This window comes from Aethalodelphis obliquidens, unplaced genomic scaffold, assembly GCF_003676395.1.
Source record: "Aethalodelphis obliquidens isolate GAN/ISIS:26980383/991018 unplaced genomic scaffold, ASM367639v1 scaffold148, whole genome shotgun sequence".
Taxonomy (NCBI): Eukaryota; Metazoa; Chordata; class Mammalia; order Artiodactyla; family Delphinidae; genus Aethalodelphis; species Aethalodelphis obliquidens.
Genome location: NW_020838092.1, coordinates 54437 through 126525, shown reverse-complemented (window position 1 = coordinate 126525; position 72089 = coordinate 54437). Strand labels below are relative to the sequence as shown.

Here is a 72089-nt window from a genome sequence, read left to right as displayed (position 1 = left end):
ATTTGTCTCAGCTAGATTATAAGCAGAAACACAAAATAATAAAAGTAGGAAAGTATTTTTAAATCTTGTATTTCAGAAATAATACCTATCTCAATAATAGCCATCTGAATGCATACCCACCATAAACTAGGCAGTGTCCTGGCAGAATTAAATACGTTGTCACACCTAATTCTCACAACAATCATGTTTCCTCATTGACTTACTTATAAATTGAGATTTGGAGAAGTTAATATGTTACCAACGTCACAGGCTCGGATAGGGATCTAACCAGGATTCAAACTCAAGCTTGTCTGTTCCTCAAGGTCATGTTTTTTCGCTGTGAATACACCTCTGACTTCCTGAAATCTCTACAAAGACTTGTGCTGCCCAGCGAACCATGAGACAAGGGGAAAACCCCACGCTATTTCTTAGAACAGCAGATCCTTAAGTAACATGCAGTGAAAGAATTTGGGTATCAGAAATTCCAGCTGGAAGTGTGGCCAACCAGATGAGCTGAAGCCTCAGGGAGGCTGCACGAGAATTTGGACATTTTCTCATATTTTAGCAAGAAACAGCAAATTTTCACAGACAAAGAAATACCATTTGACACATGCAAGAAGCCTGTTGTTGGGTCAAAAATTCTTCCCTGGGCTCTCCAGGCATCTGTTTCCCAGCAACTCCTCGAGGTCAAAGACCATTTTGCCTTCTGGTTCCTAAATCTACAAGACCATCTCAACGCTGTATCTAGCCGACGCCTCTTTGCAATTGGAACATTAAACATATTTTCTCTCTTGTTGTCTCCTCACGCAGTCGGCTTCCTTCTGATGCTAGCCTGAGGGGTTATCTCTCTTTAGTCACAGCACAGGGCAATGTTTTTGTAGCCTTATTATGGAATTGTGTTCCATGTTTTCTCTTTCATCCAACAAGTCTGTCTAATAGAATTATAATACACAAACCAGTCTTGCCATCCTGATGCTGTACTTCATGGTACATGAGACTGCGTGATGACTAGAATATCCTCCCAACCCGAAGACTTGATGGTTCTGTGACTAGGTTTGATTTGTGTAGAAAAAACACTGGAATAACTACTTGATTCCTCTTCCTGTCTTTCTCTCTCAAGATTTATCAACTGTGGCACTATTGACATTTTGGGCTGGGAAATTCCTTGTCGTGAAGGGCTGCCCTGTGCCTTGTAGGGTGTTTAGCAGCATCCCTGGGCTATGATCCCAGTAGCAACCCCCCCCCGCCCCCGCCTCAGTTGTGACAGCCAGAAATATCTCCACATATTGTCAAGTGTTTCCTGGAAGGTAAAGTAGTCCCTGGTTGAAATCATGGTCCCCTCTTTTTTCTCCCTCTTCTCTCTCTCTCTGCCTCTCTCTCACACACACACTCACATGCACGCACGCATGCACACACACGCTAGCACTTTGAAGGGACAGGTTTCATGCTAAAATTACCAGTTGTATGTGTGGTACTTACATGGTTTTGTGCATTTGACTATGGAAGAAATTCTTCTACATCCAAAAATACATGGCTAGCTGTTTCTTTAAAGGTAAAACTTGAGGTTGTGTAAATCCTTAGGTCTGTGCAAAAGTTTGAAACCATCTGGAGTTGAACCAGCCCCAAAGCCTAACTCACCTGCCCTGGAACTTGCAGATGGAAAGCGTGGGGGGAAGAAGGACTGGACATGGGAATCATCTCAACTTTATAAACATGAAAGCTTAGGAATAAATTGCTTTTAGCTCCCAAACAATTCTGGCTTCTAGACTTCAATTCAAGGCAGTAATAAATGCTTCTTTCAGGTGCTCTCCACCCCACATAATGGCACAGGGTCAGGATACCAACAGAGGGAGGTCCAGGGTCCAGAAAGGCAGTTTACAGATTAGTTGTACTGATGCCAGACAGGAAGAAGGGTCCGGCTTCCCTTGGGGTCTGGTGTGAATGGCAACCCTCTTCCTTCTCTGGGTGGGATTTTTTTTTACACTTTAATGCAAATTATCATTTCAGAATGTGTGACTTTCCCAGAAGTTACAGAATTTCAGGCCCATCATGTGTACTCACTTACTGAACACGTAGTGGTCCTCAAGGCTTGAGTATGAAAAAAGTTCTGATTCTTGAATTCAAGTGGCTTGCACACCATTTTAGAAGACAAAACCCTGATGTATTATATCCTCTGAAGATTTTATTTTCACTAACTCAGTTTCTCCTTCCTTGAGGTAATTCTGTACTGAATAACAGTTCTATCTTGCACTGTTCCCACTCTACTGTCACATATTTGTTTACCTCTCTATATCTCTGTGAAGGCTAGAGTGATGATGTATTCAGATTTATATTCTCAGTGTCTTGGAAGGGTCTTGGCATGGGGTTAGCGGCACTCTCTGTTCTGTTTAATGGCAGAGAGCAATAAAGGCTTTCTGAAACTCTTTACTCCTTGGAGTCAGTGTCACTCCTGCTTTCCTCTCTGGCCTTACTTTTCCTTTTATCTTTGTTTCCTTGGTCATTCCTACCCTATAAGACTCTTAGATACTGGACCTATAGAGATGTATCTTTGATTCTCCATTTTACTTATTCTGAATAAATCCCCTAAATGATCTAATCTGTTTTCATTGGTCTAACTGTAGAGACTGTTGATTCTCAAATCTACTACCATCTGTCCTAACTTCCTTCCCAAGCTTTAGGCTTGTGAGTGCTTTGCTGGGTATATCCACCTAGCGTTCCAAAGAAATTTCGGTTTAACACATTCAAAACTTGGTGGATATTATCTTTTCGTCAACTGTAGTTAACTTCTTTAGTATTAAATCTCAATTGATAGCCCTATCAGCTTCCTAGCCATTCAGTCCAGAAACATGTGGGTCACCATTAATTCTTCCTTCTCCCTCCTCTTCCTGAATTCTGTATCGGATGTTCCGCCAAATTCTGCTTCTTTTACCTTCTAAATTTTGTTTTGTTTTGTTTTGGTTTTTTTATCAAGGCTATCCTCCCTTCTCTATTTGTATCATTACTGTCCTAGTAAATGTCCTCCTCATCTTTCAATAGTCTCTTACCATCTCCCTGACTTTGGTCTTGCCTGCCTTAAATTGAACCTTCTCACTGCAGCCAGAATGAGTTATCTAAAAAGTAAGTCCAACTCTGATGCGTTCCTCTCCACTCTAAAAACTGATTGTCTATGGAATAAAGCTCAATGCTCTTCACATGGCACGACCTGGCCCCATTCTACTTCTCCAGCCTCACTTGTTATGACTTGTTCCAGTTACTATTGCTGTGTAACAAGGTACCCTATAATTTAACAGCTTAAAATAGCCCTCTTATTATGCTTACAGATTCTACGGGTCAGGAATTCAGATAGGACCCAACAGGGATTACTTTTCTCTGATCCACATTCTGGGGATTCAGTTGGGATGACTCACTGGCTACGTTGACAAGAAGGCTGGTGGCTAGAAACTTCTAAAGACTCGTATCTGTTAGAATGACTCAAATCAGAGTGCCTACATGTGGTTTGATTGGTTTATGGCATGGAGGCCTCCTGGAGTTAGGTTTCTTAGAGTATGGTTCAGGGCTCTGAGTATGAATGGTCCATTGAACAAGGTGGAAGCTGCATGGCCTTTTATGATGCACCTTTGTGCATCACACAGAATCACTTTAGCAGTTCTCTCTTTGTGAAAGCAATCGCAAGGTCTGGTATAATAAAGAATATATCTGGTCTTTGTCCCTGGTTCCTGGCACAGAGTTTCAAGAATCCTTGGAATTTTCTGAGGGATTAGAGTGTCTTTTGTTATTCATAATGACCCCTCTTCAACCATATCTGAATTTATGCAGTGAGGTAACTCATAGTGGGGCCTCTAGATAGCTTTAGCATGGGGGCTGATTGACAGCAAAACCAACTATGTGATGAGAGGGTTGGAAATTTCGGCCCCATCCCCAGACCTCTCTAGTCCCTCTTAGAGGGTAGAGGGACTAGAGAGCGTCTTGGTTGGTGAGCATATTGATGTACTGGGAGGGTGACATACTCTGATTTCATGGGACCAGAAGCTCCAGTGCTTGGGACCTTTGCCCCATGTACCTGTTCAACTGGCTGTTCATTTATATCCTTTATAATAAAATGGTAATTTAAATGTAGCACTTCCTTGAGTTTTGTGAGTTGTTCTAGAAAATTATTGAAACTGTAGGGGATCAGGGTACCCCCTGAATTTGTAGCCAAGCCTATTGGTCAAAAGTATAGTAGTCTCTAGCACCTGTAGCTGGGGCCCAAAGTAGGGGCCGTCTCATAGCACTGAGCCTTTTAGCCTATGGGGTCTGTGCTATATCTGGGTAGTTAGTATCAAAATTCATTTGAATTGTAGGACACCTCGTTGGTTTTAGAAAATTGATGTTGGAAAGTGCAACCCTATCCAGATTCACAGTAGGGGGCATAGACTCCCACCTTTTGATAAGACGAGTATGAATACTCCTCATATGTTTTTCCAGCTTTATTGACAAATTGTATTACAATTTATAAAGTGTACAATGTGATAATTTGATATACATCTATATTGTAAAAGAATTCCTACCATCACATTAATTAACACATCTATCGCCTCACATATTTATTCACTTTTTTTTTCTTTTGGTGAGAACACTTAAGTTCCACTCTCTTAGCAAATTTCATTTATACAATACTGTATTATCAACTCTAATCACAATGTTATACATTAGGTCCTCAGATCTTATTCATTTTATAACTGAAAGTTTGTACCCTTTTACCACCTCTCCCTCTTTCTCCTATTCCCCATCTCCTGGCAACCACCATTCTACTCTCTGTTTGTATGAGTTCAACTTTTTTTTTCCAGGTTCTACACATACATGATACCACACAGTGTTCATTTTTCTGTTGTGGGTTATTTCACTTAGCATAATTACCTTCAGGTTCATACAAATGGCAGGATTCCCTTCTTTTTCAAGGCTGAAGAGTATTCCTCTGTGTGTGTGTGTGTGTGTGTGTGTGTGTGTGTGTGTGTGTGTGTATCAATCACATTTTCTGTATCCACTTATCTGCTGACAAACTTATGTTGTTTCCATACCTTGGCTATTGTGAGTAATGCTGCAATGAACATTGGAGTACAACTCTCTCTTCAAAATAGTAATTTTGTTTCCTTTGGATATATATCCGGGAGTGGGATTGCTGGATCATGTGGTAGTTTTATTTTTATTTTTAATTTGAGGAACCTTTATACTGTTTTCCATAGTGGCTGTACCAGTTTACATTTCCATCAACAGTGTACAAGCATTCCCTTTTCTCTACATTCTCACCATGATTTCTCTCTTGTGTTTTTGATGATAGCCATCCTAAGAGGCATGAGGTGATACCATTTGTGGCTTTGATTTGCATTTCCCTGTTATTAGTGATGTTGAGCACCTTTTTGTAGCTGTTGGTCATTTTCATGTCTTCCTTGGAAAAATGTCTATTCAGGTCCTTTGCCCATTTTTAAATTAGGTTATTTGTTTTTTCTTGCTGTTGAGTTGTGTGAGTTCCAGGTATATTTTGGATATTAACTGCTTATCAGATACGTGGTTTGCAATTTTTATCCCATTTCACAGGTTGCTTTTTCATTTTGTTGATAATTTCCTTTGCTGTGCAGAAGCTTTTTAGTTTGTCGTAGTCTCACTTGTTTACTTTTGCTTTTGTTGCCTTTGCTTTTAATGTCAAATCAAAATCATTGCTAAGACCAGTGTCAAGGAGCTTACCCATATGTTTTCTTCTAGTAGTTTTATGGTTTCAGGTCTTATGTTCAAGTCTAATTCATTTTTAGTTGATTTCTGTATATGGTGTGAGATAGTAGTCCAGTTTCATTCTTTTGTATGTGACTATCTAGTTTTCGCAACACTGTTTATTGTAGAGACTATCCTTTCCCCATTGTATATTCTTGGCTCCTTTGTTGTAGATTAACCAACCATATGTGCATGGTTTATATCTGGGCTCTCTGTTCTCTTGATCTGTGTGTCTGTTTTTATGCCAATACCATACTGTTTTGATTACTATCGCTCTGTAATATAGTTTGAAATCACAAAGCATGATAATCCCAGCTTTGTTCTTCTTTCTCAAGGTTGCTTTGGCTATTTGGAGTCTTTTGTGGTTCCATACAAATTTTAGGAATGTTAGCTCTATTTCTGTAAAAAATGCCATTAAGAATTTGTTAGGGATTTCATTACATCTGTAGATTGCTTTGGGTAGTATGGACATTTTAATAATATTAATTCTTCCAGTCAATGAGCATGGGGTATCTTTCTACTTATTTGTGTCTTCTTCAGTTTCTTTCATCAGTGTCTTATAGTTTCCAGTGTACAGATCTTTTACCTCCTTGGTTAAATTTATTCCTACGTCCTTTATTTATTTGATTGTAAATGTAATTTATTTCTGTAGAATATCTTTTCTATCCTTATTTACCTGGTTAATGGAGGACAAGGACTATGTCATTCTTCTTTATACTCCCAATAAAATTTAATAAAAGGCAAAAAGTCATAATTTAGTTTCTTTGTAGTTGGATATTTAGGACTTTGTGATTCAAATGCTGCAAATATCTCTAAGACATGTTAGCTGAGAGATCATAACTATATTGTATGCAAGTAACTACTCTCCCCTCCTCTGTCTGTGTAAATATTGTTAACCAATCAGAAAACTCTACCCACTTAGGTCCTAACTTGACCTCAGAATATTTTTCAACACAAATTTCAAAAAGGTTTTCCCAACTTCTTTCCTCTTTTTAATCAGAAAATAATTTAAATTTTCTTAGTGATTTGACTTTTATATCAATTGATGTACTGCTCTTAAATGTGGTATTGGAGGAAATAGAATTGGTAGGCAAAAAAAGAAGGAAACCATAATTGATTGGATATTTATTACATGCTACACCATTTACCTGCATCATCTTAAATTCTATCAACGGGTTTTTAACATAAGTTTTGTCCCCATTATACAAATGAGACGACTGGAATTCAGAGGGTGAGAATCATTTGCCCAAAGTCACACAGCTGGCAAATATGATACAGGATTTAAAGACGAGCAATTCTGTTTCAAGAGTTCCTCCATTGTCTTTCTTTGGAACACCACCCTACTCAATCACTGTGCCTCTGAATAAAACAACTATCTCCCCTGCTTCTCACGTGACTGCTGGGCAATGGTACCTTCCTCAGGGCACATTAGTGACAGTGAGGTCATTAAGAAGCATGTGGTTCCTTTTCTACCCATCTAACTTCCTCCTCTGACTTAGTCCAAGTAAGGATTAATTTTCTAATTTTCACAGAGGCAAAAGTAGAAGTAAGTGAAGGTAAGCTTTAATGCCATCTCCTATCCTTTTCCTCTTCAGATCTCAATAAGTTAAGAGATGTAGGAATTTAATGGTTACTTTCTCATCCCTTCAGGTAATGGCTAGCAAGGAACTGTCCTATTAGTAGCAGCATGGATCAAGTCCAGGCTCTGTTGCTTTAGGATTCTCCAAAGAGCGAGAAGGTCATTGGGCTTTTGCTTCATGAAGTTCCCTGGATGTTATCCTGACTCTTGTTGGAAGGGCCAGGAAGCAATGACTAGGCTTCCTTACTATATTAAATGTAATTAGAGATTTAGGAGCTGCACCACTCAGGCACAAATCCTTTAAAAAATATGTATTTAAATAAATATATGTTTATATATTTTATATTGGCTAAGCTAACCCTCCCATTTCAAAAACAGTATTGTCACCTCAGCTCGCATTGCTCTATTATGATCAGTGGCGCTGAGCAGCTTTATATTCAAGGCTCACGAGTTTCAGTTACTTCAGGAGACAATCTGGTAACTGAAGATAGAAAGTCTCACTTCAGAGTGGCATTCACTAAGAATTTCATTCCATGGGGGATAGTTCGAGGAATCTAACAATATACTTTCCTTTTCCAAAATATGGGGTGCACATATAGTCAGTGTGTGTGCTTGTGTGTCTGTGTTTAGTGACTAAATATTAAAAAATGCAGGCATTGTACATTTAGACCCTCTCTGCTGTGATCATAGAGCATCTTATACAAATATCTATCAGAGCACTTAACTGAGTTGTTACTCCTTATGTATCTACTCATTTTCTAGATCTTAAGCTTTTAGAGCATTTTCGAAGTAATAGTATTAGTATTAGTAATAAAAAGAACAACAACTTATTGAGAATGGATCATGTGCCAGATACTACCCCATCTATACCTATTCACATGTTTTGTCCTTACAACTGACCCTTTGATGTAGGTACTATAAGATCCCAGCCATTGAGGAAATTATGAGGATAGTGGTAATTCTAATGGACAGAAACTGGGATGGGCATAGAGGAGCATGCCTATGGGAGATTGATTACTCTCCAGTTAAAAACACTCAGACCTGGGCTTCCCTGGTGGCACAGTGGTTGAGAGTCTGCCTGCCGATGCAGGGGACACGGGTTCGTGTCCCAGTCTGGGAAGATCCCACATGCCGCGGAGCGGCTGGGCCCATAAGCCATGCCCACTGAGCCTGTGCGTCTGGAGCCTGCGCTTCTCAACAGGAGAGGCCACAGCAGTGAGAGGCCCGTGTACCGCAAAAAAAAAAAAAAAAAAAAAAAAACACTCAGACCTAATTAGTTGTATATATAAGCCAAGGACTCAGGTGGCCAAGTCTAGAGCCGAGGTGTAAATAAAGAAGTAGCATGTATATCTGAAAGAGTATGATCATTTGGGTCAGGCAAATCTGGTTTTAAGTTTTCTTTTGAAGGCTAGGAATAAAATCAATGTGTAAAAGTGGCAAATATTAGAAGCAACTTGTAGAATTGTTGCAAGAATTAAGATGCCTGCCGTTACTAGTTGATGCCAATTATTAGCGGAATAAGAATTTTTTAAAGTTTCTAGGAATGAAGGTATAAGGGAACATGGGGCCAAGGACTCAGTTGTGTTATGGGCCTCTCCATGCGTGGAGTAGTAGGAAGAAGAAGAGATGCCGATGGGGACAAAAGAGTAAAGAGGCAGAAAGAAAAGCAGAACAGGAATTTGTTCTGGGAATCTAATTCTTTGGTCAGGATTATCAAGGTTGACGAATATGCAAGCCAAGGTCATTGTGAAGAATGAAGTCACCTCTGAGAGGGAGGACCATTCTGAAATAATTGGGACCACAAATACAAACTCAGAAATATTATTCTGATTTTTCCACAGACCCAATAAAATAAAGACCAGGATTCCTAGGAACCAGGGCTCAGCAAAGTTAACTGAAATATGAAGTTACATAGGGAGTAAATGGCAAAGACAGAGCTTGGGCCTAGGTTTGTCTGGATTCACGTCCATAAGAATGGGGACTTCCAAAGCAAAAACCCACTAGTGAGAGATGTGAAAATGATGATTTTTTTTCCATTTCTTTAGAAGTCATGCCCAGCCATTGAGGTCAGCAGCTATTATGGAACTAACATTTTGGTAAACCCCTAGTTAGATTCTTCTGCATCTTTAAAAAGCCATAGATTAAACAAGGAAGAGATGCTATAGATCAGTAAATTTACACGTTTTATAATTCCTGGGTCCTGCTCAGCTGCAGTGTTCAGTGAATGCAAGTGCAGTAAAAACTTGGTCACAGATCCCATTTACATAACTATAGCCTGACAATGCAGAGAGTAAGAAAGTATCATTTTCTTTACCCTTTAGAATTACATGGAAATGAACAAGCTTTTTCTTTCTTTTTTTTATAAATTTGTTTATATTTTTATTTATTTATTTTATTTTTGTGGACTCTCTCTAGTTGCATTGAGCTGGGGCTTCTCTTGTTGCGGAGCATGGGCTGAAGGCACGCGAGCTTTGGTAGTTGTAGCACGTGGGCTCAGTAGTTGTGGCTCTAGAGCACAGGCTCAGTAGTTGTGGCACACAGGCTTAGTTGCTTCACGGCATGTGGGATCTTCCCGGATGAGGGCTTGAACCCGTGTCCCCTGCATTGGCAGGCAGGCTCCTAACCACTGAGCCATGAGCGAAGTCCCAACAAGCTTTTCTTTTTTCCTCAACAGTGGTTATGTAAAACAAATATTTGTGATAATTTTAAAAAGCTTGTTTCAGTGCAAAAATAAAGCAATTTATAAGACAAAGGAGACAAATAGATAAATTAAGACAGTTGAATGATTATTACAATGTACACACACATGAGATCAAAAAGTGTGGTTAAATTGCACACTGAAATCACAATAAAAGAGAATTTTATTGCCAAATAATTAAATCTCTTTTTAAGTGTACTTTTTTTCTATACAAGCAAATTTAAAATCTTAGTGAATCTTTTTTTTTCCTCAGAAAAATATTTGCCAGATTAAGTCTTGATCTTCAGCATGCAGAGTTTTCATAATTGTTTGGCTATTTTTGTTTATAAAAATGTCCAATAGAGGCCATGTCTGATTTTGCAGATCTATCATTTATATGCTGTGGGCAGGCAGGTAAAAGAGTGAAGTCATGAACTTCTGCCACTCACTGAATAAGAGTCGTAGTTAATATTTACTGAGCATGTACTAAGTGTCAGGGACTCTGAATGCTTTAAGTGGATTGTCTACTTCAGTTAACTCAATGAATTAAATATGAGAGAACTGAAATGTAGAGACTAATCTAATTTCCCAGAATCAAATAATAAGGAAGTGGGTAGGCTGAGATTCAAAGCAGCTATAGAGTCTGTACTCCTAATCAAGGGGTTACATTCTTCATTTTCTTATCAAATTGAAGACAAATTGTCAGTCAAAGCCTTTACACCCACTGGTTGCTAGACTAATGTAAACTTAACATTGAAAAACATCTGATAGCGCTTAAATTTACATCTGTGACATTTCTCCCTGATATATTTGGTTTTTCTAACAGTGGAAGATATTTTTTAATGAGCTTATATAGTCAGTAACTGACAGCTTTGTAACAAGATGGTTTATTATTATTAACCATCATGGCAACAACAACAACATTAAAGAACAAGGTAGTAACACCTAATGTGTACTGAGCATTTAGAATATGCCAAGAGTGATATTTAAAGAACATCTGTGGTTTCTGCTTTTTCTTTGGGCATTTGCTACTCCAACCAGTCCATATTTAAAATGCCCGGAGGAGCTTCAAGTGGCAGAAGAGTAAGACGCGGAGATCACCTTCCTCCCTACAAATACATCAGAAATACATCTACACGTGGAACAACTCCTACAGAACACCTACTGAACGCTGGCAGAAGACCTCAGACCTCCCAAAAGGCAAGAAACTCCCCCACGTACCTGGGTAGGGCAAAAGAAAAAACAGAGACAAAAGAATAGGGACGGGACCTGCACCAGTGGGAGGGAGCTGTGAAGGAGGAAAGGTTTTCACACACTAGGAAGCCCCTTCGCGGGCGGAGACTGCGGGTGGCGGAGTGGGGGAGCTTTGGACCCGCGGAGGAGAGCGTAGCAACAGGGGTGCGGAGGGCAAAGCGGGAGATTCCCGCACGGAGGATCGGTGCCGACCGGCACTCACCAGCCCGAGAGGCTTGTCTGCTCACCCGCCGGGGCGGGCGGGGATGCGAGCTGAGGCTTGGGCTTTGGGTCGGAGCGCAGGGAGAGGACTGGGGTTGGCGGCCTGAACACAGCCTGAAAGGGTTAGTGCACCACGGCTAGCCGGGAAGGAGTCCGGGAAAAGGTCTGGAGCTGCCGAAGAGGCAAGAGACTTTTTCTTCCCTCTTTGTTTACTGGTGCGCGAGGAGAGGGGATTAAGAGCGCCGCTTAAAGCAGCTCCAGAGACGGGCGCGAGCCGCGGCTAAAAGCGCGGACCCCAGAGACGGGCAGGAGACGCTAAGGCTGCTGCTGCCGCCACCAAGAAGCCTGTGTGCGAGCACAGGTCACTCTCCACACCTCCCTTCCGGGGAGCCTGTGCAGCCCGCCACTGCCAGGGTCCCGGGATCCAGGGACAACTTCCCCGGCAGAACGCACGGCGCGCCTCAGGCTGGTGCAACGTCAGGCCGGCCTCTGTCGCCGCAGGCTCGCCCCGCACTCCGTGCCCCTCCCTCCCCACCGGCCTGAGTGAGCCAGAGCCCCCAATCAGCAGCTCCTTAAACCCCGTCCTGTCTGAGCGAAAAACAGACGCTCTCCGGCGACCTACACGCAGAGGCGGGGCCCAATCCAAAGCTGAGCCCCTGGGAGCTGTGCGAACAAAGAAGAGAATGGGAAATCTCTCCCAGCAGCCTCAGGAGCAGCGGATTAAAGCTCCACAATCAACTCGATGTACCCTGCATCTGTGGAATACATGAATAGACAACGAATCATCCCAAATTGAGGAGGTGGACTTAGAGAGCAAGATTTATGATTTTTTCCCCTTTTCCTCTTTTTGTGAGTGTGTACCTGTATGCTTCTGTGTGCGATTTTGTCTGTATAGCTTTGCTTCCACCATTTGTCCTAAGCTTCTATCCGTCCGTTTTTTTAAAAATTTTTTTCTTAATAATTATTTTTAAATTTAATAACTTTATTATATTTTACTTTATTTTATTTCACTTTATTTTCTTTCTTTTTTCCTTCCTTCCCTCCTTCCTTCCTCCCACCGTCCCTCCCTCCCTCGTTTCTTTCTTTCTTTCCTTCTTTTCTTTCTTTCTTTCTTTCTTTCTTTCTTTCTTTCTTTTCTTTCTTTCTTTCTTTCTTTCTTTCTTTCTTTCTTTCTCTCTTTCTCTCTTTCTTTCTTTCTTCCTACTTCTACTAATTCTTTCTCTCTACTCTTTCTCCCTTTTATTCTGAGCTGTGTGGATGAAAGTCTCTTGGTGCTGCAGCAGGAGTCAGTGCTGTGCCTCTGAGGTGGGAGAGCCAACTTCAGGACACTAGTCAACAAGAGACCTCCCAGCTCCACATAATATCAAACGGCGAAAATCTCCCAGAGATCTCCATCTCAACGCCAGCACCCAGCTTCACTCAACGACCAGCAAGCTACAGTGCTGGACACCCTATGCCAAACAACTAGCAAAACAGGAACACAACCCCACCCATTAGCAGAGAGGCGGCCTAAAATCATAATAAGTCCATAGACACTCCAAAACACACCACCAGACATGGACCTGCTCACCAGAGAGACAAGATCCAGCCTCATCCATCAGAACACAGGCACTAGTCCCCTCCACCAGGAAGCCTACACAACCCACTGAACCATTCGTATATTCTTGATTAATGGATGCACTATCTGCTTACATCTGTCTGAGGGTAATAATTGTGCTATCCTAAGGTCCTCTTGTGCTTTGTTAACTCTGATTCATTGGCTATAAGCTCTTATGTTTGTTTTTGTTTTCTGTCCTTAATGGAGTTGGCTTTCTCACATTGTTTGGTCATTCCTGAGTGTAATTCATCTTTGCAGTTGAGTTTCTTTCCCAGCTTTAGGGGAGAAGTGAAATGAGCTGTTGGGGCTTATTACTCCCAATGGGTTCCCCTGAGAATAAGGCAGAGGTGGGAGGTGCTTTCTGGTGGCTAGTCAGGGAGTGTATACCTTTCTTCCAGGGTTCTGGGACCTTGCCCGCTTTCTAACACCAATTGCTCCTGTCTAGAGGAAGACACCTTTTGCTGTCTGGATCAAGGAGGGAAGATGTGGGGTTGATGTGTGCTGTCAGCTGCTCCTACCGCACTATTCCAACTGATCACCCTGTAGGCAGCTCCGGGACGTTTCTGGTAGGGGAGCATTTGTGGAGCTGCTCCCACACATTGAGCTAAGGTTGTGATATTTGAGTTCAATCTTTTCTATCATTCTTAGGGATTTTGGTGGACATTGAAGGGGTGGAGACTTGACATGTTTCAATCTGCCAACTTGAAGTAGCACAACTTTTTGGAAATAATTTTGTATCCCTATTACATCCTAGACAAACTCAGGCAAATATGTATCAGGATACAAATATAAGAATATTCAAAGCAGTATTGTTTTTAATTAAAAACTAGAAAAAGTCTCAGTATACACCAACAGTTGAATGAATAAAGTGTGATATAATCATACTTAGAAGTCATAGACTTCATCAGAAACATAATGCAAGCCACATAAGTAATCTTAAATTTTCTGGTAGCCACTTAAAAATAAAAGTAAAATGAAACAGATGAAATAAATGTTAATATCTTTTACTTAACCCTTATATCCAAAATATTATCATTTTAACATGTAATCATTATATACATTATTAATAAGATATTCTACATTTTTTCATATTAAGTATTTAAAAATATCCAAAATATTATCATATCTACATGTAATCAGTATAAAAATTAATGAGAGTATCTACATTTTTTTCCCATACTATTTGAAATCACAATTTGGTTGCTAAATTTTATTACAAATACTTAATCGGTATTTAGATTTCATAAAATTTACAGTCGAAAAAGTATCACATATGCAAATTGTTGCTAACATAAACATTTTCCAATAATTACATTGCGTATCAGTTTTTTAAATTTTCATTTTAAAGTAATTGAAATTAATTAAAAATTCAACTCCTTAGTCACATTAGCCACTTTCAAATACTCAGAAGCCTCATGTAGTTGGACATGCAACACTACATACTACAGGCAAAAATAAAATAATTTTACAAAATAATGTTGAATGAAAGAAGCAATGTGGAAAATAATACATATAATATGATTCCACTTATATAAAGTTCAAGAAGAAGGAAGACTAAACTGTGTTGTTTATAGCTGATAGACAAAAGGCAAAACTACGTTTAAAAAGCAAGGAAATTATTCTTAAAGTCAGGATAGTGGTTCCCTCTAGTAAGTCAGAGAGAGGGTTGTGATTGGAAAAGGGCACACGGGGGGCTTCTGGGATGCTGGCAGGATTCTTTCTTGACATGAATGGTGTTACGTGGGGATCTGTTTTGTAATTATTAAACAGTTGAACAGTTGTTCAATTGAATTACTGAACAGTTATGTATATTTCATGCACATTTTAGTTTTCAAAAAATTTTTAATGGGGGAAAAATCAGATGGCTTCATTTGCCCTGATACAGTTGTGTGTGGGACTTCCCAATAAGGTTTGGGGAAAGAGAGGAGGGAAGAGCAGCTCAGCAACGTTGGTGCCACCCAGAGCTGGGTTCTAACAGACACTTCGTGATCTAGAGAGTAGACATTAACTATATGATTTGGTGGGAAGAGTGGGTGGTGTGTGTGTGTGTGTGTGTGTGTGCACGCGTGCACGCACGTGCACGCACATGCGCACATGCGTGATGGAGAGAGATGGACACAAAGGAGGACGTGAAAAGAAGGTTTAAATGGAAACAGAGCAGAAATCACCGTCTCTAAATTAAATAAGAATTATGTTGTTTAGGTGGCACCATTACCCAGCTTTCCTCCACATATAGGAGTTAGTCCTATGTAGTATATAGTTGTAGTTATTTTGCATTTTGATCCAGAAATAACCTTTTCATTTTTCAGAATTCTCAGTGAAAATTATTTGACTGAATTACATAAGGACTCATTTGAAGGCTTGCTATCCCTCCGATATTTGTAAGTTAATCATATTTACTTATGAGTTCTTACCTATAAAGTAGATTATCTATAAAGTGATTAAGGGGTTCAATGAGATAATGTCTTCAATTTCTTCTAGCAATTAAATTCTACAATTCTGTAAGTCTGTGTAGGGCCCCAGTCCATCACTAGCACTAAATATCTCCTATTCATTTTTAATTTTTTAACTATATAGACAAGATAAAGATAGAAAAATACCCTTTAGTTGTAGAGGAAAAGTGGTAATGAGGTCTGAGCAATTATAGAACCCCATATGAACATTGTTATATAAGTGTTCATATAGTCTCCATCTGTATTTACATTTTGCTTATGACCTATGGATCAGATCTGGCCCACAGTCCATTTTTATACAGCCCATAAGTTAAAAGTGATTTTTAAAGGGCTGTAAATGAGAAAAAAAAGAAACGAAGAAAAATATGTGACAGAGACTGTATGTGGCCTGCAAAGCCTAAACTATTTACTTATCTGGCCTTTACAGAAAAGGTTTGAAAAAGTTGGTTTAGTGAAAATGGAGGAATTAAAGTTAACCTCAAATTGTCACCTATAGGACAAGAAAATCTAGAACACTTACATTAATATGAATGCCATTAACTCCTAACATTGATAATTTAATCTAAATTAAATTAACATTTAAATATTAAATATTTAAGGAGATGAATTATGTAAACAGTATTGTCAAGGGACTTCCCTGGTGGTCTAGTAGTTAAAACTTTGCCTTCCATTGCAGGGGGTGCGGGTTTGATCCCTGGTCGGGGAGCTAAGATCCAACATGCCTCATGGCCAAAAATCCAAAACATTAAAAAAAAGAAGCAATATTGTAACAAATTCAATAAAGACTTTAAAAATGGTCCACATTCAAAAAAAAAATTTTTTTTTTAAGTCAGTATTGTCAAGAACACATTAAGTTACCAAAAGAATAAACTGTTAAGGATTTCAATGCAGGAATTGTGATACCAATATTAAGAATGTTTAAGATGATGGTTAAGTAGTATATTTAGAAATGTTTACACTAAATAAGCATATCAGAAATGCCCCTAAGAAAAATCTCTCCATCCTTTTATTTCTGTTTTTTTGTTTGTTTGTTTTGTTTTTTGGGCCAAGCCAAACAACTTGTGGGATCTTAGTTCCCTGACCAGGGATTGAACCCAAGTCCCCAGCAGTGGAAGTGCCGAGTCCTAACCCCTGGACCGCCAGGGTATTCCCTCTCCAGCTTCTTTATCACAGAAGAAATGCTTGCCTAGTATTTCTTTTAATTTAGGGATAAGGAGATAACTGCGTTTTTGCTATACAAGCTCAGTTTTTGTCCTTTGTCCATGGCATCCAAAGCTGTGTATGTCATTAATACTTACTAAGCCAATTAATGATCCTCTTTAGCAAATAGATTCTTCTTGCAAATATAAAAGGCTTAAGGGAAGTGGGTATAAAGAGCCTCACATGACCCGAAAAATAGTTCTTTTAATTATCAAACCTTCCAAGCCTTAAGGGGCAATCACCTTTATATTAGTCTCTTCTCTGCCATCTGGGCTCCAAACCTTATAAACACAATTTGGAGAAAATCAAATAAGATAACTGCTCAGTGGACTAGGCCCTTCATTACTTCTACTATGAAATACTTTATAATCTGATTATTTCATGTCAGAATAAGTATTCTCATTCTTTAAATAAAAAAAAGCCAATCAATAAAAAATTGAAAAAAGAATATGCTAATAAGCACTATGCCTAGTGTTGTAAACACAAAGATGGGTAAGACAGGATTCCTTTTAGCAACTCATGATCTCACAGGGAAAATAAACATATAATGAGCTCAAACCATAATGACAAAGTGCTGTGGAGGCACCATGAAGTAATAAATCTACATTTCTTTTAAAACAGTCCTTTCCTCCTCCTATTCACTCCCCAGTTATTTGTTGATTTTATAAATATTTGAGTTTGCTTCATGTCCATGCGTTGGCTTTAAACATGATAGACGATGCACATAAGCAGGATCTAGTCCATACTTTGAAGGAGTTTATGCTCAGAGGAAATGCGTTGCAAAAATAGCTATATTTAAAGAGGGAAGTGAATATGGGGAAGGAGAGCTATAAGTTGGTATTGGAACACAAAAGAGGGAAAAATAGACTTCAAATTGGATCAGGGAAGATGTTATTAGAGCAATGCTGTTTAAATGGGAGCACGAAGGGCCATTGGGTATCAATGACAGACATCTTGGGAAGAATAAGCTTGCAAAAGGAAAGTGGGAGAAAGGCAAAACACAGGAAAAATACTCTGAGTACCTGTAGAATACAAGTGGGAAGAGTAGGAGATTAGAGCCAGATCATCTAGGGCTTTGGAGGCCAAGCCAAGGATAACATGCGAAGCTACCATGTTACCACAGCAGTGCTTGAGAAAAAGCTTTGGCCTGCAACAGAACCAACCACTTGGAGGGTTTGTGAAAACACAAGATCCAGCCCCATAGTTACTGACTCAAGAGGTCCAGAGTAGGCTGAATATTTGTATATTCAATAAGCTCACAAGTGATGCTGGTATTTGAGAACCGCTTCCAAAGAATTAATCTGGTGATCGCGTGGAGGATGGCTTAAAAAGGGAGAGGGTGGAGATGGAAACACCAGTCAGAAGACAGTTATACCCATCCAGTGAAATGAGAGACTAAGCTGGAATCAATGGAAATAATATAGTCAGCTATAGTCAAGAGTAGGTATTTTCGAATAAAAGTCAATATGATAGAAAGTGTAATACTGAATTAACATTACATATTAATGATAGGAGTAACTTCCTTTCAAGTTGTTTGCAAGGGTATCTTTTATTTCTTCTGGTAATGAATTGGCCTAGAAAAACAGAACTATACTGGGAAGTGTGTAAATATTCCTTTTAATATTAGAAATTATAATGATATATAGCGATAAAAATTTTGAGCTCATAATCTAGAATTTGATGAGACCACAAAAGGTGGAATCTAATCAATGCTTCTGCTCTCAGGAAAGATGAACTCCAAAATCTATAAAGATCTATAGTTGTATATTTAATTTATGAAGATCCTGAAGGTGAGACTCTTAAGAGAGGTGAAGGCAGGGTTAGGGGCTCTGGAAGGTTCAAATAGTAATTCGTAAGGTTTGGAGTTTAGACCAATGCTTCTTATTTATTATTATCCTTCTAACTTCTACTAGTTATTCCTACTAATTAGATATCTAATAGCTAATTGAGGCAATATTTTCCTTTTACTTTTCATAGAGATTTGTCCTGCAATAAAATACAGTCTATCGAAAGACATACATTTGAACCACTACCTGTTTTGCAGTTTATGTATGTTACAAATATAACTTCATTATATTTGGAATTTTTATAAAGCTTAATTTTTTATAAAATTAATTTGTTACTCATTTGAAATATGATTAAAATTACTACTAATATTTTGTAGCAAATCCTTTTTGTCTCTAGTGAAGATTAGTGTAAAAATTATTACACAGATCAGAGTGAATAATTATAGAGCTGTGGCTCTCAACCAGGGTGATTTTGCACACAGGTGATATTTGGTAGTGTCTGGAGACATTTTTGCTTGTTAGAACTGTATATGCTACTGGCATCTAGTGGACAGAGGCCAGAGATGCTACTAAACATCCAACAGTTTACAGGAGAGCCTCCCACAGCAAAGAATTATCCAGCCTAAAATGTCAGTAGTGCTGCCTTTCTAGAGAAATAAAGATCACTTAACACAAGTATTTAATGAGCATTTACTATTTTGTATCTAATGCACCACATATATAATCATGAAAGTATAAATCATGTCTTCCACAGTGAGATTTCTTTAGTGTATGGAGGGAGTAGTGATGTTATGTTTCATCATATATAAATTAGAATTATTGCCAAAGGATAAATGTTCTGAAAGAATACATATTTTTCTTCTTCTTTTGCTTGTGTCTTTTTTTGTAGAAATCTTGGTTGCAATTTACTCACAGAACTGAGCTTTGGAACGTTTCAGGCCTGGCATGGAATGCAGTTTTTACACAAGTTGTAAGTGAAATAGAAGATGAATACATGTAAAAAACTGTGTGTAAAAGCAATCATGCAGTTATTGGTTAGCTGGGGTGTAAATAAGCCCAGTATGAATTCTGGAAAGTATGTCTTGAGAGCCATTTATTATTTTTTTTAAACGAGGAAACTAATGTACAAAGAGGCCAAGAGACTTGTGTAACTCATATATATGAAACGCTCTGCTTTCCATAGTACTTATCTTTGGCACAGGCAATAAAAGGCACCAAGCAAAAACACTCAAATTAGCATTGTCATGGAATCCCACTGATGCCTCTCCAATATGCGAATGGTCCATGAAGTTCCACTTTTGAATTTAACTTTGATTCCTGCTCATGTGCAAAGTTCCTAACTGCTTAAAATGTATGCAATACAGAGCTGCAAAGAACTAAGTTTAGCACCGAATTCTTCAGGGAGCAAAAGCTGTGGGAGCTTCCCCAACCATTATTAGCTCTTTTAAATGGTAAAGCAGAAAGAATTCCTGAACACCCACCACAGGGCTTGCCCAGCCAACCAGAACATTATTTTTCAAAAAGCATATATCTCTGAAGTGAATTATCTGTGGTCAATAGAAACCTTTGAGGTATGGAAAAAGACGTTGTTTGGGTTCAGCTGTAGTGTGAAAAATATATAGAAAATACATTGCTGTAGCCTAATTCAATATACTTTCTTTGCTGACTACTCTTCAGTAAGAAGTGTGGGCTTTACACACCTACAGCTCAAAAATTCTGTGATTTCTCATGACACAAGGAAATGATAGTGGGTACATTCAATGGCCTGAAGGCGATTTTAGACTCAAGGTAAAGAGCTCTTCTACACCTAGCTTTGGAAAAGACTCTCTTCCCTGTCTCGTGGTTCAGAAATCCAGTTTCACACAGTTCACACATTTTGGGTTAATGAAAGTGTTGAGGCTGTGTCTGGAGCTGGATTAGCAATTTCTGCAGATGCCTATCTTTAGCGGCCTCCTTCCTTTCCCTTGTTAGTTTGCCGATGCCTACCTTTGGGAGAGAGCACCAAGGGTCAGTTTTTCTTTTGCCAGCACATCGGAGAGCAGGCTGATGAGGTCCCTTCACCAGGAGGTTTTAGTAGCATCAATACAACGTCTTAAACTCACCACCTTTCCTAAACATCCTATAACAGCAAGAGTTCCTTATAAGAATCAGAGTTTCACTATAGTTATGTAGGCAACACAGGACAATACATTGTGGAAATCAATCAATCAATCAATCACAGTTTAAAAATTAATGAATTCATTCCAAAACATTCACTGAGTGCCATGCCCACTGTGTGTCAGTACTCTATTAAGTGCTGGGGATACAAAGATGTATAGGGCAAGGACTTTGTCCCCAATAAGCTTTCATACTGGAAGGAAAAAGATGGATGTTCATGGGAAAACTTATATGAGAACCTTCTAGCATCTATGCAGCAGGGTAACAAGGTGAGGTAAGGGTGTGATGAAGTAGAAAATGAGTGGTAGGTTAGAAAATATTTGTAATGGAAGAGGCACCAACTTGTTCCTTTTGAATTTGTGTTCCTCTTAAATGACAGAAAAAGGTAGTGAAAGAATCAGAACTATCTGGTGTTGGAAATAAATTAGTACTGTACTCCTAAAACTCATTCACAGTTACTTTCAAATGATTGTCACAGTATAGTAAGTCTTTGTTTTGGGCTAAGTCTTTCTAATAGACAAAGCTAATTTGCTTCAGGAAACATTTGCCATGGTGAGACATAAGCTTTATTGCATCTCTTTGCAAAGGCAAGCCACCAAGGGAAGACACCACCCTCGAGTTAAGTCATTTTACTACCTATAATGACACATTACTGGGGTGTTTATAAGTTGCCTGCATTAAAAAAGTTTGGAAAAGGGCCCCAGCTGAGATGGATTTATCATGAATTCAATGAAGCTTAGGCTTCAAGGCTCCTCACTTGCATAGGTCACTTCTAAGGTTTTGAGAGGGGTCCTAGTGATTTTTGTATTCATAACTTTGCATGTTTTTATTAGATAGGATTTCCTAAAGTAGATGAGCTTCAGGCCCCACAAAACCTTGATTCATCACTGGGTTTCAGGTAATTACAAGTCAGTAGGTTTCTTGAATGAAGCCTCTATGTTATTGACAAACATCAGGTGAAGTAGTTAGCAGTGTGGTAGTGTATTTTAAATCCGAAATCTACTTCAAAAATGAGCCAAGAGCTTATTAATTACTAAAGTACCACTTTTTGAATGTTGGTAGTAATCATATCTCTTTCAGATAAAATCAGGAATGAAATATATTATGGAAAACCAGCAGTGGTTGACAATCCTAAATGTTAAGGATACTTTTTTTTCTGACTTTAAAGTGTTTGTCCTTCATTCACCTATGCAGGTCCAGACTGATGGCTTATTTTTAAAATTCTTTTAGTTACTTCATTGGTTCTAACAATACAAGCTCCATGATTTTAGAAAATGAAGGACTCTACAATGTATAAAGACTATATAACTTAACCAAACAGAGCACATTCACATGCTGGCTTCTCTGTGGTACATCAATATTGTAACAAGAACATAAGCACTAGGAGAGAATAAGAGGAAAATCAAAGCCTTATCCCTATTGAATTATTTACCCCATTGTTGAGAATATCAATGAGGGAGGTGTGGCCACCCTATGAAGGCAAATTGAGCTGCGGTCACAGAGCCGCCCTAATGCTCCCCCAGTCAACTATCATTGGTTTCCTTTAGATGGCTATGTACACACAAAAGCTTACATACTTCGGGATGTTGTCATCACTTTTTGCTATGTACTAGAATCCTGGCAGCTTCTCAGATTTAGAAAGCCATAAACGCTAAAAACAAACATAATTTGAGTCTGCCCTTTGGGGTGATTCAGGGTGCCTGTTTTATTTGTAATAGTTCAAAATTTTGAGATTGTCACACCTAGCAACTATTATACTTTTCTTCTGCCAACTGCGTCTTATTCTTCCCACCTGTAGTATTTTCTCCCATTCTACATGTTTTTTTCACTTTCTTGATAGTGTCCTTTGAAGAACAAAACTTTTATAAAATCCCATTCATCTATTTTTCTTTTGGTTGTTTGTGTTTCTGGATCATATCTAAGAAACTGTTGTCTAATGCAAGGTCATAAAGATTTATTCCTGTGTTTTCTTCTAAGAGTTTTATAGCCTTAGCTCTTACATGGATATTTGTACCATTTGGAGTTAATTTTCATATATGGTGTGAAGTGTAGGAGTCCAGCTTCATTATTTTATGTGTGGATGTACAGTTGTCCCAGTATCTTTTGAAAACACTGTTCTTTCCACAATGAATTGTTTTGGCACCCTTGTTGAAAATCAATCGACCATAATTATGAGGGTGTATTTCTATACTGTCAATTCTGTTCTATTGATTTACATGTCTGTTCTTATTCCAGTACCACACTGTGATTGCAGTAGCTTTGAACTGAGTTTTGAAACCGGGATGTGTGAGTCCTCCCACTTTGTTCTTTACCAACATTGTTTTGGTTATTCTGTTTCCTTCAATTGCCATATGAATTTTAGAATTAGCTTGGCAATTTCTGGAAAGAGGTCAGCTGGGATTTTGATAGGAATTGCAATGGAACCATAAGTCGATTTGGGAAGTAGTGAAATTTTAATAAGATTATCTTCCAGTCCATGAATCCAGCATGTCTTTATATTTATTTAGATCTTCTTCAATTTCTTTCAACAGTTTTGTACTTTTCAGTGTGAATCTTGTGCTTACTTGGTTAAATTTTTCCCTAAGTATTTTATGTCTTTTGATGCCGTTACACATGGAATTGTTTTCTTAATTTCATTTTTGGATTACTCATTGCTGGTGTGTAGAAATAATATTGATCTTATATCCTACAACCTTGCTGAACTCATTTATTAATGCTAACAGTTATTTTCCTAGATTCCCAGGAATATGTCTTGTGGTCTTCCAGTTTCCCAGGAATATATTGGCACATTTCAAAGTCTCTGTGGACATCTCATTCCTCAGCTTTTATTTTTAAGCTTTTCGGTTGGGCTGTTTTTTGCCCCAAACTGTTATCCATTGCCCAATGCAACTGCCATGTTAAAATATTTGCCTGAAAATGTTTTCCAGAAATTACCCGTGAGGTGTGGCTTTTCTTACTAGGCAGCTCTCAGTCAGGTCAAAGGCAAGCCTTTCAAGTGAGGTCTTCCAGGGGACCACCAGACATGTAAAACAATGACAGTTCTTTGGGAATGAGTCTTTGAAGGCCCTTCCAGTCCTTGTTGCTCCTTCTGGTACCAGGGATGTGGGCTGTTTTTCAAGGCTACCACTGGCATGGAGAGCAAAGGTCAAGGACAAGTTCAAGCAACAAAGATCTCATTGTTCTTACAGAAATGAATTTGTTTTCCTTTAATAAATTGCTCCCCAAATTGCTACAAGCATGTTGGTTAAATTTCCACAGTTCAGAAGAAGTTGATTCTGGCTATTTTTGCCAGTTTTGTTGTTGTTGCTATTGTTATTGTTGCTTCTATGGAGGGATGAATTTTCAGATGTCCTTCCTCCATCATTTTTACTGATTTTCCTGCAATATTTTTTAAAATCTCTAAAGTCACAATGACCATAGGCTAATTAAATATTTATCATGGGAGATGATTAAGGAAAAAATAAATAAAAAGAGAAATAAATAAATAAAAAGAAAATATAATTCTTATAGAGACTTTCTCAGATGGGTAGATGAAGTTTGAAAAGGTATTTCTATATTTAGTGCTCTCAAAATTAAGGTTAAAGTAACAGATGTTTTAAAACTCCCCCTTTTTTTTCATTCAGGTTAAACACAGACTTTAGAGTCAGAACTGAGTTCAAATTCCAGCTCTGCTTCTTACTAGCTTGATGACTTAGGACAAGTTATGTAACTTCTCTGGGCCTCAGTTTCCTCATTTGTACAATGGGGTAATATGTCTATCACATAAGGTTACTATGAGGATTAAATGTTAAATGCTGATCACAGATGGCTGGCAACCCAAAAGATACTAGTTTTGATAATTATCTTTATAATATTCTGCAAAAGTATGTTAATAATTCTTGAGTAGAGTTAACCTAAAATCGGATATTCTTTCCTTTCTTTCTGTTTTTCCTGGTTTTTTTTTCCCCCCTTATTTGTTTTAAAGAACTGAGAAAAAAAAAAGAAAGCACTAAGAAGAAAATCTATTCCAGCATTTTGGAATAAAATTTTGTTCCCCAAAATTAATTTGTTTATTTTATTCATATATAAACAAAATGTTATTTATTCAGCAAATGTTTATTAAATACCTAGCAAATATTAGGCACTATGTCAGGTACAGAAATAATAATGACAATAAAGTGTGGTTCCTGCTCTGAAGTTGCTGACAGTCTAGGACAGTGACAAGTAAACAGGTGATTACATACACAGTAACAAAGCTATGATACAAGAATACACATGGGACTCTGTGATGGGAGTATGGCTTTCACCATTTCCTCTTGGATTTGTCTCTTCTTCTTTCGATCCAGAACCAAGGAATTAGCCCTATTTTTACCTTTTACTGGGTAGTTTAAATCATGAAATTTTAAAAAATTTGTAGAGATGAAAGAAAAACACCTTGAATTATGGAGGACAGTAGAAATAGTACTTTTTTTACAGAGCAGGGGCTTCCTACCAGCATAGTCACTTCTTGGGTTTTTAACCTGAAAAGTTCTTTGGCATATTTTTCTATGCTAGCCACTGTTTTTCTATTTTTTTGTTTGTTTCTCTTCTCAATTTTATCATCTAGAGTCCTGGGTAGTTCCCAATGAAAGAGTGTTTTACAGATTCTAAGGGTGATTTATAGGTAAAGACAGAAAATGATTTTTTTTTAACTTTCAAGTTCCATACCAAAAAAAATGAATATAAGCTTTCATGGATGTAATTGAAAATGCAGATAATTTTAATTCCATCCCATTTTTCAGAATTCTCAATCAGAATCCTTTGACAACAGTTGAAGATTCTTATCTTTTTTAATTGCCAGCATTAAAATATTTGTAAGTATTGCAACAGTTTCATGGCTCATGAGATAATTTCTGCTCTTTTTTACTTTCGTCAAAGATTGAGTACTCTGGCTAAAAAGTCATAATTTAGATTTTAACTGGGTTACTGAAAATAAGACTTATTGGCAAAGAAAACGGTTAAAAATATATATATATATGGGTAAGACAGCCAGCAGAGAATGAGAACAGTGTTGAAGAACACATATAGATATGGAATATGTAGATGCATGTAGGAATATTATTTATTCCAGAAAGCAAAAAGGAATAAGGGGTACATTATTTTTTTAAAAAAGAGTGATCAAAAGAGGTAGATGCAATTGAAAATGAGAAGTAAGGATAATAAAAAATGATTGTACTGTTCAGCACCAAGGTCATTCATTTGATGATGCAAATTTAAATTTCTTCAATAAGAGCTCTTTAGAATTATCATCTATGGCAAGTAAGAAGCCAGAACTGAAGTAATCACATGTTAAGTATCTTTTTAAGTTTAGAATTTTTGTCTGGGTTTTATATCATGCATGTTTGGGCTTCTCCTTCAGAGACATGGGAATAACACAAGTGTCACTTACAACAATTGAAAGCATCCTCATGATGACCCTTGAATTGGAAAAAGTGTAAGTTGATTTTTCTTACATTTATTTTCACTCAATTGTTTTTTTACGTTTGTTTTATTATTTTCTTAAGTAGGTTTATTTATGTATACTTTTCATTTAACAAAATACACTATTTTTAAATATACAGTGTGATGTGTTTTGACAAATGTATAGTTCTGTAGCCACCACCACATTTGAGGTAAAGAAAACTTCTGCCCTCCCAAAAGACCCCTCATGTCCCTTTGTAGTCAATCCATCCTCCTCCCACTACCAGCCCCTGGCAACCACCGATCTGATTTTTGTCCGTATACTGTTGCCTTTTCCATAATGTCTGAAATCATGTGGTATGTAGCCTTTTGTTTTTGGCTTCTTTCACTTACCAGTCTCTTTGGAGCTTCATCTGTTTTGTTGCACCTGTCAGTAGTTCATTCTTCTTTATTGCTGAGTAGTATTCTAGTTGTGTGGATACACATTTTGTGTACACATTTGTCATGTGATGAACATTTGAGTTTTTTCTAGTTCTTTGGCTATTATGAACAAAGCCTCTGAAAACACTCACATGTGTGTGTGAACAAATGTTTTGTGCGATCATATGTTTTCATTTCTTTGGGGTAAAATACCTAAGGGTGGGATTGCTTCATCATATGCTAAGTGCATTTTTAACTTTTTAAGAAACTGCTAAACTGTTTTCTAAAGTGCCTGTGCCTTTTTGCTTTCCCACTAGCAGTCTATGCGCGTTTCAGTTGCTCCACATCATCACCTGATCCTTACGTTTGTTTTAAAAAAAAATTTAGCCTTTCTAGTAGGTGTGCAGTTGTATCTCATAGTTTTTGCCAGATTTTGCATTTCTGTAATAGCTGATGATGTTGAGTGTCTATTCATGTGGAAATATCTTTTTAAATGAAGTGTCTGTTCAAATCCATTTTTTAATTGGACATTTATATTGAGTTTTAAGAGTGCTTTATATAAAAAGCAATGGAAAAAGTCCTTTTTCTCACATATGTGTTTAGTAAATATCTTCTCCCAGATTGTGACTTATCTTCATTGATTAAAGTGTCTCTGAAGACTAGAAGTTTTAAATTTTTGATGAACTCTAATTTAGCAATTTTTCTTTTTTTCATATTTATTTAATTAATTTATTTGGTTGTGCTGGGTCTTAGTTGCGGCAGGTGAGCTCCTTAGTTGCGGCTCATGGGTTTCTTAGTTGTGGCATGCAAACTCTTGGTTGCATCATGCATGTGGGATCTAGTTCCCTGACCAGGGATCGAACCCGTGCCCCCTACATTGGGAACTCGGGGTCTTAACCTCTAGGGAAGTCCCTTAGCAATTTTTCTTAGATGGTTTGTGCTTTTTTGTGTCTTATCTAAGAAATCTTTTTGTGAGACCCCATTGTGTAACCCCAAATCACAAAGATTTTCTCCTATGTTTTCTTCCGGAAGTTGTATAGTTCCATTTAGGTCTGTGATTCATTTTGAGTTAATTTTCATATATGTTGTGAGGGAAGGGTCAAGTTTCATTTTTTTGCAGTTTAAAAACTATTTCTGTAGGACCCTATTGTGACAGTTTATTACACAACCTACTGCACCTTATACTGTGCCATCCCCCCTCCGATATGGCAAGCTAGTAGAAACTTTCTGTTATACCAAGGCTAGATGAGGGGATTGCATGACATTAGTATGGGGAAAGGACCCTGCATTTAGCAGTCTGTTCCAACCATCTTTGTCAGGTCAGCTGACAAATGACTGTCTTCACCACGCCGTCACACATTGGTCACTGCTCTAGCCTCATCTTCCTCAGCCTCCCACAGCATCTGCCCCAATTGCAATCCCTCTCTTGTCAGCTAGATGCCCTCCTCTCTGGATATTAAAAATTATTTCCCTATGTAACTACAATACTGTTAACACACAGTATTGAAGAAATTAACTTCCTACACAATAATATTACCTAATAAAGAGTTGCTATTCAAATTTCCCCAGTTGTCTCATATAATTTTTCTTTTAACAGCTTTTTGAGGTATAATTGACATATAATAATCTCTGTTCACACACACACATACATACACAGCAGGAAGACATCACCAAAATCAAAATGTCCATCACCTCAGAAAGTTCCATAATGTCTCTTTGTAATTCTTTCTACCCATCGTTCCTTGCCCTTCCCAATCGCCATGCAACCATTGATCTGTTTTTTGTTTGCATTTTCTAGAATTTTTTGTTAATGGAATCATACAGTGTATACTTTTTTCTAACTGGTTTCTATCTCAGCATGATTATTTTAGTCTTCATCCATATTGTTGTAGATACCAGTAATTAATTTCTGTTTATTGCTGAATAGTATATTTCTGTATTACGATTTGGATGGAAGTTCTTTTATTTATTTATTTTTTGAACCTGGATGTTCAGTTGTTCCACACCATTTGTAGAAAATCCTGTCGTTTCTCCACTTAAATGCCTTTGAACCTGAAAGTCAGTTGTCCACATCTCTCTACTTCTGAACTTTCTCTTCTGTTCCTTTGATCTTTTTGTCTATCTTTACACTACTATCACAATGTCTTGAAAGTGTAGCTTCATAAGCGTTGAAATCAGTTACTGTTAGTTCTTCAACTTTGTTCTTTTTTAAAGTTGTTTTAGTTATTCTAAATTTTATTTCCATATGAATTTTAGAATTAGCTTGTAAATTTCTATAGAAAAGCCTACTGGGATTTTGATCTATAAATCAATTTGGGGAGAATTGATGTCTTAACAATATTAAATCTTCTGATCCATGAATACATTATATCTCTCCATTTATTTAGGTCTTCCTTAATTTCCCCTAGCAATATTTTACAGTTTTCAGTGTGCAAGTCTTACATCTTTTGTCAGATTTATTCTAAGTATTTTATATGTTTGATTCTGTTATAAGTAGTATTTTAAAACTTTGCTCTCTGATAGTTTGTTGAGATAAATTAATCTTTTCGTATGTTGATCTTGTACCCTGCAAACTTGATAAACTCATTTATGAGTTCCAGTAGCATTTTTGTATATTCTATCAGGTTTTCTACATAATCATGTTATCTGCAAAGATAGTTTTACTTCTTCCTTTCCATTCTGAATATCTCCTTTCTTTTTGTTGCCCTATTGCACTGGCTAGAACCTTCAGTGCAATGTCAAATAGAAGTAATGAGAGCAGACATCCTTGCCTTTGTCCTGATCCTGGAGAGAAAGTACTTTGTCCTTCAGCATTAAATATGATGTTAGGTTTTTTGTAGAAGTCATTTATCAAGTTGAGGAAGTCTCCTTCCATTCCTAGTCTACTGAGGGCTGTTTTTTCCTTTAATCAGGAATGGATGTTAGATTTTTTCATTCTTTTCCTTCATCTATTGCAATAATTATAAGATTTTTCTCTTCTTTTCTTTACTTAATTTATTTATTTTGGGGTGAATTGGGTCTTCATTGCTGCACGCAGGCATTCTCTGGTTCTGGCAAGCAGGGACTACTCTTCATTGGAGTATGCAGGCTTCTTATTGCGATGGCTTCTCTTGCTGCAGAGCATGGGCTGTAGGTGCACGGGCTTCACTAGTTGTGGCACATGGGCTCAGTAGTTGTGGCTCACGCGCTCTAGAGCACAGGCTCAGTAGTTGTGGTGCACGGGTTTAGTTGCTCCGTTGTATGTGGGATCTTCCCGGACCTGGGCTCAAACTCATGTCCCCTGCACTGGCAGGTGGATTCTTAACCACTGCCCCACCAGTGTTGTCCTGATTTTTCTTTTTTATTGTACTAAGTTGGGTAAATTGATTTTCAAATATTAAACCAACCTTTCATTCTTGAGATAAACCCCACTTGGTCATGATGTATCGTCTTATTATATATTATTGTATTTGATATACTAAAATTTTATTAAGAATTTTTGTCTGTGTGTTCATGTGAGATATTGGTCTATAGATTTCTTGTAATGTCATTGTCTAATCTTGATACAGTGAAAGTTAGCCTTATAAAAAAGTTGGGAAGTATTCCCTTCTCTTCAACTTTCTGGTAGAGTTTGTGTAGAATTGGCATTATTTTATTCCTTAAATGTTCAGTAGAATTTATCAGTTAAGCCACCTGGACTTGAAGCTTTCTTTGTTGGAAGGTTTTACACTGCACATCCAATTTCTTTAATATCTTTATTCTTTAATAAACTTTAGTAGTGCATGTCTTTCAAGGAATTTTTTCCATTTCATCTTGAATTTATTGGTATAAAGTATTCTATAATATTCTCTTATTATCCTTTTACTATCTATAGTATTTTTCTGTTTTCCATTTTATTTATTTCTACTTTGATCTTTATTGTGTTCTTTCTTCTCTTATTCTGTGATAAACTTGCTCGCATTTTTCCAGTTTAAGGTGGAAGTTGAGGAAGCTGAGTACAGCGTTAGCAATATCCCACATGTTGACATATTATGTTTTCACTTTCAGTGAATTCAAAATAGTTTCTGATTTCCCTTTTGATTTCTTCTTTGACCAAAAAGTTACTCAGAAGTGTGTTGTTTAGTTTCCAAATATTTGGAGATTTTTCGAATTTGTTAATATCTAATTTAATTCCATTGTGGTCAGAGACATATATCGAATGCCTAAAATCCTTTAAAAATTTTTTAAGTATTTTTTAATTTATTTTTGCTGCGTTGAGTCTCTTTTGCTTCACCTGCGCTTTCTCTAGTTTCGGCGAGCAAGGGCTACTCTTCATTGGGGTGCTCCAGCTTCTAATTGGATGGCTTCTCTTGTTGCAGAGCACAGGCTCTAGGTGCATGGGCTTCATAGTTGTGGCACATAGGCTCTAGAGTGTGGGCTCAGTAGTTGTGACGTACGGGCGTAGTTGCTCCACGGCATGTGGGATCTTCCCAGACCAGGGATTGAACCCATGTCCCCTGCATTGGCAGGCAGATTCTTAACCACTGAACCACCATGGAATTCCCAATTCCCGTATTCTTAATCTTTTGTGTAGATCCATATTCCAATCTGGTGTCATTTTCCTTCTGCCTGAAAATACTTCTTTTAACATTTCTTAGTGAAAGTCTACTAGTAATGAATTCTTTCAGCTTTTGTATGTCTGAAATAGTCTTTATTTTTCTTTTGTTTTGACACATCTGGGTATAGAATTCTAGCTTGATAGAATTCAATTCACTGCTTTAAAGATGTGATTCAGCTGAGTTCTCATTTACATTGTTTCCAACAAGAATTCTGCTGTCATTGTTATCTTTGTTCCTCTGTACGTAGTGTATAATTTTTTCCTCTGGCTGCTTTTAATTTTTTTTCCTTATTGCATGTTTTGAGCAATTCGATTATTTTTTGTGCCTTGCTGTAGTTTTTTCCATGTTTATTATGCTTTAAGTTCATTGATCTTCTTGACTTAGTGGGATTATAGTGTTTATGAATTTGGAAAAATTTTGGATATTATTTCTTCAAGTTGTTGTATTTTTCCTCTCCTTCATGGACTCTAAGTACGCATGTATTAGGCCACTTGAAATTGTTGCACAACTCACTGATGCTCTATTCATTTTTGTTGTTGTTTTGTTTTGTTACTCTTTTTGTTTCATTTTGGACTGTTTCTATTACTATGCCTTAATGTTCACTGACCCTTTCTTCTGAAGTGTCTAATCTGCCATTAACCTCGTTCAATGTCTTTTTAATTTAGACATAGATTTTAATTTCTAGAAGCTCAATTTAGGTCTGTTTTACATTTTCCATGCCTGTACATAACATTTTCAGTATTTAGAATGGGTTTTTTAACATGTGAAATACAGTTATAGTAACTTTTCTTCAGGTATAATAACTTGTAAAATGTTCTTTTCTGCCAGTTCTAACATCTGTATAGATTACGGGTTAGTTTTGATTGATTGCCTTTTCCCCTCACTATGGGGCATATTTTCCTACTTCTTTGCATGCTTGGCAGTTTTTCATATGATCTCAGATATTGTGAGTTTTAGTTTCTTGTGTGCTATATATATTTATATTCCTGTAAAATACTTGGGCTTTGTTTTGGGTGAAATTAAGTTACTGAAAACAATTTTATTCTTTTAGGTCTAGCTTTTAAGATTCGTTGGGTAGGAGTCCAAGTAGCCTTTAGTCTGGAGCTCATTATTTGCAACTACTGAGACAAGTCCTTTCTGAGTATCATGAGGTTTTCCAGTCTGACTTATAGGAACAGGTACTATTCCTACAACCCTGTGTGATATCCAGTTATTATTAATCCTTTCATGTGGTTCTTTTCCTGGCATCAAGTAATTCCTCACACAAATGTACTGACCAATACTTTGTTGAATTCTCAAGAGATCCCTCTGCATATCTCCAGACTTCTTTGTCTGTGTACTTCTTTTCTCTCTGATACTCTGCTTTGTGAACTCTAGTTACCTTGGTTTTCCCAAACTCTTAGCTCCATTGCCTCAGTCATGGAGTCCACCAGTCTCTGCCTGGACTTCTCTTCCCTGTACCATGACCTGGAAACTCTCTCAGAGAAGTAAGTTAGGGCAATTATAGGGATCACTTCATTTGTTTCCCATCTCTTGCGGAATCACTGAACTTTATTGCCTGAGGTCCAGTTTCTTGAAACCTTTTGTTTCATATGTTCTGTTTGACGTTTTCATTGTTTCAGGTGGGAGGTTAAATTGGTCCTTGTTACTTCATCTTGGCCAGAAGCCAATAATATTCTTTAAGTCTGTTTTGTTTTGATACAGCATCCAATTAAAGATTAGGCATTGCATGTTACGTCTTTGTTTCCTTTAATCTAGAATATTTCCTTACCATTTTCTTTTTTTTTGGTCTTTATGACATTGGCATTTTTGAAGAGTCTAAGCCAGTTGTCTTGTATATTTCCCCACAATCTGGATTTGTCTGTTTCCTCATTAGATTCAAAGTAAACATTTTGTGGAAGACTACTATATAGGTGATGTATTCTTCATACTTCAGCACTTCAGGTGGCCCAGTGCTAAGTTTGATCACTTGATTAATGTGGTATCTTCCATATCTCTCCATTGTAAAGTTATTTTTCCCCTTGGTAGTTGATAAAATGTGGGGTGATACTTTGGGATCAGTGAAGATCCTACTTTCAAACAACTCTTCACCCAACTGTGCATCAATGATAATCCTTGTCTGAATCGATTATTACATTGATAGTTGCAAAATGACACTTTTCTTATTCTATCATTCCTTGTGCATTTATTAGCTGACATTATTCTATAAAGAAGAGTTCCTCAATTTTCATTTGAGTATCATTATGAACTCATATGCTTTTTTAAAAATTAACTATGTTATACCTTATTATAATGATAATGTTATTCTTTAGAACGTTCCTTTTGTCCAGATTTGGCCAATGCGATCTCTGTTATTGTTTAACCACACGATGCTTTTTTATTACTAAAATAATTTGTAATATATTACTACTCACAGATAGGACCTGAGAAAGGGACTACAGAAGGTGCGGCCTTATTCAGACTCTTCTTAGAAGTCTGCCTTCTTCCTGTGTACTCTCAACCCAAAGTGAGGATTTCGGGTTGGAAGGATATACTTCTGAATTAAACTACAGATCAATGTCACCCAATTCTAATCCCTATTCCCTTTTTCCTAGGCATACCATACGTACTGCCGTCCTCATCCTTCTGTTGGGCACCTCTCTCCTCCTCTATATTTATTTACAACAGTCAAGAGCAGCAATTGTCCAACCGGCGCCTATTCAGTTCTCCAGTCCATATGCCCCAAGAACTCCTTTTTGCACAGGTCTGTGGTGGCCTTGGCCTACCTCTTCTACCTACTCAAGTAACTCTTTTACCACGAATTTAATTACCTATGTTTCCATTTATAGGATCTTACCTAGTTGTATGGCCTGCTGCCTCTGCCAATTTAAAAATATTATTGAGGTTGTCTGTAAGACAGTCAAGCTGTGTTGTGACAGTGGATGCCTGACAGAAGTCACACGGTGTGGTGAGTCTCAATTGTGGGATAATAAATTTTTAATTTAATATTTTAATTTTTAATCAATGATGATAAATTTTAAAATTCATGATGTAATTGCATTATCTTAATTCATACATTCAGAGTTCCAGCTCCCTAAGTTTCTAAGAACTACCCCCTTGCTAAAAATCAGATTCTTGGTTACATTATTAAGCTAATAATAGCTCAGTTACATTGTTAGCTTAATAATGTAACTGATGCGCATACATAAAGGAACAAGAGAAAGGAATGGATGGGGGAAGGGAGTTAACATTACTGGCCTCATATCCTATTCTGTGCCCTCTGCAAATGAGAACTTATTGATATAGTGCCTCACAGTTTGTAAACTGATTTTATATACATTAGGTCTCAAGTACCCTTTGTCTTATATGACAGGTGTAAATATATTTTTGTTTATTTTGTTTGTTTCTGAAATTTTATAAAGAGTACAAGTGATGCTGTTTTATGTCCTATTTGGAGCCTGAGAGTTTCTGGTTCCATAACCAGAAGCTGCTACCTAGCCCTCCTAATGGAATGGAGAGCTAGTTTATTCTTTGACTGTCCAGGTCTGAACTTGCTCTGAATCTCAAGCTTTTCTATCCACAGACACTCAGGGGCTTTCAACTATTTTTCTATATATTAGATTTATTGGCACTAACTTTTTAAATAGCGCAGGCTCGCGTTTCCTGGAGCAGTCCGCTTGCGCCCCGAGCAGCGCACGTGCGGTGACTGTGGGATGGTGCAGTTGGTACTTTTTGCGGTTCCCATCGGGGGTGACAAAACCTTGCTGGTGTGGGAGCTGAGCTCTGGACCTACGGCGGAGACCTTGCAAGTGAGACGAGCCGGAGTGGAGGGCTGGGTGGAGGAAGCCGCCCCGCGCCCCAGTAACTGGGCACCCCGGGGTACTGCTTCAGTACCTCATTTGCCTGTGGTCTCCGCTGAGAGGATTCTTAGTTCTAGAGCCGACCTGAGCAGTCAGCTCACCCCCATAGATTTTTGAGAGTTAGTCCCCAACAAAAGGCATTGCCTCCTAATGCTTCTCGAAGCTTAGGATTTCAGAGGGAAACTTGTTCATGAAATGAGAAGTGTGTGGAGTTGCAGCCTCAGCACAGTTACCTGTGGCAAAGGGCTGAGGGAGTATAAGGGAATGGGCGGTTTGGTTTCCTGGGCCTGAAATTTCCTGCACTTACTTAGCGTGGGACCACCCTACAGCATTCTCTGTTCACAGTCTTCTCACAGTTTTGTGTTCTGTATTCGGTCCGAGTCTTCCCAAACACAGCAGTGGGTGGTCCTGGGTTCTATGCCATCATCAAGTTTTATTCATCAAGGGATGCCCACAGAGCCCAAAAGGCATGCGACCAGAAGCAGCTTTTTCACACATCTCCAGTGAAGGTGGGTCCAAATGTGGAATTCTTCGCTCTACTGGGATGAAGTGCTGAATTTAAAACTAATAGGCCATCGGGAATTCCCTGGCGGTCCAGTGGTTAGGACTCTGCACTTTCACTGCTAAGGGCCCAGATTCAGTCCTAGGTCTGGGAACTAAGATCCCGGAGCGGGGGGCGAGGGTGGAAAGGCCACCGTTTGTACAGCACTGTGGTGTACAGAATACACTCAGATGCACTGCTCCACTGATCTCCCAGTTCCACAGTTGTTTCTTTTTTGTTAGATGAAGAAACTCGAACTCAGGATGGTTAAGTGACTTACTTAAGGTTCATGACAGTAAATGTGGAAACTAGAGGGCAAACCCAAACTTAACTGATGTTAAACCCCATGTCATTTTATGCTGCCCCTTAATTTAAGAAATACTCACAAGAGTCTTCCTTATATTTACTTTTATGTGGATTTTAAATGTGTGAGGGTGACAATTTTTTAAAATTAGTTAATTAATTAATTATTTATTTCTGGCTGCGTTGGATCTTGTTGCTGCGTGCTGGCTTTCTCTATTTGCGGAGAGCGGGGGTTGCTCTTCGTTGTCATGCGTAGGCTTCTCATCGCGACAGCTTCTCTTCTTGCGGAGCACGGGTTCTAGGCACACGGATTTCAGTAGTTGTGTCTCACAGGCTCTAAAGCACAGGCTCAGTAGTTGTGGCACACGGGCTTAGTTGCTCTGCGGCATGTGGGATTTTCCTGGACCAGGGATCGAACCCGTATCCCCTGCACTGGCAGGCGGACTCTTAACCACTGTGCCACCGGGGAAGTCCCGAGCTTGACAAACTTTTGTCAGATGTAACATAAGGGAGGCTTCATCATCATCGTTCTCAAACTGCCTATTCAAAACTCCCTTCAGATTCCAGAAAATGGTTAAAATATTCTTTAATGCATTGTAGAAACCTTATTCCATATGAACATGCCATCCAATTTTACTTTCCCAGATTAACATTTCATTATGTTAAGGACCTTTTCAATTCCTCTGAATAAGTGAGTGAGGCTTAGGTTTCCCAGACCTTTCCCTTTATAATTGTGTGTCTTCTCGGATTGGCTTCTTGCTCTGGCTACTTCCTACTGACCTTGCTGCCTCTTCTCACCCATATTTCTTTACTCACTGATTTCACCTTTATTGAATCTGAGAACTCTCCTCAGATGGGACTCCAGGTACACTACCTCCCACTTCTGTACCCTGTTTAACACCCTCTTCAATCCTGGCTGTACTCCCTGGGATTGAAATGATTTTGTGTCAGACATTCTTTAATTTGCAGACCCTGCGACCATTTCACATAACCACTCAGATATTACAGATGATCCTGGAAAGATTGTGAAACAGTTACTTGGTATCAGTTGTGAGTAATGAGTTCTTTTCTTATATTGGACATTAAGACCATTCCATAAGCGTAGATTGTGAGATTTTCACAGCATAAAGCCCGTCACTGATAGAGTAATGAAGAAAATGTTCTACAAGTCACTATAGAGTTGATAGGAAAGGGCATTTGTATTAGATTTCCTTATTTAATTCAGAGCCTCAGTTTACTACCCATACCCCTGAAATTGTTTCCTAGTTTACTTATGCGTTCTTTTTCAATTTTATTTATTTATTTGTTTGCACAGGGGCTCAGTTGCAGCAGATGGGCTCCTTAGTTGCGGCTCAAGGGCTCCCCAGTTGTGGCATCTGGGCTCCCCAGTTGCATCAGGCAAGCTCCTTTAGTTGTGGCTCGCAGGCTCCATAAATGTGGCGTGAGAACTCTTAGTTGCAGCATGCATGTGAGACCTAGTTCCCTGACCAGGGATCAAACCCAGGCCCCCTGCATTGGGACCACGGAGTCTTAATCACTGCACCCGCATGGAAGTTCCAATTATGTGTTATTTTATTCATTGGCAGGTATACATACTTATCTATTTTCCCCTGTGCTTTTTATAAATACAGAAAAGAGAATAACATTTTAAAATAAAATGAAGGAAAGGCCTAATGAATCTGAGTTTTTCTCAGTAGCAGGAAGGGAAATGTTTTCCAGCAAGAGCTGTGGCAAGGTTATCCCAGATGTGAACTGTCTCTACTACCCAGGGGCTCAGAGCCCTTCTGAAGCTTCCTAATTGTCCAGGACAGCTCCATTATGACTCACCGTACAGGGCCTAGCCTCCCATGTGACGCTCAATATTTAAAAATTAGTCTTCATTTCTCCTTCCCAGCAGGCAGCTTCAGTTGGAGAAAGTAATTTTATTTTCTTATGTACTCATTCCTTCACTCAGTCAACAGACCATCACTCCCCTATTATATGCCAAGATCTATGCTTGTTTCTTGTTAACAAGGGAAGAATAATATATGGTTCCTTCAAGCACTTAAGGAGCTCATAAACTAGTGACAGAGGAAGATGCACAAACAAATCAATAAAGAATTAACAATGCTTTGACTTTATTTGTGTTATTTGAATTTTTTGACTATATTAATATGCTACACCCTATTCAAAATGGAAATAGACATTTAAGAAAGAACTAGTGATGTAAAAAATCCACAGTAATGTGTAAGTTCTTTAGAGAGTTAAGACTGGAAATATTTGCACTCTCAAAGAAGCTTGTTAATGCAGATGAATCTCTAATTCTTTTGATTGCTTTTTTGCATTTATAGAGGTATATGTATTCCGTCTTCTAACAGGAGTTAGTAACTTGGGGAGGGGGTGCTACAGGTTTAGGTCCTAATTCAGTGGCAGGTCCATCTTATCTCCTCTTCAGGTCATATTCTCAAGCAGGAGCTACAGGATGAGACGACTAAAAGAGTTCACTTCCTTTGCTTACCCCCAGGCCCATAATAGGCTTCTGCTGGGCTTCCTTGGTTCCTTTCATCATCACTTTCACCACCAGAGGTCAGGGAACCTTCCGGTTAATCAGGGGCCCTGGAAATGATGCAGAAAAGTACTGACTTAAAAATAATAAATAACATTTATTTAGGGCTCACTGTGAACTCATTGCTTAAAATGTCCTACTTAATCTTCACAACCACTCTATGAAATTGGTATTGATAAATCTCAGGTGTATCCAAAATAAATCTCTATGTAGGGTAGTGATATTTTTAGGTCTTTTATGTCTTTAGGTTCATCTCGGCACCAGACATAAGGTGGTTCAACATAATACCCTTGCCCTAAACAGCTCCAGATGCCAAGAATTGGCAAATTACTACTTTGGTTTCCATGAGTGGTCAAAAAGGATCATCAAGGTAAACTCTGTAGTTTTTCTTTGACTAACCAGACTCTTTTCAACATTGAACTCCAAGACTTTAGAGAGAAGTATAGAACAGGGCTGTGGGGAGGAGATGTGCGAGGTTTCCACATGGAAGTATCTGAGCATTGGCCTGCCACCTAGAATTAGTGATAATCTCAATGACTTGGATGGTGGTGTCCATAATTTTCTCCAGTATTTGTATGGCATATAATAAAAAATAGTTGTCCATATCTATTCATTTATCTGCAAGTCTCAGTTGATTTTGAAGCTATAGCATACTTAAACTATTACCTGGGATAGCTGGAGTTTAGTTTTTATTTCTAACAACAGAATATGTTGAAGTCCTAATAGCTTCAGGATCTTTCTAACCTTGAAGAAAGGGAAAATACAGATATTGTGACACCACTTCAGAAGCAAAGCCTGAAGTTCTTCTGTGCTTTAGAGGTGGTGTTGACCTCCCACGAGTGCAGGAGTCCCAGAGTTGACATGGTTGAGGAAACTTTGATAAGTTGGAAGAAGGTCTGTTTTCCAGTATGTGTGTGTGTGGGGAGGTGAGGGAGTGGGATTTCTCTTTTTTCCTTTCTTTCTGAAACTCTACTTTTCAGATACATCATCATCTTTTCTAAGCAACTAAAGCCCTGGGCAGAATTTGTCTGCTCGACAATATAGGTTTTTGTCTTAGGCAATACCTGACAGCACCTTAAACTTTAGAATTTTAGAACTGACTGCCTGCCAAGAAGCTTAGGAGGAGGGAAAATTAGTTAGTTGTTTTGTTTTTTTTTTGGTTAATAATTTGTTTTGTACTAAAATAGTCCTTCAGATACACATGTCTTCTGGCCTACAGTTATCCCAACAAAATCATTGTCTGAAGATTGAAATAAACTCATGTGTAAATGTTCAGTCCTTTGCCTCCTATAGAAGGGCCTGAGCATAAAGAGTAAATGTAGATCCCTAGAAAGGGGATTCCGATTGGTACTGAGTTTTTTCCTAGAATTCAAGGCACTTGGGCTTAGGGTTTTAAGTCAGAGGCAGGGCTGTTAGCGAATGGTGTGGAGGAGCCTCCACCATTCGCCTGAGCGGGTGATGGTTGAGGAGAGGCCCGATCATCTGCACTACCACCAAATCTATCTCACTGTATGAATCCAGCCCTTTACGCACACGAGAGCAGGGTCTGTAGCAGTGTAGCCTCAGCTTGTCCATTTGAAATCTGTGAGTAATATGAGATTTGTGCCACGGTTTTGGTTTGCATTTCCTGTCTAGTATTTTAGGAACTTCCAGAATAGATCTGAACAGTAAAATGTGCCATGCCAGGGTATACCTGCAACAGAGACATTCACCTGTACCCCAGTGTTCTGCCTGCCCTTAATCACTAAGATAATGATCTAAGAATCACAGATGCATTTTTAGTTTTAAACATATAACCTAGAAATCAGTTATTCATATAGGCATTTTAAATTCATCTGTTTTGGTTGGATTTAGGGTTATTATCATTCCTTATGTAAAGGAAGGTAACCCAGAAGCTTGCTATTCAGAAAGCTATGACAGATGCATCCAGAAACTGCTGATTGTGGTTTTAGGTAAGATCTTTTTGATTGTCGTTGAAGTGCTTCAGTTTCAGTGAGCAAATAAACTTATTTGAAAAGTTAATTGGATGAAAATAATGTTTATCTACAACATTACATATTCTTTCAATCACCAGATGCTTTCACAGCAGGAGTCTTAAATTTGTTCTTTGTGTCATTTATGAGAAAAATGACAGCAAATATTATTGTTCCCAGTGTTTAGATGTAGAATGACTTGCCTCAGTTCATACAGAAAGTGTTTGATCCACTTCTTCCTCAATTGCTTGCTTATCATACAGAATAGTGTAGTCATTATAAGCCTTGGACACCTGTGTTTAAGTTCTAACTTTGTCTCTTAGATTTTGTTGTTGTTGTTGTTGCAATTTTAGGTTTTTCCAGCCAGAGACATTGGAAGGTATTTAATATCTCTAAGCTGCAATTTCCTTATCTGCAAATAGGGTTAGTAATTCAGCTTACCACCAAATGGGGGATATTGTAAGAGTAAATGGGATAATGAATGTAAAAAGCTTAGAACTATTCCTGAAATATAGTAAGCAGACAAAATATATTGACTATTATTATTACTGTTGTTTTCTTGTTGAAGAGTTTATTAAATTATGTTTTTGGAATCAGTTTAATTTCAGTTTTCATTTCTGATATATTGGGTGAATATGATTCTTATATAATAATCGGCTACATTTTTGTGAGCCTTGAAACTGGTCATGCTATTGAATAGCATTGATTGTGTTCCCTATCGAGTTATACAGCAGTGAGACTGTCACAGGCTGTGCCCAAAGGACACATTATTATTAGTAGATTCCCGGAACAGAATTGCTCCCCTGCTTCACAGCCCTGCAGGCTTAGAGACTGAGAAATCCTCGCTAAGTTGCCAGAGACCTTATTTGCTTGTAAGAGTTGACCCTGGATTGGTCTTGGTCTTCCAGCCTGGGCAGTCCTTCCAGTGAAGTTTGACTTCCCTGGTCATCAGTCAGAATCTCCATCAGCTGTCAACTATTGTTAACAACCTTTAAGAACCAAACTAAACGCCTGGGTTGTTTGTGCCTAATAAGCCAAGGTACTCCTTATATGTATCCAAAACTCCTTGGACCAAAAAGCCTGGTGGCTCTAGCTTGCCTTGAGGAAAGCTGTATTGTCCAAATGGTACATGGGCCAGTCTCTGCCAGTACAGGGTTCAAATGCTCTCTCTGTCTGTCTGTGTCTGCAAAGCTTTGTTCATTGTATTTGGTAGAATTTTGGTCCGAAGGAGTAGGCACTTGCCTTGCTTCTAATGTGAAGTATCTATTATAGTCCGGTTGTATCTATCCCAGGTTTGAACTCTCTTTGACCCCCACCTAATGCCTTCTTATATAATTGTATTGTGATTGAACATTTTTGTTTCCACAGCTTTTAATTTCTATGTCATTATTCCTTAGTTCTTATTTCTAAGATCATAAAGTTTTTGAACCAAAGTTGTTACATCTTATATATTTTTTCACAAATAATTATGATAAAAACTGAAGTGTCAGATGAGGGAACTTCTAGGAGAATGCTCTTATTTTCTGCTTTTAGAAGTCAAAAGAATATCTAATTATTGGGTGCTACCATTGTATACAGGAAGTTTTAGAACAAGAAAGCTTCTGGATTGATCCTTGTTAACTTGATTTCAGAAAGTGGTAAAAGAGGTGTGGCATCTAGACCCTGTGAAGAGGTCACAGATGCTGGAACCGAAGAGGAACTACAGGGTTTAATTCAAGTGTGTGGAGATAAAAGCTCAAGGGGTACACAGCCAGTGGAGCCATAATTCAAAACAACCAGCAGGATTTGGAAGACTTCAGCATATCTATTCAGTTCTGTCTTCCTTAGGAAAAGAAACTCTGAAACTGCTTTTGAGGCAGGGAATTCCTAGGACTTTTCCAAGTCCCGAGCCTTGTCTCTGGCGTCTTATTTGAAGTTTGGAGAGCAGGATTGAAGGTCATCAGTGTACGTCTACAGTAGTGGACACAGGAGAAGACACAGGCCTTTTAGAACTTCCCTCAAATAGAATTGCAGGTATTTGGGAACAAAGTAACTATGGTCTTAAGTGTGATTATGCTACACTGTGAGTATGTTACACTACATAAAAACTATTCATGCCTTTCAAGTAAGGTATATTACCCAGATCTCAGCATCTCATATATATCTTGTGTTAAATAATTTGCCAAAGAACCTTTCTGTAAACCAGTTATATGCATGCCTCGAATTAGGGATTAAGTTGTCAACGTAATTTCGGAAGAAAACATTAATGTACTGCATATAGGATTTTTATTTAAAAGGAGCAAAAAATGTGTTTCATGTAATTGAGAGCTTAATTTAGGGCTAGATTTCTGATTATTTAACTTACCCCAATGTTGCAAAGCTTGTTTTGAAGGGACGAAAGTAGAGAAAGAAAAGGTGGTTATGTTCTGAAAAATGAAAAAAATTTGAAAGTTTTTCCTGTACAAAATAATTATTTTAATTTTAATTCAATTTAAATCAGTCAAGGAAACTTGAAACGTATCCATGTTTGGGCTTTTAGAAGTCTAGCTTCTTGTGAAATGTGAGAGGAAAGGATTCCGTATTGATACTAAAGATTTTGGAAACCTGATTATAACAACAGATCCACTCCTAAATGAGGCCAATCTTGGAATCAGTTCCATTTAGACACCATTATGTGCTAGGCACTGGAAATAAGATGAAGCTCCTTCTCTCTTGGAGTTTAGGTGTTAAAGGTGTACCAGACAATTAAAAAGGAGTAAAGTTAAATAGATTATGAAAAGGACTGTGAAGCAAGTAAACTGTGTGCTAGTTCCAGTATTTCAAGAAAATTACTTAACATGGTGACTTTAACATTCTAAGTATCTTCTCTATGTGTGCACACATGGTAGACCTCTGAAAAGTGAAACTGTAGTTTTTTCTAGATTAATGGCTCTGTTGAGACAAGATGGGATGGGGGAAGTTTTCCCATGCTAATGTAAAGGGCCATTCACTTGGTTTTAGACTCTGTTTCCCAGAATGAATTGCTCACCTGCCCCAAACCCCTCCTACAGAAGTTCTGGAGTCACCCCTGATTCAGTGGTGACCCGCTAATAATACAGTGGTGAATGAATAATGAGACGTGAATACTGAGAGTTTGGAGGAAATGGCAACATTTTAGCATAATTGTAAGGTGTGTTCCCCTCCCACCACCCTTACTGGTGCTCATTTTGCAGGTCAGCTACTTTTCTTGTCAGCCGTGTGGCCAAGGGAGGAAGAATGTCTCTCAGACTTCAGCTTTGAGGAGGAAGAGTTCAGATTGCCAGGACTGGACTAACACTTTTGAATTTCCCAGAATGCCAGGTCCTGTGGTTCCCTCGGGAAGCTCTGCATCTTTCCCAACCCCCCTCCACCACCGGGCTGCTGGAGACACCCATTAGAATGGCTCAAATGTGAACAATGACAAGAACAAATTCTGTAGGGGTGGTGGAATAACTTTTTCACAACATAGGCCTGGTCCTGTTGGTATTAGGACTCTTTAATTTAGGCGTCCTGCGATAGCAGCTCTTTTTTGGCCTAAGAAGGAACAGCTCAGGGGTGTACAACAATTTCAGATGAAACTAACTAATATTCAATGACTATCTCTAACTACTTGGTTGTTGACTTCTATTAGTCATTATTCTCCTGGTTTTAGCTCTGATGTGGGGATTACAGAGGCGTCAACATTTAAATCTTCATAATCTGTGTACTTGTAGCTTCAGTATCATTACTGACCCATAGTTTGTATGGTTTGGGAAGAGTTATTGATTTCATGTATCATGTAAAGGATTCACAATGATGATAGAGCAGCTAAGACTAAAATAATGGCTGGTAAATTGTTCACATTTTCTCTACCTGTGCATCTACTGTATATATATGAGTTAGTTTAGATGTCAATATTAGTGAAATAATATAGAGGACTAGAGAACTTATTTTAAAAATCACTATTGTGTGATGATGAAAATGTATAAGTTCTTCCATAATCGATGATGTTGTGTCTTGAGAGCCTAGATGAAATTGATATGCCTTAGTGATATACAGGATTTTAGCCTATGATTTAACTTTGACAAAGCTACATCACTTTTTACTTTTATCTCATTTATTGAGAAAGAGATAACTGTTATTGTGTTGGCTTGAAACTGGTTGAAAAGGACTTGAGTCCTTCCTTATTTTACATTTACATAGGTAGGATCTTGAAACATAGGATATGATGTAGGGCACTGGTTGTAACCATTCTAGGTTAGGAGTAGCAGTTTCCACTGCTAATACTTCTTGTTTAGACGCAAAAGCTTTTCAAAGTATGAAGATTATTAGCATTACCGCTGCTACTGAGATGAATATGCCTAAAGACAAAATACTTCATGTTGTGTGTGCCTCAGGGTACTCAGACTAACGTAGTGACATCCCTGAGAGGCCAAGAAAGTGCTGCAGGAAGTCATATTTACTACTACAAATATACTTGTGAAGTGAATTTTTGCTCATGCTGAGTTAACTGTATAACCTGAGAATAGTGGGAATCAGTGTAGGAAGCCTCCTCTAATAGTGAAGCCTGCTCCCATGGATATTAGGTCATGGAAGTGTGCTACTACATAGTATGTATCCTGGAGGACAATGTCTGGGGATGAATTGGCTAAGATGATTCCTGTCAAACCACTTACAGTAAAAAGAAAAACTGAAGCCTAAAACTCATAATATAGTGGGAGGTCATATAGTATTATCTCCGTGAACAGTTGCTAACCAGGGACTTCCCTGGTGACGCAGTGGTTAAGAATTCGCCTGCCAATGCAGGGGACACGGGTTTGAGCCCACGTCTGGGAAGATTCCACATGCCGCGGAGCAAAAAGCCCGTACGATGCAACTACTGAGCCTGCCCTCTAGAGCCCGCAACCACAACTACTGAAGCCCACGAGCCTAGAGGCCGTGCTCTGCAATAAGAGAAGCCACTGCAATGAAAAGGCCATGCACCGCAACGAAGAGTCGCTATCGCTCAACGCAAGCAGAGAAAGCCCACGTGCAGCAACCAAGACCCAACGCAGCCAAAAAAAAGAAAAGAAAAAAAAGAAAAATTAAAGAAAGAGTTGCTAATCAGCTAGGTACTTTTACTCCTGTAGGGATAGAAGTAATTACGGTAGCTGATGCAAAGTATGCTCCTGAGTTGACAGCTATCCCTATGGTAAACATATGATGGGCCCACAAGAGAAATCCTAAAAAGCCAGTGGACATGACTCATACTATTCCCAAATAGCTGAAAGGCACTTTTTGTCCTAAATAGTATGTAATGATATGTGAGTTTATAACAAACCCTGGTAGGCCATGAATACAGACTTCAGGGTGACCAAAGAATCAAAACAGGTGTTGGTATAGGATTCGGTCTCCTCTTGCAGGGTCAAGGAAAGTAGTGTTGACATTTCTATCTCTTAACAGTATGGCAATTCTGGCTGCTCGGACTGACATTGGTAATTATATTAAGATGGCTATAGTTGGGGAAGATTAAACTAATAGTGGTGTTTGGTATTGCGATATGACTGCTGGTTTTGTATGAAAGACTATAGTAATAAAAGTAATAATACCAAGAATTGAAGAGACACCTGCTAAATGTAAGGAGGAAATGGTTAGGTTGACAGAGGCTCCTGCGTGGGCCAGGTTGCAGGCTAGAGCTGAATATACGGTTCCACTGGTACCAGAACCAGCTTCTACAATTGGTGATATGAGTAGAAGTAAGAATGATGGGGGAAGTAGTCAAAAGTTTATATGATTTATTCGGCGAAATGCTACCTCAGGTGTCCGAGTTGTTAGTGGCCCAAGTCCATTTTCAAACCCTGCAATCATAATGGGTATAACTATAAAGAAAATTATTACAAGTGCAGGGACTGTTATGACTACCTTACAGATTTGGGCATCTCCAAGTAGCGCTCCAGGTTAGCATAGCTCAGCCTGGATTAATATACTTGAGGTGCTGCCTGCTACTCCAGGTCAAGCACCAAATAGTAAATATAAAATGCTGATATCTTTGTGATTTGTTGAAAATAATCAGCAGTGTATGAACAGAGGTAAAAAGACTGAGTTAGCATTCGACTGTAAATGTAAAGACAGAGATTGAACCCTCTTCCTGGCAAACCCTGTGGTGAATCAACAAATTGAATTGTAACTTTAGAGAAGCAGCTTCAATTCTGCCGGTGATTTTCCTGCCTTTTTTTTCTTTCTCAAATGAAGCAGAAGTAGACTGAAGCCAGTTGACTAGAGGATTTGCCTGTTAACTAAAGTTTCCTGGGGCTAAAACTCATCAGTCTCGTAAAGATTTGGCTTAATTACAATGTTTGCTTTACATTCAATTGATGTAGGATAAAGTCTTGCAATCCTTATTTTTAGAAATTAAGTAAATTTTACTTGTTTAGGGTTTTGAAAGCTCTTGGTCTGAACTAACCTAAATTCCTAGTGCAGCACCAACAGAATGGGTTAGTGTAATAATCGTGTGGGTATTATGATTCGTAATGATAGGAAGGTTATTTCTTTGTATGTTCAAATTGTTTTGTTTTTGTGTTGTTTCATGAAGAGAATATAGTTAGTGATGTGGAGTATGTTAGCTGCAAGTAAATATATATGCTGAGGACTGCTGTGATGGCTATTAGTGTTGGTAGAATGATGTTGTCATTTTTGTTATCTCTTGGATAATTATTCATTTGGGTAAAAACCCTGACAGTGATGGGTGATGTCCTAATGATACTATAATGGTGTCATGAAGAACCTGGGGGTAAGACAGGAATAAAGACACAGACCTACTAGAGAATGGACTTGAGGATATGGGGAGGGGGAAGGGTAAGCTGTGACAAAGCGAGAGAGTGGCATGGACATATATACACTACCAAACGTAAGGTAGATAGCTAGTGGGAAGCAGCCCATAGCACAGGGAGATAAGATCAGTGATTTGTGACCACCTAGAGGGGTGGGTAGGGAGGGTGGGAGGGAGGGAGACGCAAGAGGGAAGAGATATGGGAACATATGTATATGTATAACTGATTCACTTTGTTAAAAAGCAGAAACTAACACACCATTGTAAAGCAATTATACTCCAATAAAGATGTAAAAAACAAACAAAAAAAAAGAAAAGGATTTTGATGGGAGGTGTTTTATCTCATGTGTGTGATAATGATACTCTTGTAGTACATGATCTGGGCATAAATAAGAAGAGAGTGTTGTTATGATATAAATTAGTATGTTTAGGGTTGTTATAATTGGAATATACTTTATAATAGCTGTTATTCATCCTATATGGGCAATTGATGAGGAGGGTGTAATTTTTTCCAGGTGAGTATGGCTAAGTCTGCCTCAGCCTCCCGCTATGATTTATAATATCACTATGATTAATAGTATATTTAGCTTGATGGATGGTGACATGTGATATAAAACTGATAGGGGTGTATTTTTATCAGGCTGATAGCATCAGGCCTGTTGTTCATGGGATGCCTTGTGTGACTTCAGACACTCAGAAGTGAAATGGGAAAAGTCCTACTTTTGTGACAAGGGCGATTGTCATGAGGGTGGCTGCTGCTGGATTAAAGATTTTTGTTATTCATTGTGTTCTTTGACCAGAGTATATTAGATTAATGATAATAGCCATTATAAGTAGTATTGATGCAGTGGAATTTTTTAGGAAATATTTGTTGGATGCTTCTGTAGCTTATGGGTTCGTGTTTTTTATTAGAATGGGGATACCATTAACCAGTGTGAGCTTGTTATAGAATTATATTTCCTGAGAAAATGGTCAGTAGAATGATAGTAAAAACAATGAGAGTTTATTAGTACAGGAAGGATATACGACAACATTTTGGGGGTATGGGCCTGAAGCTTACTTAGAGAACCTTACTATATAGCATGTGGTGTAAAGTGGTGGCATGGAGAATGTAAAATTCTTAGGAAGAATTCAATTCCAGGAATAAGAGCATTGAAACCTCTATGATTTACTCTATCAAAGTAACTCTTTTGTCAGACATATTTCTTAAGTTTGTGGTGGGTTGCCTGGTATGATGACAGGTAGTGAAAACTCTCATATACATAGGGCTAATGTTAGTAGTAAAAAAACTTTTTATAAGAGATGTATATGTTAATCATATCAAACTTCTGGGTAGGATGCTCAAATTCATAGAAAGGAGGTTGTTAGATGTGTTTTAATAATGACTTGGGCTGTATATAATTCTGGCACCTAGGGATTGTCCAATGCTCCTAAAAATAGATTGTTGTGGAAATGTTTATTATAAGGAAATTGACATATTCTCTAGGAAGGACCAGGTGAGTGGGCCTGCTACATTTTCTATGTTGAAGACATATACAGGTTTTGATTCTACTTCTGTTAAATCAAGTGGGGCTTCGTTGGATTTCTGCTACTGCGGAGATAATCAAATTCTGGGTGGGGGTCAGGAGAAAATTAGTCACAGGTGTTCTCGTGTAATAATTACTGTTGAAAGTGTAAATGATCCATTTACCAGTAAGACTGAGAATGGAATAACTGCTACATTACTTCATATGAGATTGTGTGTGCTACTGTCCCTAGGGCTCCAGTGAGTGAGTATTTTGAATGTGAAGCTCATCCAGATCTGAGGATGGAATAAATGGCTAACTGTGATATGGCTAATATAAATAGTATGCCTACATTTATATTAATTAGTGGATAAGATATGGGAAGAGGAATTCATGTTGTGAGAGCCAGGGTTAAGGCTAGCATTGGGGAAATAATATATAATTTGATGATGTTGATGGACATAGTGGTTCTTTAATAAGTAATTTGAATGCCTCAGCAATGGGCTGTAATAATCCATGGGGGCTGATGATTTTTGGCCCTTTCTGGATTTGTATATAGCCTAGGATTTTCCATGTAGTTAATATGAGGAATGCTATGGTGAATTAAATTGGGTCATTTGTGAAAGAATGTTGATTATAAACATATTCTTAGGAAGAGGACTTGAACCAGTGCAGATAAAGGTTTCAGTTTTACATAATTACCGGGCTCTGCCACGGTAACAAACCCGGTTCTACAGTAGGGTATGTATAAATTAATTGAATGTAGATTATATCATCATTTAGTTTGCAGACATTTTATAAAATAAGCAGTATTGTTCTTGTCGTTTCCTACTGGAAGAAATCTGCAATAGACAGAAAGCAACCAGGATGACTCCAGTCTGAACTCAGATCACGTGAGACTTTAATAGTTGAACAAACAGACAATTAATAGCAGTTATACCATTGAAATGTCCTGATCCAGCATCAAGGTCATAAACCATATTGCCGATATGAACTCCAGAATACAATTACACTGTTATCCCTAGTAAAACTTGTTCCGTTGATCAGTGTTTTAGAAGAACAGGTGATAAAGCATTTTGACTAGCTGGACTAAATTTTAATCACTCAGAGGTGGTTTTATTCTCCAAAAAATAAATGGCGCACGGGCTCAAGGCACACCGGCTTCAGTAGTTGTGGCACGCAGGCTCAGTAGTTGTGGCCCACTGGCTTTGTTGCTCCGTGGCACGTGGGATCTTCCCAGACCGGGGATCGAAGCCGTGCCTGCTGCATTGGCAGGTGGATTCTTAAGCACTGCATCACCAGGGAAGTCCCAGAATCTCAGTCTCCCTTTTAATATACCTTAAGCCCAAAGAATCCATGGAAAATTGCTACAGAAAATAAGACAATAAAATATTGTAAGGACTATAACAGAAGCATATAGTACACAGTTCATATGGACACATCCCAAGCAGTTAGTTACAAAGTATATTAAAAGGGAGGCTGCAATTTTATTTTTTTTATTATTTTTTTAACATCTTTATTGGAGTATAATTGCTTTACAATGATGTGTTATTTTCTGCTTTATAACAAAGTGAATCAGTTATACATGTGCATATGTTCCCATATTTCTTGCATCTCCCTCCCTCCCACCCTCCCTATCCCACCCCTCTAGGTGGTCACAAAGCACTGAGCTGCTCTCCCTGTGCTATGTGGTTGAGGAAGGCTGCAATTTTAAAAGGATAAGATAAATTATACCCACAAACTCCGAATATTTCCTGAAACGTTGCAATCTGAAACCCTATTGTAGGAAGCAGAAGATTCCAGGAGACATTCTACAAATGAAGGATTCTAAACGCTGTGGTTGGATAAGGAATTCTGGAAGGAAGGTATCCTCACCCAAGGAGAGCAGGTTCCTATACTTGTCTAACATCACATCCCTGTACAATTCCCACTGATCTTGGTCTAGGCACTCCCAGTCCTCTTGAGAGAAATCTATGGGCACATCCTGGAATGTCAGCAGTCCCTGAAATTAAAGGTACACATGACATGTGGCCACGGGAAGAGTTCATAATGTGACCCAAGAAGAAAACAGCAAGTTAAAAGAACTGGTTTTAATTTAGAAGAGTGTCTTCAATTATCACAAATATATATATATTTACAAAGTAACTTTCTCTACCTTATTTCTAACTACAAGAAAAGAGTGTGGCATGTGATCCACAAAACCAGTATAGAGGCTATAGTTATCTGGAAAAGAAATGATAAAATGATGGTTTCAACACAGGCATATGCATTTTTGAATGTTTTACTTATATCAAATTGGATAAAATGTGTGTATTTCTCAGACAGAAAAGACATGTCGAGGTAGAAATGTACCTTTCAACTATTCATGGGTACACAAGTACACTGGGGAGATTGTAAAGTGCAGATTGTGATTCAGTAGGTCCGGTGGGCTTAAGTTCTATTTTTTTAACAAGCTCATTTTTAACCAGTGATGCCACAGTCTCTGATCCATTAACGATAATTGTGAATAGCAGAGACATAATTAGAAAGGTAAAACTTCATATTTAATTTTGAACTTAAAGTGTTTTATGGATTTTACACCTTTAATAGGATAGTAAGCACAGCAGCAACAATCATTTGTGAATATTTACTATAGACCATGTATCTTTCTAACTTTTTTGTGTAGGATTCCAGGAAAAAGGCCTGGGCTGCGGTCACAGTTGGGGGGCTCCCAGGCCGGGCCGACCCTCCAGGACCCCCGATGGGGCCCTGCGCTCCTGGCGGCTCCCTCCCCCGGCGCCCCCCTCCCTCCCGGAAGGCCTCGGGGCAGAGCGGTCCCACCCCCTAAGCCCAGAACGGAGTCCGCGTTTCCGCAGAGCTGGAACTCCCGCAGCTCGGGGTCTCCTCCCTACGCCGTTACGGAACTGCCCCGGATCCCGAGGGGAGGGCGGCCTCACTGAGGCTGCCGGCTCTGGAGGGGCCCCGGCGGCCGAAGCCGCGACAGTCGTGCGGACGGCGGGCCGGTAACTGGTCGCCGACCCTCCGCCTGGTCTGGTGCCCGGGCGGCAGCGCAAGACCAGCTTCTGAGGGGCAGGGGTTCGCTGCCACCCGCCGCAGCTGTGCAGAAAGAGCGGCCCCCAGCGTCTGGTCCCGGGGAACTGCGGTCCCTCCTCTCCCCCCTGCCCTTGGCCTGGCTCGCGGGGCCTAGGGGGCGTGGGGAGGGGGTCGGCCTGAGCGTCCGGAGGGGAAACGGGGCAAGGGAGGAGCAGAGTCCGGCTGCAGCGTCAGCGCCCCTCCTCCCGACTGCGGGGAAAGCGGCTGAAAACTCCCGAGGCTCGCAGGCCCCTTATTCAGCCGAGTCCCTCTGCGCTCCTTCCTCCCTGAGCTAAAGTACCGGGGGGGAGGGGACAGGACAGGCGACTGGCGCAGGTAATGGGGAACATTAAAAGGTGATTGTTAACTAAGGAAAACCAGCTCTCCCAACGTGAGGAATGTAGCGCTTTTCTTTGTATACGAAGATGCCAGAGTCTGGGCTCACTGAAATCCTTCCTTTCATATGCACCTCAGCTCTCTGGGGCCTGCATTCTGTATTCGCGTATCCTGAGCTCCTCAGGGCCCGCGGCTCACAATGGAGGGCTGCAAGTGCTGATGCCTGTGACATCCTTTGTTTACTGAGCTGGCAAGAAATATTCCATTTCTCACAGTCTTGAGGGGCAGACAGTGAAAAAGAGTCAGAGAATCTCACTCAGCATGTACTTTGGTTTACATATAGATAATATTTATACGTAACTGTGCTAATAGAGGTTCTCAAGTCCAATCAACTTGTACTACTGCCCTCTAGGTATTCATTTCATCAATATCATAAGGTAAATGCCTATAGAATTGACTTAATCCATTTAAATAGGATAATGATTTTTAAAGGAAACATGATAGAAATATAACAACAGAACCTTTACCACTAAAGGCTGGGTCTGGAACAACCTATATAAATGTTCCTTGTTAAAATATTGAAAGATGTATTCAATAGAAATATCAACAAAAATGACAAATAATAAGGTTAGCAGAATGTTGAAATGTTCTATCTTTATCATTAAAGTGGCAGAAAATCATTTATTAGTAGGCACTGGGGGCAGAAGATGCCTGATTTTATATCTTTGTCATATTTGTACAGTTGTTTCAACAAGTAACTTAAAGACAAAATGGAAAAACAAGGAAGTTTGTGCCTGAGATCATGTTGATGTGAAACCGGGGATGGCCACCTTGTGCCAGGTGAGTTAAGTTTACCTGGCAGGTAGAACGCAGAGCTCCTGAGAAGCAAGGGTTGGAATATTTCTGCTGGGTGCCCCTTAGATTCTGTGACTTGACTGATTGTGAGTCATGTTTCAGGAAAGACCTGATCACAGGAAAAGGGTGGGAATAGTGTGATTTGGGGAGCAGCTAACATCATTTATCATGGCTCACGGCCTGAATGAATTTTAAAGAAACAGGAAAACAAAGCTTCTTATGGAATCAGAGAATGTGAGGGCTGGACAATTCCAGAAAATGAGGAACACCCGTCCCATTTTCCAGATGAGAAAACAGAGGCCCAGCAAGATGAAATCCCCCACCCAAGTTGCACTTGTCTCTCCTCCCCACTACATGGTCCATGAAAGCAGGACTCTTCCTGTCGTGATCACTGCCGAACCCCAAAAAGGGCCAGGCATCTAGCATCTGCTCCAAAAATTTTGGTTGACTGTAGGAACAATGCTATTTCTTTCTTTCTCACTCTTATTCAGGATTGTGCCAAGAACTCCCCAGTTTTCAATGTAATTCGATAAATGTAAATATTAATTGAGTTTTGTTGTGATGAGGACTTAGGCTTTGAAGGTAACAGACTTGGTTCAGATCCTGGTTCTGCCACTCAATAGCTGTTTGGCTTTGGGAAAATTACTAAACCTCTCTGAGCTTATTTCCTCCTTTGTAAAGTGGGGATAAATGTATCTGAACTAGCAGAGCACCTGCATGAGAGATGGGGACTAAATATTGGTCTATCTCACTCTACCATGCCATCTCTCTGTTCTTCCCAGAGAAGTTGTACAGAAGGATATAGTACTTTTTAAAAATAATTAATTAATTAATTTTTGGCTGTGTTGGGTCTTCGTTGCTATGCGCGGGCTTTCTCTAGTTGTGGCGAGTGGGGGCTACTCTTTGTTGCGGTGCGTGGGCTTCTCATTGCGGTGGTTTCTCTTGCTGGGCTTGTTGTGGAGCACTGGCTCTAGGCGCGCGGGCTTCAGTAGTTGTGGCCTGCAGGCTCAGTAGTTGTGGCGCATGGGCATAGCTGCTCCGCGGCATGTGGGAACTTCCCTGACCTGGGCTCGAACCCATGTCCCCTGCGTTGGCAGCCAGATTCTTAATCACTGCGCCACCAGGGAAGTCCAATATAGTACTTTATAAAGAGGGGTTTTAATTTATTTCAGATAGTGTACATGTTTCTTGTAGAAAAGATTATTCCACTATAGAAACATAAACACACAAAACCACTACAAATGCAGTATTCTATGGGTTAGATATTATCAGTCACATTTTTTAAGTAACTGGGCAAATGACAAAGCACTAGCAACTGGGGAGTAAGAAGACTCAAATCTGGGGTGCCCCCCACCCCAATTTCAAGAGCAGGGTGTGTTTTTCAAATCCATATTTCATCTGGTCTTTGTTTCTCATCCATCCTCTGTGTCTGCCTTTCTCAAGAAGGCTCAGATCCTCCACTTTCACATCCTCCCGGCTGGCTGTGCCCCAGCTCCCACCCTGGAACCTCGACATGCCTGGGTGTGCCTGCTCTCCGTGTGCCTCACCAGCTTTGCTAGGGAGCTGCTGTATCGTGCACTGCTAGCTGTACCCCAGAGTGCCTAGACCCTTCTGGTACATGAGGTACATCCTCATCACCATGTGTGCACGCCCATCCCCTTACCTTATATCCTGCCTCTGAGCCAGGCCTGGGGGTGACTACAGTGTGCATTCAGCTATGTTAGGTGCTGGGATCAAAGGGAAGTTCCCAACTTTTGAAGTTGCAGGCTTGAGGGGCACACAGTGATTTAAAGTCAGATCACCTGACTTAATGGGGGGGCTGATTGATTTAAAGCCAGGGCAGCTGACTTAAAGCCTGCGTCCCTCAGCTGCAGGACGAGACCAACTTTGGGGGTGCACGGGTTCGCTCCAAGGCAGCACTGCTGTTCAGGAAGAGCTTCCAGTAGCGCCTTAGTGCAGGGGGACTTGGTGTGTTGTCTTGCCCCTGCCCTCAGAGGGGCCCACCTGCTCTTCTGGAGGAGAATCAGGGAGGGGGAAGTGCAGAGTCCCGGCTGGAGTTGCAGCACCCCTTGTCTGATGGCAGGCAAGGTGGGGGCGGGGCTGTGTGGTGTCCTGGGGCTGGACTCACCAGGTCGCCTCAGCCTCTCAGCCTCCTAACCTCCCCACACACACCCCACAAGAGTTTCCAATAATATGTAATTGCGCCTTAGGTTCTCGGTCTTCAAACTCATACCCAGGCTCCCAGGTCCCTTGATTCAGCCAATTCCTCTGTGCTCTTTCTTCTATTAGATACAGTCCCAGAGGGAGGGGCTGGGGGATGGGACTGGAGGGACCCCGGCAGCACTGGGCTCAGCTGACTAAAGAGATCCGGAGCCTGCGCTCTCACATATGTCCGAGGACCCTTAAGGCGGAATCGAGGGGGCCAGTTAGAGGCAGTCCTTGCTGCCTCAAGTGAGTATGGATCACCGTCCGGTAGGGAGCACACTGACCCCTGGGAAGTACTGTTAGGAGGATGTGTTCCTCCCTCGGCTTCAAGGACATGGGTGGACTTCCGGACTCCAGTTCCCCTCCAGGCCTCCAGGTCCGACGGCACCCCAGCGGCCTTGCAGACCTGGCTTCCTGTCCCAGAACTTTCCAGGCTCCAGGAAGAATGCAGACTGCAGAGATGGTGCCTGAGGGCTCCCGCTTAAGAAGTGCTGTCCCTGGAGACCCAACAGTGGAGGGAGGAAGGGTGAAGGGAGTAGGGGGGTAGGGTAGGAAGGGGTGGCTGCCCTGGGAGACGTTGAGAGAGAAATATCGCCCCCCACACCCCCTGCCCCCTGCAACTGACCCATTGATGCCATAGGATCTCAGGGCCTTTTAGTCAGAGATGCCTCTGCTTCTTTACTCCTGTGTTCAAAACTATGCAAAACCAACTCTCCATCCTCTTGCTGCCTTGCCAGGACTTTTAAAACACTGTTGTTTTGAGGCACTCGTTCCCTAAACTGCAGTTTGGAGCTGTCCCAGCTATTTAAAAGTGTTCTCCTTAAACTGAGACTAAATCCTACTCTTTTGGAAAAACGACCTTCACTTCAGAGGAGATCGCCTTTTCTGCCCATTCCTTCCTTCTACTTCCCTCTTAAGAAGCCCTGTGCACAAAGAGCTTGGTGATTTATTTTCTGCTTGATGTCAAAAAGAAACCTTCCTCATGCACCACAAAAAGCTTTCCTTGACATAGGTGTTTCAAAACCATGACAGTGTTTTGCAGTTAGTATACACTGGGTAGACTGCCTAGCAATCCCTCCAAGAGCCAGAGGTGAGCGACACCTTTACTTATTTGATTGGATGCCCTTCAGATTTAGGAAGGTCGCATTCTTATGCCCCAGCAGATAATACAGAGCCCTGGATGGCTGTGGCTGTGATTAGATAACTTCTGATGATTTTATTTCCCTTACTGAGCTGCTGCTTCTAGGTTAAATTCATTTTATTACCTGTTCTTTTTTTTGTTGCTGTTTGCAGTACACGGGCCTCTCACTGTTGTGGTCTCTCCCGTTGCGGAGCACAGACTCCAGACACGCAGGCTTAGCGGCCATGGCTCACGGGCCTAGCCGCTCCATGGCATGTGGTATCATCCCAGACCGGGGCACGAACCCGTGGCCCCCGCATTGGCAGGCGGACTCTCAACCACTGCGCCACAAGGGAAGCCCTACCTGTCCATTTTTAAAGAAAGACTGACTAAGTCACTGTAATAGGTCAGGAGTCTGAGCTCAGGGTTGGTCAAAGGTACTCACAGGGAAGAAGGTGGATAAAAAGAGCTGGGTAAAATAGGAGGGTTGGCAAGTACAGCCAGGACAACCGTGTTCACCGTGCATATTAATAAAGGCCAGAATCTACTCATTTATCTCTGGTCGGAAGTTCTGCTGGTTTCACAGGATCAAACTCAAATCATATTCAAACTAGGGGGCTTCCCTGGTGGTGCAGTGGTTGGGAATCCGCCTGCCGATGGAGGGGATGCGGGTTCGTGCCCCGTTCCGGGAAGATCCCACGTGGCGCGGAGCGGCTGGGCCCGTGAGCCATGGCTGCTGAGCCTGCGCATCTGGAGCCTGTGCTCCGCAACGGGAGAGGCCACAACAGTGAGAGGCTCGCATACTGCAAAAAAAAAAAACAAACAAAAAAACCCCACCAAACTAGGGGATTTCCCCTGAGCATAAAAGGAAGTATCCACCCCTGGAAGGAGTCGCTGGTGAGGAATAAAGAAGCAGATGTAGAGAACGGACTTGAGGACACAGAGAGGGGGAAGGGTAAGCTGGGATGAAGTGAGAGAGTGGCATAGACATGTATACACTACCAAAGGTGAAATAAATAGCTAGTGGGAAGCAGCTGCATATAGCACAGGGAGATCAGCTCAGTTCTTTGTGACCACCTAGAGGTGGGATAGGGAGGATGGGAGGGAGGCGCAAGAGGGCAGGGACATGAGGATGTATGTATACGAATAGCTGATTCACTTCGTTATACAGCAGAAGCTAACAACATGGTAAAGCAATTATACTCCAATAAAGATGTTAACAACAACAAAAACCCCCAAAAAACTAAGTCAGTCAAGCCAACGGAGACATTGTATGTGTTTACAGTTCAAGAAATCCAGAAGAGAATCCTTTACTCTGTATGCAATGAATGGTCCATTTGAAAAGAAAAAAACTTTCTAAAATGTTGTTTTTCCATTTATTGTTCAGAACATCATTTTTATGCCTCTGCATTTCTTACTATTCAAAGCCAAGTCACGTGAGTTACAGGGAAGCAGCTGATTGATTTAAAGTTGGGTCATGTGCTTTAAAAACCAGTGGCAGTTGATTGATTTAAATCCCGGTCACATGACATGAGGAGGGGGTGCTAAAAACTGCTTTTTCATCTGTGGCTCAGAATATCATATTTAGCTTGGTTTTTCTTATGATTTAGAAAACTTGAGCTGTCTCTCCTTGGAATCATCAGGAGAAAAATACAGTATTTCAGGTTCATTTTTGAAACCAGCTTCTCACGGTTAAGGTGTATTGACTAAAAGATCTTCCTTCAAGAGATTCCAAACCTCTGTAGGACACTTCATTGTAATTGGAGAAAAAAGAAGAATGAAATCAGGCCAGCAGCTGCAGAGGGCAAGGCAGCCCCCAGGACTAGGGAAGGAGGAGGAGGAAGGGCTGAGAGTTGCCATTAGAGCAGACAGCCTCCAGAGGGCGCTGAAGCACCGGCAGAGCCCACTTGCACTCCCACTTTGGCACTCCAGGATCACAGTTGGGTTTGGAGATGGGGTTGCTGTAACCCCAATGAGGTGAGCAGAGAGGAGGAGTTGATTACCGGTCTCCTCTGACTCTCTGGGCCAAATGGCCTGGCTTCTCAGGGGGACAGAGTTTTGCTTTCAGCAACTGATGGGGCACTTCCAGGCTGGTGGGGTTGCCCAGTGGCCCGACAGCCTGACAGGCTGACTGCGGTGTGACCGCCCTTTGTTCCTCCAGAATCTGTACATCAGGAGGTGCATGGCTGCGGGAGCCCATTCACCGCCCCCCCCCAAGGGGGATGGCACCTTCCCTGGCTGTACCCTATGATCACCAGGTACTTGAAATGAATGCAAGTTTTTTGACTTCAAGGAAGAGCTCACATAACCCCTTCTGCCTCATAATGTGTGGGATTTACTATAATGGAAGGACATTATAAAGAACAGGTAGAAAACTCACCTGTTGGTCTCCATGTAGGAATTTATTTTGCATGAATCCCTCCTACATGAGTAGATAGCAGAGGTTTATTTTTGTTCCTGTGTGTGTAGTTGTGGCAGAGGATGTAGGTATGGTGATTTGAAGCCCTGAAAGAAATATTCTCAGAATTCTCAAGCCTTCTCTTGATTGGAATCGAAAGAGACCTGGAAAAGGAGGAAAAGAAGAGGAGGGAGAACAAACGACTGTCTCTCAGTAAATTCACCTTCCTGGTTGATTGCTCTTTCTTCTCATTTCTTTTAACTTCTATGTATGTCTAATGGAATAATGTAGAAAGGCTGATTTTTATGCTTTAAAAGATTTTACATCACAAAGAAACTAGAAGTGGCTAACAGAACTTATTCAAATCAATGTTACATAGAGACTTTGATATTAAATTTGTATACTAAAATGGGTTGATCCAAATTTTCTCTTTCTTTTTGAGTGAATATTTGTAGCTAATAATTTATGCTAGATATACAAAATTGTGAGAATGGGTACCATTTTTCACCACTTAAATGATTTCTTGTAAATGAATAGATCGTAAACTTTAAATGCCGATGTTGTATCTTACATGTTTTTTGATTCCTTGATTTCCAAAACTTGTGTTTATTTAATTGATTTCTATCTAATAATCTCCTCTTTATTCTTTCTTACTTTATATTTTATTGATCTATAGTTAATTTACATTATTATATTAGTTTCAGAGGTACAACATAGTGATTCATAAATGTTGAGGTTGTTCTCCATTTATACTTATTATTAATGAGTGGCTCTATTCCCCATGCTATACAGTACATCGCTGTAGATTATTGATTTTATACATCGTGGATTCTTCCTCAGAATTTCCTACCACTCCACCCTGTCTCTCCTGTCTCTCCCTGTTGGTAACCACTAGTCTGTTCTTTAATCTGTGAGTCTGTTTTGTTGTTGTTGTTGTATTCAATTTTTTAGATGCCACGTGTGATAACCTACCAGGCTTGTTTTCTCTGCGGCTTATTTTACTAAGCATAATACCCTCCAAGTCCATCCATGTTCTTGCAAATGGCAAAATTTCATTTTTTGCTGAAGTCATCATAGAAAATCTTTTTTATCCCCTAACTTATTGATGACCACTTAGTTTCATTCTATATCTTGGCTATGGCGAATAACAGTTATGAACATTGGTGTGCAGTTATTATTTTGAAATAGTGTTTTTGTTTTCTTCTGATACACCCGAGTGAAATTGCTGGATATTACGGTAGTTCTATTTTTAGTTTTTTGTGGAACCCCCATTCTGCTTTCCACAGTAGCTGCACTACTTCACATTCACATCAAGAGTGTACAAGAGTTTCCCTTTCTCCACATCCTCACTAACCTTTGTTATTTGTGACCTTTTTGATGACAGCCATTCTGACAAGACTGAGGTGATATATCTCATTGTTTTGATTTGCATTTTATTGCCGATTAGCTATGTTTAGCATCTTTGTGAGTTCTGGCTGTATGTTTTCCTTGGAAAAATGTCTATTTAGGTCTTCTCATTTTTTTAAAAAAGATTTTGGGTGTTGTTCTGATATTGAGTTGTATGTGTTGTTTCTGTAGTTTAGATATGAACCCTTGCTTGGTCATCTTTTTGGTGTTAACCTCTTATCATGTGCAAATATTTTCTCTCCTTCAGCAGGTTGTCTTTTCATTTTGTCTTTGGTTTCCTTTGCTGTGCAAAATCTTTTAAGTGTAATGAAGTCCCATTTGTTTATTTTTGGCTTTGTTTCATTTGCCTTAGTAGACTGAACCCAAAACTGTTGCTGTCATTTATGTTGAAGAATGTTCTGTATTTTCCTTTGGGGGTTTTATGGTTTTACATTTAGGTCTTTATTCAGTTTTGTGTTTATTTTATATATGGTGTGCTAAAATACTCTAATTTTTTTCTTTTCCATGTAGCTGACCCGTTTTCCCAGTACCACTTATTGAAGAGACAGTTTTCCCTCCATATTGCCTGCTTTGTCATAAATCAATTAAATATAAGTGTGTGGGCTTCTTTCTGGGATCTCTATTCTATTCCAGTGATCTTTGTGTCTGTTTTTGCTCCTGTCCGATTCTCTTTGATTACTGTCGCTTTGCAGTATAATCTGAAGTCAAGGTGCGTGATGCCTCCAGTGGTTTTCTTTCTCAAGATTGTTTGGCTATTTGGGGTCTTTGTGTTTCTATACAAATTTTAAAATTACTTTTTCAAGTTCTGTGAAAATGCTTTGGTATTCTGATAGGGATTGCATTAAATCTGTAGATTGTCTTTGGTAGTATGGTTACTTTAACAGTATTAATTCTTCCAGTCCATGCACCTGCTATATTTTCCCATCTTTTTCTGTTGCCTTCAACATCTTTCACCAATGGCTGTTAGATTTCTGAGTACATGTCTTTTACCTGCTTAGGTGTGTTTGTTCCTAAGTATCTTATTCTTTTTGGTGTGATTGCATATGGTATTGTTTTCTTAATTATTTTCTTTCTGACAGCTTTGAGTTTTGTTTTTTCTTCTTTTTCTAATTCCTTCAGGTGTAATGTTAGGTTGTTTATTTGATATTTTTCTTGTTTCCTAAGAATAAGCTTGTATCACTATAACTTCCCCCTGTGAACTGTGTTGGCTGTGTCCCATGGATTTTGGATCATTGTGTGTTCATTTTCATTTGTCCTGGGTATTTTTAGAATCCCTCTTTAATTTCTTCATCGTTCCTTTCTTCCCCTTTTATTCCCTTCATCTGTGATGTAAGGACTATCTTTTAATATTACGTTTGGATTTCTTTCAGTTTTGTGTGTGTGTGTGTGTGTGTGTGTGTGTGTGTGTGTGTGTGATTATTTAAGTTGCTGAGCTCTTAATTTCACATGGACACTAACAACCCTGCACTGTTACTCTGCTCCCCCACAGTTACTGAATTTGACCTTATATTTTACATCTACTTGTTTTGTGTGTCCCTTAACTTCTTATTGTGAATATAGATGATTTTATTAATGTTTTCTTTCATCGTTCCTACTAGCTGTGTACATGGTTGATTTACTGCCTTTGTTGAATATTTGCCTTATCCAATGAGGTTTTTCCTTTAGTAAGTTTCCTTTCCTAATTTTTTTGTTTCAGTCGTGGCCTTTTTCACTGAGAAAAGCCCCTTTAAGATTTCCCATAAAGCTGGTTTGGCGTTGCTGAGCTCTTTTAGTTTTGCTTCTCTGTAAAACTTTAGATCTCACCATCAAATCTGAAGGAGAGCCTTTCTGGGTAGAGTATTTTGGGTTATAGGCTTTTCCCTTTCATGACTTTAAGTATACCATGCCACTCCCTTCTGGCATGCAGAGGTATCCTGAGAAGTCAGCTGATAACTTTATGCAAGTTCCCATGTTTGTAACTTGTTGCTTTTCCTTTGCTCCTTTTAATATTGTCTTTTTTTTTTTTTTTTTAAATATTGTCTTTTTATCTTTATTTTTTTGCCATTTTAATTACAGTGAGTCTTGGTGTGGTCCTCTTTGGGTTGATCCTGTTTTGGCCTTACTGTGTTTACTGGACATGGCTGTCTGTTTTCTTTCCCAGGTTATGGAAGTTTTCAGCTCTTATGTCTTCAGGTATGTTCTACACTGCTTTCTCTTTCCTTTTTTGCTTCTGGGACCAGTATAATGCAAATATTAGTACACTTGATGTTGTTTCACAAGTCTGTTCAAATTTCCTCATTTCATTTTAATCTATTGTTTTACCGTTCATCTTCAGTGATGGCCAGTACTCTGTCCTTCAGTTTTCTGATTCATTCCTCTCTATCATTTAGTCTACCGTAGTTTCCTTTTAGTGTATTTTTCATTTCAGTTATTGTATTCCTCATCTCTGTTTTGTTTTTCTTTAATGGTCTAACTCTTTTTTAAAAAATTCTAACTTCTTGCTCTGGTCGTCCATTCTTCTCCTGAGTTCTTTGATCATCCTTATAGTCATTCCCTTGAACTCTTTGTTGAGGAGATTGGCTATCTCCACTTCACTTAGATCTTCTTCTGAGTTCTTATCTCGTTCTTTCCTTTGGATCGTGTTTCTGTGTCACCTCATTTTTCTTAAATTGCTGGTTTTATTGCTATGTATGTAGTAGGCTCGTTACATTTCCTGACCTTGGAGAAGTGGCCTTTGTAGGAGAGGTCCTATGTGTCCCAGCAGCCCACTGTCCCCTGGTCACTAGAGCTATATGTTCTAGGTGTACCCCCTATGTGGGCTGCTTGGGCTCTTCTGTTGTGGTGGGCTGACTACTGTGGGTGGTCTGGTAGGCTTGGCTGCCCCCAGACTGCTTGTTTGCCAGGCTCTGCCTTGTATGGAGGCTGCCTGTGCTGCTTGGTGAGGCTAAATCTTAAGGCAGCTGGCTGCACAACTCTGGGGCACACCAAATCTAGTGCTGGTTCACTTATGGGTAGAATTGCAGTCCAGGTGATATCAGGGCTAGTGCCCAGTCACTGGTCCTGGGGCTATGCTGGCTACTGGGAGGAAGACACAGGTCCTGAGCTCTGGCTGCAGGGCCCAGGAGTCGCAGAGTTGGTGTTGGATCACTGTCCCTGACACAGCTATCTGCAGGGTCTGGGGTATCCCTAATCTTGTGTTGGCATTCTGATGGGCAGGGTCAGGACCCAGCTGAGTCCATGGCTGCTTCTGGCCTGCAAGTGAGTGTTCTGGTCACACACCCTGCTGGACGGTGGTATTCCTGGAGCTGGTGTGTGCCTGTTGGTGTATGAGGCTGATCCCACTGATAGAGCAGGTTTGCTGTTGGCTAGGTCCAAGCTGCATCCAGTCCCTGTTCAGTAATCACCTGCTGACGGTGAGGCTGATTCCAAGGACAGAGCAGTTAATCTGGTGATCCCATGGAGCATGTTTTAGAAAGGGAGAGGGTAGAGATGGAAACACCAGTCAGAAGACAGTTATACCCATCCAGGTGAAATGAGAGACTAAGCTGGAATCAATGGAAATAAGATAGTCAGCTATCGTCAAGAGTAGGTATTTTCGAATAAAAGTCAATATGATAGAAAGTGTAATCCTGAATTAACATTACATATTAAGGATAGGAGTAACTTCCTTTCAAGTTGTGTGAAAGGGTATCTTTTATTTCTTCTGGTAATGAATTGGCCTAGAAAAACAGAACTATACTGGGAAGTGTGTAAATATAAGAATATTCCTTCTAATATTAGAAATTATAATGATATATAGAGATAAAAACTTTGAGCTCATAATCTAGAATTTGATAAGACCACAAAGGTTGGAATCTAATCAATGCCTCTGCTCTCAGGAAAGGTTACCTCCAAAATCTATAAAGATCTATAGTTGTATATTTAATTTATGAAGATCCTGAAGGTGAGACTCTTAAGAGAGGTGAAGGCAGGGTTAGGGGCTCTGGAAGGTTCAAATAGTAATTTCTAAAGTTTGGAGTTTAGACCAAAGCTTCTTATTTATTATTATCATTCTAACTTCTACTAGTTATTCCTACTAATTAGATATCTAATAGCTAATTGAGGAAATATTTTCCTTTTACTTTTGCTAGAGATTTATCCTGCAATAAAATACCGTCTATCGAAAGGCGTACATGTGAACCACTACCTTTTTTGCAGTTTATGTAAGTTACAAATATAACTTCATTATGTTTGGAATTTTTATAAAGCTTAATGTTTTATAAAATTAATTTGTTACTCATTTTGAAATATGATTAAAATTACTACTAAAATTATGTAGCAAATCCTTTTTGTCTCTAGCAAAGATTAGTGTAAGAATTATTACACAGATCAGAGGAATCTTTATGGAGCAGTGGTTCGCACCCAGGGTGATTTTTGCACGCAGGTGACATTTGGTAGTGTCTGGAGATATTTTTGCTTGTCAGAACTGTATATGCTACTGGCATCTAGTTGACAGAGGACAGAGATACTACTAAACATCCAACAGTGTTCAGGGGAGCCTCCCACAGCAAAGACTTATCCAGCCAAAAATGCCAAGAGTGCTGCCTTTCTAGAGAAATAAAGATCACTTAACACAAGTATTTAATGAACATTTACTATTTTGTATCTAATGCACCACATATATAATCATGAAAGTATAAATCATAATATCTTCCACAGTGAGATTTCTTTAGTGTATGGAGGGAGTAGTGATGTTATGTTTCATCATATATAAATTAGAATTATTGCCAAAGGATAAATGTTCTGAAAGAATATATATTTTTCTTCTGCTTTTGCTTGTGTCTTTTTTTGTAGAAATCTTGGTTGCAATTTACTCACAGAACTGAGATTTGGAACATCCAGGCCCGGCATGGAATGCAGTTTTTCCACAAGTAGTAAGTGAAATAGAAGATGAATACATGTAAAAACTGTGTGTAAAAGCAATCATGCAGTTATTGGTTAGCTGGGTGTAAGACCAGTATGAATTTGGAAAACATGTCTTGAGAGACATTTATTTTATTTTTTCAAATGAGGAAACTAAGGAACAAAGAGGCCAAGAGACTTGTGTAACTCATATATATGAAACGCTCTGCTTTCCATAGTCCTTATCTTTGGCACGGGCAATAAAAGGCACCAAGCAAAAACACTCAAATTAGCATTGTCATGGAATCCCACTGATGCCTCTCCAATATGCGAATGGTCCATGAAGTTCCACTTTTGAATTTAACTTTGATTCCTGCTCATGTGCAAAGTTCCTAACTGCTTAAAATGTATGCAATACAGAGCTGCAAAGAACTAAGTTTAGCACCAAATTCTTCAGGGAGCAAAAGCTGTGGGAGCTTCCCCAACCATTATTAGCTCTTTTAAATGGTAAAGCAGAAAGAATTCCTGAACACCCACCACAGGGCTTGCCCAGCCAACCAGAACATTATTTTTCAAAAAGCATATATCTCTGAAGTGAATTATCTGTGGTCAATAGAAACCTTTGAGGTATGGAAAAAGACGTTGTTTGGGTTCAGCTGTAGTGTGAAAAATATATAGAAAATACCTTGCTGTAGCCTAATTCAATATACTTCCTTTGCTACTACTCTTCAAAAAGAAGTGTGGGTTGTACAGCCCTTCAGCTCAAAAATTCTGTGACTTCTCATGACACAAGGAAATGATAGATGGTACGTTCAATGGCCCGAAGGTGATTTCAGACTCAAGGTAAAAATGAGCTCTCCTACGCCTGGCTTTGGAAAAGACTCTCTTCCCTGTCTCGTGGTTCAGAAATCCAGTTTCACACAGTTCACACATTTTGGGTTAATGAAGGTGTTGAGGCTGTGTCTGGAGCTGGATTAGCAATTCCTGCAGATGCCTATCTTTAGCGGCCTCCTTCCTTTCCCTTGTTAGTTTGCTGATGCCTGCCTTGGGGAGAGAGCACCAAGGGTCAGTTGTTCTTTTGCAGCACAACGGAGAGCAGGCTGATGAGGTCCCTTCACCAGGAGGTTTTAGTAGCATCAATACAATGTCTTAAACTCACCACCTTTCCTAAACATCCTATAACAGCAAGAGTTCCTTATAAGAATCAGAGTTTCACTATAGTTATGTAGGCAACACGGGAAAATACATTGTGGTAATAAAAAAGTAAATCACAGTTTAAAAATTAATGAATTCATTCAAAAACATTCACTGAGTACCATGCCCACTGTGTGTCAGCACTGTACTAAGTGCTGGGGTTACAAAGACGCATAGGGCAAGGACTTTGTCCCCAAGAAACTTTCATACTGGAAGGAGAAAGTTGGATGTTGATGGGAAAACATATATGAGAGCTATTCGAGCATCTATGCAGCAGGGTAACAAGATGAGGGCCGGGGGTGATGAAGGAGAAAATGCGTGGTAGGTTAGAAATGATTTGTAATGGAAGAGGCACCAAGTTGTTCCTTTTGAATTTGTGTTCCTCTTAAGTGACAGAAAAAGGTAGTGAAAGAATCAGATCTATCTGCTGTTGTAAATAAATTAGTACTGCTGAAACTTGTTCACAGTTACTTTCAAAAGATTGTCACAGGGCTTCCCTGGTGTCGCAGTGGTTGGGAGTCCGCCTGCCGACGCAGGGGACACGGGTTCGTGCCCCGTTCCGGGAAGATCCCACATGCCACTGAGCGGCTAGGCCCGTGAGCCATGGCCACTGAGCCTCTACGTCCGGAGCCTGTGCTCCGCAATGGTAGAGGCCTCAACAGTGAGAGGCCCGCGTACCGCAAAAAAAAAAAAAAAAAAAAAAAGATTGTCACAGTATAGTAAGTCTTTGTTTTGGGCTAAGTCTTTCTAATAGACATAGCTAATTTGCTTCAGGAAACATTTGCCATGGTGAGATATAACCTTTATTGCATCTCTTTCCAAAGGCTAGCCACCAAGGGAAGATGCCACCCTCGAGTTAAGTCATTTTATTACCTATAATGACATATTACTGGGGTGTTTATAAGTTTCCTGCATTAAGTAAGTTTGGAAAAGGGCCCCAGCTTAGGTGGATTTATCATGAATTCAATGCAGCTTAGGCTTCAGGGCTCCTCACTTGCAGAGGGTCCCTTCCAAGGTCTTGAGAGGGGTCCTAACGATTTTTGTATTCATAATTTTGCATGTTTTTATTACATAGGATTTTCCAAAGTAGATGAGCTTCAGGCCTCACAATACCTTGATTCATCACCGGGTGGCAGCTAATTATAAGTCAGTAGGTTTCTTGAATGAAGCCTCTATGTTATTGACAAACATCAGGTGAAGTAGTTAGCAGTGTGGTAGTCTATTTTATATCGGAAATCAACCTCAAAAATGAGCCAAGAGCTTATTAATAAAGTACCACTTTTTGAATGTTGGTAGTAATCATATCTCTTTCACATAAAATCAGGAATGAAATATATTATGGAAAACCAGCAGTGGTTGATAATCCTAAATGTTAAGTATACTTTTTTTCTGACTTTAAAGTGTTTCTCCTTCATTCACCTATGAAGGTCCAGACTGATGGCTTATTTTTAAAAATTCTTTTAGTCATTTCATTGGTTCTAACAATACAAGCTCCATGATTTTAGAAACTGTAGGACTCCACAATGTAGAAAGGCTATATAACTTAACCAGACAGAGCACATTCACATGCTTCCTTCTCTGTGGTACATTAATATGGTACCAAGGGCTTCCCTGGTGGTGCAGTGGTTGAGAGTCTGCCTGCCGATGCGGGGGACGCAGGTTCGTGCCCCGGTCCGGGAGGATCCCTCATGCCGCGGAGAGGCCGATCCCGTGGGCCATGGCCACGGGGCCTGCGCGCCCGGCCCCTGGCCTCAAAAGGGGGAAAGACAAAAAAAGAGAGAGGACCCCGAACCGAAAAAAAAAAAAAAAAAAAAAAAAAGTAAAAATAGTATGGTACCAAGAACATAAGCACTAAGAGAGAATAAGGGGCAAATCAAAGCCTTATCCCTATTGAATTATTTACCTCATTGTTGAGAATATCAGTAAGGGAGGTGTGGCCACACTATGAAAGCAAATTGAGCTGCGGTCACAGAGTTGCCCTAATGCTCCCCCAGTCAGCTAGCGTTGGTTTCCTTTTGATAGCTATGTACACACAAAATTTTACACACTTCAGTGTGCTGTCATCACTTTTTGCTATGTACTAGAATCCTGGCAGCTTCTCAGATTTAGAAAAGCATTAATGCTAAAAAGAAAAATAACTTGAGTCTGCCCTTTGGGGTGATTCAGGGTGGCTGTTTTATTTGTAATAGTTCAAAATTTTGAGATTGTCACACCTAGCAACTACTATGCTTTTCTTCTCCCAAGTGCCTCTTATTCTTCTCAACTGTAGCGTTTTCTCCCATTCTGTATGTTTTTTCAGTTGCTTGATAGTGTCCTTTGAAGGCCAAACTTTTTAATTTTTATAAAATCCAACTCATCTATTTTTCCTTTGGTTGTTTGTACTTCTGGAATCATACCTAAGAAATTATTGTCTAATGCAAGGTCATAAAGATTTACTCCTGTGTTTTCTTCTAAGAGTTTTATAGCCTTAGCTCTTACATTTGGATATTTGATCCATTGGGAGTTCATTTTCATATATGGTGTGAAGTGTAGGAGTCCAGCTTCATTATTTTGTGTGTGGATGTACAGTTGTTCCAGTATCGTTTGAAAAGACTGTTCTTTCCACATTGAATTGTTTTGGCACGCTTGTTGAAAATCAATAGACCATAAATATGAGGGTTCATTTCCATACTGTCAGTTCTGTTCCATTGATATACATGTCTGTTCTTATTCCAGTACCACACTGTGATTGCAGTAGCTTTGAACTGAGTATTGAAACCAGGATGTGTGAGTCCCCCACTTTGTTCTTTACCAACATTGTTTTGGTTATTCTGTTTCCTTGAATTGCCATATGAATTTTAGAATTAGCTTGGCAATTTCTGGAAAGAGGTCAGCTGGGATTTTGATAGGATTTGCAAGGTAACCATGGGTCGGTTTGGGAAGTAGTGACATTTTAATATGATTATCTTCCATCCTATGAATCCAGCATGTCTTTGTATTTATTTAGATCTTCTTCAATTTCTTTCAACAGTTTTGTACTTTTCAGTGTGAATTTTGCACTTACTTGGTTAAATTGTTCCCTAAATATTTTATTTCTTTTGATGCTGTTACACATGGAATTGTTTTATTTTCATTTTTTGATTACTCATTGCTGGTGTGTAGAAATAATATTGATCGTATATCCTACAACCTTGATAAATTCTTTTATTAATGCTAACAGTTATTTTCCTAGATTCCCAGGAATATATCTTGTGGTCTTCCAGTTTCCCAGGAATATATTGGCACATTTCAAAGTCTCTGTGGACATCTCATTCCTCAGCTTTTATTTTTAAGCTTTTCGATTGGGCTGTTTATTGCCCCAAACTGTTATCCATTGCCTCATGCAACCGCCATGTTAAAATATTTGCTTGAAAATGTTTTCCAGAAATGCAACCTGAGGAACGGCTTTTCTCACTAGACAGCTCTCAGTCAGGTCAAAGGGCAAGCCTTTCAAGTGATGTCTTCCAGGGGACCACCAGACATGTAAAACAATGACAGTTCTTTGGGAATGAGGCTTTGAAGGCCCTCCCAGTCCATGCTGCTCCTCTGGTACCAGGGATGTGGGCTGTTTTTCAAGGCTACCACTGGCATGGAGAGCAAAGGTCAAGGACAAGTTCAAGCAACACAGATCTCATTGTTCTTACAGAAATTAGTTTGTTTTCCTTGAATAAATTGCTCCCCAATGTGCAGTAATCCTGTTGGTTAAATCTCCAGAGTTCAGAAGAAGTTGATTTTGACCATTTTTGCCAGTTTTGTTGTTGTTGTTACTGGTATTGTTGCTTCTATGGAGGGATGCACTTTCAGATGTCCTTCCTCCATCATTTTTACTGATTTTCCTGCAATGTTTTTTTTAAAATCTCTAAAGTCTCAATGACCATAGGCTAATTAAATATTTGTCGTGGGAGATGATTAAGAAAAAAATAAATAAAAAGATAAATACTAAATAAAAAGAGAAATTATAATTCTCAGAGTCTTTCCCAGATGGGTAGATGAAGATTGAAAAGGTATTTCTATATTAGGTGCTCTGAAAATTAAGGTTAAATTAACAGATGTTTAACACACCCCCACTTTTTTTTTCATTCAGGTTAACACAGGCTTTACAGTCAGAACTGAGTTCAAATTCCAGCTCTGCTTCTTAGTAGCTTGATGACTTAGGACAAGTTATGTAACTTCTCTGGGCCTCAGTTTCCTCATTTGTACAATGGGCTAATATATCTATCACATAAGGTTACCGTGAGGATTGACTGTTAAATGCTGATCACAGATGCCTGGCAACCCAAAAGATATTAGTTTTGATAATTATCTTCATAATATTCTTCAAAAATACACTAATAATTCTTGAGTAGAGTTAACCTAAAGTTAGATATTCTTTTCTTTCTTCCTGTTTCTTTTGGTCTTTTTTCCCCTATTTGTTTTAAAGAACTAAGAAAAAAAAAAAAAGAAAGAAAGAAATAAGAAGAAAATCTATTCCAGCATTTTGGAATAAAATTTTGTTCCCCAAAATTTATTTGTTTATTTTATTGATATATAAACAAAATGTTATTTATTTATTCAGCAAATCTTTATTAAATACCTAGTAAATATTAGGCACTGTGTCAGGCACAGGAATAATAATGTGTGGTCCCTGCTCTCAAGCTGCTGACAGTCTAGGGGACTGACAAGTAAACAGGTGATTACACACAGTAACAAAGGCTATGATAGAAGAATACACATGGTACTATGTGATGGGAGTATGGCTTTCACCAGTTCCTCTTGGATTTAATCTCTCCTTCTTTGGCTCCAGAACCAAGGAATTAGCCCTATTTTTGTCTTTAACTGTGTAGTTTAAATCATGAAATTTAAAAAAATTTGTAGAGATGAAAGAAAAACACCTTGAATTATGGAGGACACTAGAAATTGTACTTTTTTACAGAGCAAGGGCTTCCTACCAGCATAGTCACTTCTTGGGTTTTTAACCTGAAAAGTTCTTTGGCATATTTTTTCTTTGCTAGCTACTTTTTTTCTATTTTTTTGTCTGTTTTTCTTCTCCACTTTATCATTTAGAGACCTGGGTAGTTCCCAACGAAAGAGTGTTTTACAGATTCTTAGAGTGATTTATGGGTAAAGACAGAAAATGAATTTTTTTTTTTTTTTTTTTTTTGCGGTATACGGGCCTCTCACTGCTGTGGCCTCTCCCGTTGCGAAGCACAGGAGCCGGACACGCAGGCTCAGCGGCCATGGCTCACGGGCCCAGCCGCTCCACGGCATGTGGGATCTTCCCGGACCGGGGCATGAACCCATGGCCCCTGCATTGGCGGCGGACTCTCAACCCCTGTGCCACCAGGGAAGCCCCCATATTTAACTTTTTAAGAAACTGCTAAACTGTTTTCTAAAGTGCCTGTGCCATTTTGGTTTCCCACTAGCAGTCTATGAGAGTTGCAGTTTCTCCACATCGTCACCTGATCATTATATTTGTTTTTTTTTTTTAATTTAGCCTTTCTAGTTGGTGTGTAGTTCCATCTCGGGCTAGGCCCGTTAGCCATGTCCGTTGAGCCTGCGTGTCGAGAGCCTGTGCTCCGCAACGGGGACAGGCCACAACAGTGAGAGGCCTGCGTACCGCAAAAAAAAAAAGAATACAGCTACTAAAGAAATTGGATGTGCAGTTTAAAACCTTCCAACAAAGAAAGCTTCAAGTCCAGGTGGCTTTACTGATAAATTCTACCGAACATTTAAGGAATGAAATAATGTCAATTCTACACAAACTCTACCAGAAAGTTGAAGAGAAGGGAATATTTCCCAACTTATTTATAAGGCCAACTTTCACCGTATCAAGATTAGACAATGACATTACAAGAAAACTATAGACCAATATCTCTCATGAACACAGAGGCAAAAATTCTTAACAAAATTTTAGCATATCAAATCCAGTATTATATAGAAAGATGATACATCATGACCAATTGGGTTTATCTCAAGAATGAAAGGTTGGTTTAATATTTGAAAATCAATTTACCCAACTCAGTCCACTAAAAAAGAAAAATCAGGACATCTCTGGTGGGGCAGTGGTTAAGAATCCACCTCCCACTGCAGGGGACATGGGTTTCAGCCCTG

General features: G+C 39.4%; 1 long non-coding RNA gene and 1 pseudogene across 1 annotated transcript; both read left to right on the top strand.

The window, feature by feature from the left end:
- The first annotated feature begins 15216 nt into the window (after window positions 1–15216).
- On the top strand, window positions 15217–34011 carry LOC113616530 (uncharacterized). The gene is made up of 6 exons (XR_003431318.1): window positions 15217–15413; window positions 18663–18734; window positions 19362–19442; window positions 25390–25461; window positions 26007–26081; window positions 33873–34011. It is a non-coding gene; the product is annotated as an uncharacterized LOC113616530 (long non-coding RNA).
- Window positions 34012–34736: 725 nt separating this feature from the next.
- On the top strand, window positions 34737–43537 carry LOC113616527 (RAD52 motif-containing protein 1-like; annotated as a pseudogene).
- The last annotated feature ends 28552 nt before the right edge of the window (window positions 43538–72089 follow it).